The sequence below is a fragment of the Salvia hispanica genome, chromosome 4, assembly GCF_029641045.1.
Source record: "Salvia hispanica isolate PSC_SH4W2 chromosome 4, Shi_PSC_v1, whole genome shotgun sequence".
NCBI classification, from domain to species: Eukaryota; Viridiplantae; Streptophyta; class Magnoliopsida; order Lamiales; family Lamiaceae; genus Salvia; species Salvia hispanica.
Genome location: NC_142695.1, coordinates 56,670,376 through 56,721,254, shown reverse-complemented (window position 1 = coordinate 56,721,254; position 50,879 = coordinate 56,670,376). Strand labels below are relative to the sequence as shown.

Here is a 50,879-nt window from a genome sequence, read left to right as displayed (position 1 = left end):
CGTAGAAAAATAGTAGAAGTTAATTTCTTTTAAAACCCTTTCACTTCCCCCACTTATAACTAAAATAAAAAAAAATAACTTCCTATAATCAAAACCTATAAATATGATGAATAAAATGTTAAAAAAACTGAATAATTAATTTCATTTATTAGCGGGGTCAACAAGACTTTATAGAGAACTCTTATATAATGACATATTTTAAACATTGAAATTCATTCCATAACTTATAAATATTTTAAAAGAAGGTCAAAATTCGCCTTTTATATATGCATAGGTAGATACTATCTTCGTCCACCAAAATTTTGACACACTTTGACTTGGCACGGGTTTTAATAAATGTAATGGAAAGTGAGTTGAAAAAGTTGGTGGAATGTGAGTCCTACTTATAAAGTATTAGTTTTATAATAAGATGTGAATAGGAATGAGTTAGTGGAATATGGGTCCAATACCAAAAATGGTAAAAATGAAGTGTGTCAAATTTTCAGGGACGGACCGAAATGGTAAACTGTGTCAAAATTTGAGGGACGGAGGTAATAGATTTTAGCGTCGAGTCATTGATATGAATTCATAACTTACTTACGTAACACTGTACATCAAGCAAATGATGTTAGATTGCTCGAACGATATCGTACTATATTAAATTAAATAATTTTTATTTGAATTAAAGTTTATAACAAGATAAAAAAAAGAGAGAGTTTATAAATGGATGACTGAGATTTGGTCTCGCGTTCAATCTTTAAAATTAGTTCGACGTTGAATTTCAAATCTTTAAAATTAGTTATGTTAATACAATCCTATATACCAATGTTTTTTTTTTGTGCTCAATAGTATTTATATTTTACATCTTTCTAAGTTCTATTCCCCGTGTGTTTATAGAATGATGAGAGGGAATGCTAACTAATCTATGCCCTTGGCTATTGGGCTTTAATATTTGGGTGGGCTGAATCAAACAATTAATTGACAAGCCCATTTTCCACAAACCATCCGAGCCCAAATCTCTCCTAGAATCGGAATTCACCACCGACACCAATCCCTAGCGGCGAAACGCACCGACACCAAAAACCCTAGCGGCGCCACCGCCACCGCCACCGCCACCGCCACCTCCACCGCCATCTCCACCGCCATCGCCATCGCCATCGCCATCGCGACCGCTCTTCTCCTAGAATCGCAATTCACCACCGACACCAAACCCTAGCGGCGAAACGCACCGACACCAAAAACCCTAGCGGCGCCACAGCCACCGCCACCGCCACCTCCACCGCCATCTCCACCGCCATCGCCATCGCCATCGCCATCGCGACCGCTCTTCTCCTAGAATCGCAATTCACCACCGACACCAAACCCTAGCGGCGAAACGCACCGACACCAAAAACCCTAGCGGCGCCACCGCCACCGTCATCGCCACCAATTTCTCAACATCATGACTGCCTACCGCGGAAAATACGCTGGTAAGAAGTCTTTGACATTTGAAAAATTCAATTTTCACTAGACTTACATTATTCAAACTTTGCAGATGACCTTATTGCCAATGCTGCAATTATTGGTAGCTCTGAAAAGGGCATTCTGGCTATTGATAATTTTGCAGAATTAGAGCCTGGCTTCATATCTCTCGCCCTTTTTGGTCACTATCATTACATGAGTGGTGTAGTCCTTCATGAGTCTCTCTACATGAGCAACAACAGTCCAGGTATATATAATATATTTTTTTCTCAAACTATTTGAATGATTCTGACATTTTGTATGTGTTCTCGTAGGCGAGAGTGTAGTTAATCTTTTTAAGCGTAATGGTGTTCTTCCTGGTATCACCCTTGACAAGGGTACCATTGAGCTTGCTGGAACCAATGGTGAGACCACCACCAAAGGTCTTGATGGCCTAGCCCCACGTTGCCAACAATGCTATGCTGCTGGTGCACGTTTTGCTAAATGGAGAGCCGTGCTGAAGATTGGTGCCAACGAGCCATCACAGCCTGCTATCAATTACAATGCCAACGGTCTGGCCCGCTTTGCCATCATCTGCCAGGAGAATGGCTTGGTACCAATTGTTGAGCCCGAGATCCTTGTTGATGGCTCCCACGACATCATCAAGTGTGCTGAGGTTACAGAACGCGTTCTTACTGCTTGCTACAAGGCCCTCAACGACTACCACGTCCTGTTGGAGGGAACATTGTTGAAGCCCAACATGGTCACCCCTGGCTCTGATGCTCCCAAGGTCACCCCCGAGGTGGTTGCTGAGTACACTGTCCGTGCCTTGCAACGAACAATTCCCCCTGCCATCCCAGCTGTATTCTTTTTTTCTGGTGGACAGAACGAGAAAGAGGCCACCCGCACCCTTGATGCCATGAACAAGCTCAAGGCGAAGAAGCCATGGACCTTGTCTTTCTTGTATGGCAGGAAGACAGAAAATGATTTGATTTCTTGGGATCTGGTGCGTAGAAGGTTGAGGGACAACTCAGAAGCTACACTCGGAGGCGACCCGGACGACAGCGCTGTGAGTGCAAGCGACAGCGACAGCGCTGTGAGCGCAAGCGAGAGCGTGGTGCTTCTGAAAGCCTCCACGTCAAGGACTACAAGTAGTAATAGATTGGACTTCCCTTGATTTTCTGAAATTTTCATCTGTATATAGAATATTTCACTACACCTTAACCGACTTCATTATTCAAAATTTGCAGATGAGCTTATTGCTAATGCTGCAAGCGACCAGGGCGACAAAGCCTCCACGTCAAGGACTACAAGTATAGTAGATTGGACTCCCCTTGATTTTCTGAAATTTTCAACTGTGTAGAATATTTCACTGCCCCTTATCTAACTTACATTATTCAAATTAGGATTTGCGGATGAGCTTGCAGCCAATGCTGCAATTATTGGTACCCCTGGGAAGGGTATTATTGCAGTTGATGAGTATGTTGGATTAGATGACCGCAATCATGCTTCGTTGATCCTTTACTACGCCACCGGTGGCCTTCAATACCTAAGTGGTGTAATCTTTAACCACGAGTCTTTCCGCAAAGCAAAATTCAAAGGTACATAATTTTTCTGAAACTCTGGATCGATGATTAATAAATTATCTAATCTTTAGTTGGTGTGTACTCGCAGGCAAGCATTTTGTTGATGTGTTTAACGACACTGGCGTTCTTGCTGGTATCAGGCTTGATGAGGGTACTATTAGGCTTGCTGGAACCAATGGTGAGACCACCACCCAAGGTCTTGATGACCTAGCCCAACGTTGCCAAAAATACTATGCTGCTGGTGCACGTTTTGCTAAATGGAGAGCCGTGCTGAAGATTGGTGCCAACGAGCCATCACAACTTGCTATCCAAGACAATGCCAATGGTCTGGCCCTCTATGCCATCATCTGCCAGGAGAATGGCTTAGTACCAATTATTGAGCCTGAGATCCTTGTTGATGGCTTCCACGACATCAACAAGTGTGCTGAGGTGACAGAACGCGTTCTTGCTGCTTTCTACAAGGCCCTCAACGACCACCACGTGCTGTTGGAGGGAACATTGTTGAAGACCAACATGGTCACCCCCGGCTCTTATGCTTCCAAGGTCACCCCCGAGGTGGTTGCTGAGTACACTGTCCGTGCCTTGCAACGAACAATCCCCCCTGCCGTCCCAGCTGTTGTCTTTTTGTCTGGTGAACAGAGCGAGGAAGAGACCACCTGCACCCTTAGAGCCATGAACAAGCTCAAGGCGAAGAAGCCATGGACGCTGTCTTTCTCGTTTGGACGTGCTCTACACCAGAGAATCCATGAGGTTTTTGCCGACAGTCACAATCAGAATCCGATTTTAGCGAGGGATGCGTTCCTTACAAGGATGAAGGCCAACTCAGAAGCACTTGGAACAGACCAAGGCGACAATGCCTGAGCCTCCACGTCAGAAGCACTCGGAACAGGAAGTTTATGACACTTTATAAAACGTGTCATTACAGATAGTCAGTCCTTACACAACCTTATACGTAGACGACAATGTTTGTGTATACTTTGAAGTATCCCTGATACAATTTGGGGATGATACAATTTGACAATATATACGAAAATAGCTTAATAACTGCGTCTCTTTAACTAAAAGTGAAATGTTGTGTCTGCACTTAATTTGTTATAGTAGTTGCTTCTACGCAAAATCATGGAGTACTAATTTGATGGATGTTTAATATTTACATATAAATTAATTTGATTTTAAATTTTCAATTAAGTATTAATTAATTTATTTTGGTCGGAAATATGGCTTAAAAAAGTCGAAGATCAAACAATGGCCGCTTGCTCACCAACATTACCTGCTTAGAATCTTGTGAGGACTCTTGCTATTGTTTTTCGAATATGAATCCCAGATTCCCAGTGAACTTGCATATCTGAATTGTGTGATCAAATGAATTTTGGTCCTATATGTGCTCTTTCGAGTCGAATAATTAGAGATGTAGTACCAAGTAAGCTCACAAACTAGTTGAGGCTCGTGTCCGATGTCATTCAAGCTCACATTGGCCGGTGCTCGCAAAATAGCTTTCAAATCTAGTAGCCGAATCGCAAAAATCCTAGAACCTCTTTTCTGCTTGCAATGTGCTCAAAAAATAGATCCATTTTCTGGCTTATTTGCAAGCACAATTGCACTCGCAAATTGATTTTTTTTTCAAAAAATTCTATAATTTTTTTATATTTTACTATAATTTTTTCCAAATTAATATTAGCGTTTATTTTTTAAGAATTATATGAAATTAATCAAAAGAATAACAAAATTCAAATTTTACATAAAATAAAAAATAAGTATTGTTTTACAACCAAACGAATGATTTGAATCTTCCAAAATGATAACTATCAAACCACGGTTTCATATCTTAGAAGACCGTGAAGCTAGAATAGAAAATATAAGACTCCCTTTTCTTCCAAAAACATAAATGTCAAACCTAACACAAGCTAAATCTATTCACTTCTTCTCCTCTTCTTAAGTAAACCCCTGTTCAACAAGAACAAAAAACAATAAATATATTTCCTTAATATATAAATATGCCTTGTAACATAGAAAATAAGTTAAACTTTCTTACCCACTAGCTCGTTCGTTCTTTCACCAAAGCCCGTTAATTGTAACCATAATGAGCAACCAAAAATATAGCTTCTCCAAATGCAACTATTAAGTGTGTTAAGTGATGATCTTTACAAAGTGTTAGCATGTATATACAACTATTGAGTGTGTGAAAACTGTTGAGATATGATTAAGTGGCAGAGTATGTGTAGTGTACCTCTTCGCTTTCCTGCTTGCTCGATTGCGACTTTGCAGTTAGGCATAAGTTCTTGTAAAGCAAGTCTTCTCTAATCTTATAAGTGACAGTCATTATCCTAATCTCAACAAATTTCCTAAATTTGAACCAAGTAATAATTTCACTATGAAACAGTCATCATCCCAATCTTAAAACAAGATATCAAACTTCAACAGAAAATTAGACAAGAAATGTATTTCCATAAGCATCCGTATTTTCAAATTAAAAGAATAGAAACTATAACATCAATTAGAGGAAAAAGAAGAAAGGAAAACATCAAGAACACCATGTTATTATATATGAGAAAACTAGACTAACAAACACGCAGTAGAGACAAGTACCACTCACTGTGAATTCGAATTCAGCTTGATCTTGTCTTTGTAAACTCTAATGATCTGTAAGAAGAAAAGGAGCACTAAAAATCTACAAGCAAAAATGTAGAAAGACGGCTATTTATCAAATGAAGGCGTTTATGACTAAATCCTAAGAAACACAGAATGCTTTCGAGTGTGAACAGGAAAGTTTAGATAACCTGTACCTGGTAGATCCATGAGTTATATTGCTGAGAACTAGTGGCCCTCTAATGATCTTCAACAGAACCTAAAAGCAGCAAACCAACATTAGATTTTCTCCAAAATAAAAATTAGAGACAAGTCAGTTTTCTTTAGTGGCTAGAAATGTCAAGACATCGAAAGAGTATAACAGAACTGATCACTCAACAACTGAAGGAAGTCATCCAATGGGAAGGAAAATGTAAGCACCAGAAGCCTACAAGGTTTGATATGATTCATTATTGAGAAATAGTGGTCGATGATTTGTGACATTCTAATTATCAAGCAAATATACCTAAGAATCAACTTCTCCCAGACTGCATATAACAAAATTACCAGAGCATATAACAATATTACCAGAGTCTTTCACATTTTTAAAACCTACAAAACCACTTACCTTTTAGAACGGCAAAGTGTAACGTAGTAAATTCCTACAGAACCATTCAATATCCGGAACTGATTCTAACAGGGTAATACCATGTTAAATGAGAAACTCAACAATTTTGGCATGTCTCCTTTTGGCAGCTTCTGCTAAACTTGAATAAAAAACTGCAAATCAAACAATATAATCATCATAACAAATTAATTAGAGTATTTCCAAAAACTGATACATATATAAAAGCATGCCCTAGATCAAATCATCAAATCAACATGTTTTATTTGTTTTGGATTCAGGCACACAAGGTACGTTTTGAACTGACTGGAGATGCGAGGAGTAGAAATTGAACCTAACACAGGCACCATTAATTTTGCTCGCAAACACCATTCCTTTCCTCGCAAATATGAGTTTTTTTTATAGTGTACATACATGGAAATCTTATACACAACAATTATAATAAATTATTCAAGAATATTGTAGTCATTTTTAAACTATAAATAAGAGTAAATAAAATAGTACTTGAATGTCTCATATACATATATAACTACAAAATAATATATAGAATAGAAATAAGAAAAAATAAAATACAGCTACATACTTGGAAGTCATACAAAATAGAAATGAGAAAGTCATATACAACAAAATAGAATGATAAAAATCTAAACTACAGTAAACTAAAATATAAAATATAAAATACACTAGGAGCGTTAAACTTTCTTAATAAAATAATAACAATAAATAAGTAAAGAACTAAATAGAAGTGTTGTAGTATGTCCTTATTTTATATTTGGGGGCAGCTTATAAGGAAGACAATTGGTATTTTTTTTCATTTATACTATCAAAAACTTGTGTAGCTTAAATGAGCTATTTGTGTTCATCTTTTGTTAATCTCCTATTTTTTAAAACTCAAATATGAATCTCCACTTTTATATTTTTAGCAACGTACTATCCCAATGATGGGAGGCTTGCCAAGTGTAAGGAAATATGCCGTGAGGCAGAGATGGCTGGATTCAAGATAGATCTTGACAAATTGATGTAGTGTTTTGGTGATACATATATTCAGTGGCGGAGCTAGACTTTTAACGATGGATCCAAACAATTATTTCCTCCGTCCGGAAAAAAATAGACTCATTTGTAGACTACACGAGTTTTAAAGAGAACTTGGTAAAATAAGAGAGAAAATGTATAAAAATATGGATAAAGTAAGACAGATGAGGAAAAAAGAGGTAAAGTATGAGATGAAAATTTTCCATTTTTATAAATGGAACTATTTTTTATGAACATCCCAAAATGGCAAAATAAAAAAAATTTTATTAACGGAGAGAGTTTTAAAATTTATTGAGTATGTTCAGTGTTCGGAAACAACTCAAACCTAAGCTATAGAAAAAGTCGTGTATGAGAAATAGACAATGAGAAAAATATGAATATTTTTTTAAAAGCATAGCATTGATATTAATTTTACTAGGATTAGATTTTATATTTAGATATCTATAGAATTAATTTCTATTCTTAAATTATAAATATCATTCTTTATGAATACACCAACTAGGCTAGCTACTGATATTGTAAATCCCATATATATATATATAGTAAATGTTCTAATGGCTGGAGGGCCCAAGGATCCCCTTGGCCTCACCGTGACTCCGCCACCGTATATATTTATGGAATTGATGTAGTTTTGCTTGCTTACAAAGAAAATATTGCTTGTAAGGGTAATTTTGTTATTCCGTCTAAAACTCCCTACATTAGACAAAAAAGTAAAATAAAATGTTGCCACCATTCATGATAGAATTATTTGTCAAATACTTAGTACTACTATTATGTTACTTCCGTTCCATTCATGAAAACTCCGCACATAAAATTTGTGGTTATAATGAATTTAGATATACACAATTGCAATTCCCATACTTGGCCCAGCAATATTCAACTCTTTTTCCCCAGCAAAGACCTGAGTTCGAGCCTTGTCGACGCTGTTCCTAATGCTCTTTTTATAATCACCTACTATTTTGTTTACTTAATTCTATTTTATCCTTTTAAATATTCTAATATGAATTTTAAAATTGGCCATCTAATGCACACATCTTTATTTTATTTTTATTTTATTATATCTTAAGCATTTCTTGTATTTTTCATTCTTATGTTTTGTTTATATCCGAATGCATTTGAGACCTACAAAATAGTACTCCCTCCGTCCCGGCTAAGATGACACATTGCTTAGCCGGCACGTGATTTTAAGAGTTATTGGTTAAAGTGTTTAATTGAAGAGAGAGAAGGTGGGTGTAGGTATTAAAGTAGAAAGATGAAGATAGATGAATATTTTAATAGGAGTGAAAAAAAGTGGTTGGGTGCATTAATTGGAGAGAGAAAGTTACTAAAAAAGGAAATGTGTCATCTTAGTTGGGACAAACTAAAAAGGAAAACGTGTCATCTTAAGCGGGACGGAGGAAGTACTAGGTTGTTTCAGCCCCTCGAATACTTTCTCTGTCCACCACTTAAAGAGTCATTTTAATTCGGTACAGATTTTAAGAAATTATTTGATTTTGTAAAGAAAAATAGAGGAAAGTGAGTTGAACGTGAGATGCATTTAAAATAGAATATTAGTTTTTTTATTGTATTATAAGTGTAAAAAGTTGGTGAAATATGAGACCCGCATACTAAAAGTAAAATAAAGTGAATGGTTTTATAAATTGTGAACGTTAAAATGGCAAAATGGTTCTTTAAACGATGGACAGAGAGTACATCAATAATATTTCGTACCAAGTTTATAAGATCCAAAAAATATTTACATTTCTTGCAATTTGATCCATCGTCGAAGAATGGAAAGAACAAATACACATTATATGTGAATATATGTCAACGACTGTTGGTTTCCGGCCAATTTCCTAGTAATCGAACATAGCTATCAACACCTAAAATAAACTTAGAAGTTGCAATTTACAATATAAGTAAAATATATTTAGGTCTTGATCAAGATAATTTCGTTACAATTCACATATTTGATACACGTTAATTAGCATTTGTTGTAAATTAGTACTCTCTCCATTCCATAGTAATAGAGACGTTTTTTTTCGGCATGGAGATTAAGAAAAATTGTATTAGGTGGGTTAAGTAAATGAAGAATAAAGTGAAAAATGAAAAAAAGTAGAGATGAATAGAGAAAAAAGTAAGAGAGAGTAAAGTAGGTGTGGAAAAATGTGTTGATTTTTACTAAAAAGGGAAATGACTCTATTACTATGGAACGTACTAAAATGACAAATGACTCTATTACTATGGAACGGAGGGAGTATGTGATTGATATTTCTGTCCAAACCATACTCAAATGTATAGGAGCTGGGTAATGAGCTTCTTCTTCTCTCTCAAGGTATGTTCATAATCATCCTTCTAAATCTATTAGTTTAATTTCATAAAATATTATCATGCTTGCTTTGATATACTCTCTCTCATTAAATACGAAATATTTATTTTTTGACACGTTTTTGAAAAATAATAATAAATAGTTAAAGTAAAGAAAAAATAAAGTCTAAAAGAGAATAATGTGAAAGATACTCTCCTCTATATTATTCTCTCTTTTTACTTTATTTTTTCACCACTTTAGTATAATTTTTCTAAAACAAGTGCGTAAAATGAAACGTTGCATATTTAATGGGATAGAGGGAGTAGTATTTAATTATATGTATATACAAATTAATCCAATATTAGAGATTTTATTGAACTGCAGTGGCGGTATGTGAAGACACGTAGAAGTACGGACGGCTTTAAGTTTTTACCAGGTTATAAAATTATTTTTTATTTTTGTAGTATCGTCTGTTTTATATTTTGTGTGATGAGTTGTGCAAAAGTCCATTACTGCAACAAAATATAGGAAAATTAATCTATTAAAACTGAACTCGAAATTAGACATTTCATAACAAATCTATGCGTCCACCTCTGTTTGAACTGTTTCCATGTTTAAAGTGGTTTTGCTTTTCGAAAATAGTGTAGGAATTTGTGTTCACTTCATTTGATGGGAAACTTTGTGGGGATATTGTTTGAAAACTTAGACTGAAAAGTGGGTACTTAATTGCATATATTGAAAGTTTCAATCTACTTGATAACTTATTAAGACGTTGTGATTTTTGGTGCAATGGACTAATTCAATAGCAACACTACTTTTTCTTGACAATAATGTTTCGATCGTTTACTAAAAATCAATTAATGATATCCCAATCATGAAATCAAAATCAAATACTCAAGGGTCTTCGATTTAGAGTGCCGACAAATAAATTATAGCAACTTAGAGCCTTAAAGTCCGAGAAGTCGTTAGCAGAATGATGCAGCGAAGTGAAGTCTATGAGCTATTAGTATTCTTTCTTCACTTTGCTATTTTAAGTGAATTAGCATTGTCCTCTACTTTCTTTTCTAATTCACGTATAGAATAGATAATAGGCCATTGAGCTTAACTTTAAGAGTGATGCTATGGCCACATTATAGCCAGCTACACATGATCGAATTAGTAAATTGAAGGGCTAGTTATTGGATAAAATATAAGTTATAGTTAGTGGATAAACGAAAATTACCAATACATCCTCTACTTAATTTTCACTTTTTTTATTTCGCTCCATTTCATATTTATCGAATGAGAGGGGATCAATTTATTTCAAATTTTGAATTAAAGATACATTGATTAATGCTAGTATTTAATAGCTCCACATTGGAAATTGAATTAACACAAAATGATCAGTAGTTTATTTTGAAATGACCATAAATTAATGCTATTTAATTAAAAGAAAGAACAAATTTATATAACATAATAGTTTTATTTGTATGATTTAATTCTATATTATAATTTATCTTTAGTATATTAATTTTGAATATTTTTAACACTATCATTTGAAGAAAAAAATAATTAATTTTGACTATGTATTAATATGATAGTATATTGATTAACACACTAAATAATTAAACTATTAGATTTAATTATAAATTAATTTTTTAATAACTTAATTATTTAATCATTTTGTAGTTTATTTCAGTTTTTTCTTTGTTATTTGTGTAACTCTCCAACATCTTGTTTTCTTTTTCGTTGTATTTAATAAAATAAATCATTATGAGATAAATCTTTAATGTAATAACAATAAAATCCTTTATCTTATTATATCTAAAAAAACTTAAAAATAAATACTAATATTTTCCTTATCAAAATGTAAATTGTATAACAATAATGATTAAGCACTTTTCTTTACAATTGTATAACAAATTTAATTATGTTTCGTGATTTTTGAGTCAACATGTCCATTGCACAATCACTTAATGATCAAATAGTTGGTGACATTATTAGTAATAACTTAAGTATATATAACTAGGTCGATTTTATAATTTATAATTTAAAAACCATTCAGTAGTAATAAATAGTTGTATATAAATGACTATTTAAAATTTATTTATATTTTACTAACATATAATTTAATGATAATAATCAAGTTGATTAGATAGTAGCGGAGTAATAAACTAAGTATATAAATAAAGATGGATTATTTTATAATTTAAAATGTAAAGAATAATTTAATATAAAAATAGGTGAATGCAAATAACAGTTCATATTTACTTTATCAACTAAGCATAGTAGTACCTAATATAATTATATTCCGTAGTTTTTAAGTCAGTATGTCCAATAACACTAGGAAATGGACTTAATGGTCATCAATTAGTTATATACTAAATCATACTCCCTCCGTCCCCAATTAAGAATTACACTTTTCCATTTCAGTTCGTTCCCAAGAGTCACACTTCACTTTTACGATAAATGGTAATAGGTCCCACATTTCACTAACTCACTTCACTCACATTTTATTATAAAATCAATATAAAAAAGTGGATCACACATTCCACTAACTTTTTCAACCAACTTTTCTTTACATTTCTTAAAATCTGTGCCCGTCAAACTGTGACTGCTAACGGGAGACGAAGGGAGTAGTAGCAATAAGTTAAGTACATATACATGTCGATTTTATACTACAATTTAATAATGATTTAATTAATAACTAGTTAGATGCGAATGACTATTCAAAATTTATTATATTTTAACTATTATAAAACTAATGTAATTATAAATTGTAATTTTTGAATTAATATGTGAGTGCACAAGGAAATCAACTGCATAACCATCAATTATCTAGGTGACATACTAAAAGCCATCAATTATCTAGGTGACATACTAAAAGTGAAGTATATATACACGCGGTTAATTAAGTAATTTATAATTTGAGAAATTATTTAATCGTATAATAGTTGGAAATTGATTTAATGATTTTAACCAGTTGGATAAAGTACTTTCTTCATCCGACATTATTTGACACAAGTTTTTTCTTTGCTCTGTCATCAATATTTGTCATATTTATTTTTTATTATTTTTGTTAGTGGACTATACATTTCACTATTTTAGTTCATTCGTATTTTATTATAAAAATAATATATAAAGTAGGATCCACATCCCACTAATTTTTTTTACCTACTCTTTTTTATATTTCCTAAAACTCAAATCGGGTCAACTTATGATAAGTATTCATTCCGTACACGAATAGGTGTCTCATTTTTTTCGGACACAAATTTTAATAAATGTTAAGAAAAATGTGTGAAAGAAAGTTGGTGGAATATGAGTCCTACTTGTAGTGTTAGTTTTAAATGAAATGTGAGTGGATTGTGTTAGTGAAATGTGAGACCATTTATAGTAATTTTGAATCGTGGCCACATAGCATTTCCCATAAAGATATAAGAGTGAACTACATAAATGGTACCTGATCTTTCACTTTCGCACATAAATGGTACCCGATCTTTACTTTATATCGTTTTTGGTAAAAAACGAAATAAAATAAAGATTGTACCAAAAACGATATAAAATAAAGATCAGGTACCATAAAGATCAGGTACCATTTATGTGCGAAAATGAAAAATCAGGTACCATTTATGTAGTTCACTTTAGATATAAAGCCATAGTTTTTTTTACGGGAAATTTATGGGGGAAATCAGATGGATTTCCGCTCATTTATAACAACTCCACGTCCAACCAATCTGTTAACCAATAATAAGAAGAATTACTTAAAAAAAACTGCTTTTACATCTTTTGACCAATAGTTAATAGTACTAATGCGGGTTATCAATCATTCAAAGAAATCAAATCAGTTTGCAAATTCTGAATTTTCTTTATTTTAATTTATGTATAGAAAACAAGTAGACAACTTACATACAAATGATCTACAAATATTACTACCTCCGTCACCAAAAATTTGCTACATTTTGACCCGTCACGGGTTTTAAGAAATGTAATGGAAAGTGAGTTGAAAAAGTTGGTGGGATGTGAGTCCTACTTTTAAAGTATTAGTTTTATAATAAAATGTGAGTAGGAATGAGTTAGTGGAATATGTGGTCCACAACAAAAAATGGTAAAAGTGAAGTGTATCAAATTTTTAGGGACGCACCGAATTGGTAATATGTATCAAATTTTCAGGGACAGAGGTAGTAGTTCCAATGATTATCTCTTTACCATCTTACAGTTTTTTTCTCTCTCTACGACTCTACCTTATGGTGGATAACAGTGGGTTGATGGAAGCTTGGAGGAAAGCTTGCTTTGAGCCTGTGTTGGCCTCCTTCGCTGTCTCGGAGCAAGATCAAGCATGGTGAGTTCGCCACATTCTTATTAATTAAATAGTAGTGTTGTTTTTGGTTGCTGTAGTGATATTTGAATGAATGAACTAATTAAACATACATTAATAATTTTTGGTTGATGCAGTGATATTTGGAGAAGTGAGACAAATACAAGTTCTGTATCAGCGTAACCTCCACTTCTTCACCATTGCTTTAGTACACAGAGTTAAATTAAGTTTGAGATTATTTTAGTAATCTATCTATATATTATGTGTATTTCCATGGGATAATAATTAGTAATTATTGAGCTTTTAGTGGAGACTGGGCTGCAGAAGTTTATACATAGAGTATTGTTCAAAATAGTATTAGCGCAACTTAAGGGTTGTTCAATTATGGCACCCCCTCAATGCTAATAAAGCACCATTCATTTTTTCCACTCAATGTCATTTCTTTCTTTTATTTCAATATAATATAATTTCTTTAAACCCTAAAAATCCAACGAGCATAATTTATGCGGAAAAATCATTAACCATGTAAAACCATAAAATGGGATGAAATTTTAATTGACACCAAAATGAACTGATTTATTAAAATTGTGAAAAGGTAAATGATTTAGTGAAAATTTAAGCACGGCATCTCAAGCCTTCTGCCCTTCAACGCTGACTAGAATGCCAAATTATTAAATTTATTTAACAAAAATAAAATAGAAAGCAAATGATGAAACATCTAATTACACGTAACATACGACATTTAAAAGCTATTGGAAATTTGGAATTACTATTTCCTATTACTCCATAATTTTATTACTATATTATTTTCTCTTCCTACTTAATCTATTTTTGACAGATTTTATTTTATATCCTTTTCACTACAAATTTTAGTGAAAAAATTTTCCACAAAAATTTACATTTGTACTGCTTATAAAAAGAGAGGAGAGTGTTGAGGGATTTAAATATCCCAAAATTCATATCCACCAAATGATTTCGACATTATAACTTTTTTTTTGTTTAATTTTATTTTATAAAAGACGAAAAGATTGAATAAATTGTAAACCTTTATTTCCAAGGCATAGAGAATTGTGCAAAGAGTGCAAGTTGCTTATCATTTTGTTTAATTGAGTAGACTGCACTATATTAAAAAGTAAGTTTTTTTTTTTCCTATATTTATATAGAAAATGAAAATTTCTTTAAGGACGGATCTATATATACACATGGGTTAAAAATATCTCTTCTTAGATAGATGCAATTCTTTAAAGTCAAATTTAGCAATCAATAATTAATGCATTTGACAGTTACATAAAGTCAAAAGTAAATAAATTTGGAAGAAAGATTTCTACAATCATTAATTAATATTGTAGTATAATATTAACAGGTACTAATATATACATTTCCGCCCCAACTTAACGAGCTAATATATTTAAATTGTGAGATAGTACATATTACTATAAAACTTGAAATGAAGTACTTATATCATAAATTATAAAAGAATCACTTCAAATGAAGATTGGAGTAGTGTGTAAATGACAAATTTCAAAAAGGTGTGTAAAATGCAATTCAGCTTCTCATGTGTAAAAGAGGTTATGAAGGGCTATATTCCTAAAAAGTGAGTAAAATGCAAGTTAGAATCAACGATGTAGGAGTATATAATAACATTAAATAAATGGGATACTCTTAAATCATATAAATAATATATTAATAGCAATCTAAAATTAGTTTTGGAGATGAGCAAGAACCCTTATCATTTTCTATGAATAAAATTACTATGATAATTCAAATTAACTTTTTGCTAATTCTATGTCGTAAGTTCTTCTCTATTTTCATTCAAGAATCAACTTTTGTATTTTTGTATTTGCTATGTTTTTATTTTGTTATTTAGTGGTTGTTATAGTTTTAGACTCCAAAATAAATGGAATTACTAAAAAGATACTACAACTTAAGTTTTTCCTTTTTCTCCGTCACAGTTCAATGGCCCCTACAAAATTACAGCATCAGAAGACAAGAGAATTGAATGTATGGCTACAAAATCATTTCATCATAAAACAGAAAATAATGATAGATATTATATTTCATTTGTTTGTTATCTTAATACAAGTAAATAATATCTTTTACAAAATCCTATTCATTTTTAATGTAAGATGAATGACATGGTAGGTTGTCATTGAATAAAACACTATACGTTGCATAATATATATACAAAACGCGAAAGGAGTGTTATACTGTTATTGTCTTGATGTGATTAATAAGATGCTACTCCATAAATCAATGGTCAATAAATAATTCAATTTATCAAATGACACAATCTCATTGGTTGATAAATATTTTTTCTTTTAAATTTATATATCTTTTATCTATTATACTTAAATAATTATAAAAATTATACCTAAATTCATAATTATCATTTGCAATATTTTTTTATTATAAAATATCATCTTTTCTCCTCATATAATCCTTTTTATTTGGTCGTAGTCTTCTTAATTTGTTGTTCACTATGAATGATGATAAAAGTAATATATTCTTCGATTCTCAAAATTACTATTACTAATTTTCATCTTATGTTTCATGTAATTCTCAAAACTATATTACTAATTTTGTATTTCAATTACTGTAATTTATGTTGCTTATTCGTTTATTTTATAATTTCAAGTTTATCAGCTATTGTGCTTTTTTTTTTTTATCAATTTTTATTATGCAATAATAAAAATTTCATGTAATAATATTATTAAAAAAAATTAGAACCGAATAGATAATGGTGTGGTTGGATAGTCACTGTAAATCATCAAAAAAGGTATAATTGAGTTGGATGAATATTGAACATATCTTAAAATATTATAATTCATTCTTTTGGTTCTCTTATACATATTGTACAAAACAAAAGCTTGATTGATTGATAGATTTACAATCAATCAAATATAATTAAAAAGTCCAGAAGTTACATTAATTATATAGCTTCTTTAAGAAGCTTTGCACAAAATCTAAATAAAAAAGCAAATGCATACATTGAGCCAATCTATGTAGATTTTTTAACATGTGAGATAGAAATAATCCATTAGTTAATGACATAAAAAGGATTAAAGCACATATTTTAATACATTTTTGCAGAATTTGTCAATTCTATGTGCTCCATATTAATGGTTTTAAGAAATATAAATGCAGTTTTGAAAATACAATTAAAAATACCATACAAATTTATTGTTGTATTTGACTTTAAAGAACAAATATTTTGCAAACTGGCGGAAACTCTCTTTGATTTCCTCCCAAAATTTTCCTCAAAAATAACTGTTGCTTTATATATTTATAGATTATAGATTATAAATTAATATAAGAGAGAGATATATTATAAATTATAGATTACCGATTAGCAAAAAAATTTGTATTTCAAAATTGCATTTATATTTCTTAAATCATTAGTCAATAGAATTATTTTAAAGAAACTACCGTAACATATTCTCAACCAGCAGTTAATAGCATGAAAAATTAGATATAGAATGATGATGATAAATGTATGTCAACTAATGGCATACATAAAACTGCAAATCAATATATAGAAAGTGATGCAAAGTGTGTTACAAATGCAAAGTGTGATCAAATACACAAAAAAAATAAAAATAAAAAGTTAGAGTTAGATTAGACATACAACATAGCCAGTTTGGAGAAAGAGCTTCTCTGCATCTTGAATTGCGAAATCTAAATTAGGCTATTAGATGTAATATCATCCCATTGTTGAGCATGTGCTCTGAAAAGAAAATTAGAGATAGAATATGTATCACATCAATAAAGCCACAGTTTTCTTTTCTCACATACTGTAAGTGGGGTGAAAAGAGACAGTTGTATCTAATGTGTATTTAGTGCCGTGAAAAAAAAAATAGCTAATCCTCCAAGCTTCGGCCTTTATAAAAAGAGCCAAAATCTTTAAGTATTCTCCCACACAACAAATTCAAACAAAAATTTAATTTAAAAGGCTCTTAAGAATCGAGAGGCCACGTAGCAATCGATCAGTTGTGTTAGCGAGACCATGCAGCAATCAAGGGTGGGGTGAATCTAGAGACGGCAGCCGGAGAAGTATGTCGCAACGAGATCGAGCGTGAGGCAGAGACAATTAATGGGGTCGACCGAAAGAGGTGAAACCCGTGATGTGTAAGGTGGAAGCGACAACCGCTTGCTCAACGACACCACTTTTACCATATACATTTTGGTGTATATGCTTAGTTTTTTTATCATGGTCTGGGCTTAATATTTATATGTTGCTATAATAGTAGTCCGATAATCATTAATAGTTGTAAATCTATTTTCATATATTTAACTCTATAAAATTTGAGAGGTTTATAAATTGGTGCAAAACGATGTTTGGATGCATCTTAAACTAAAAGATGGGTGATTTAAGTATAAGTTGTGTATCGTAATTTAAATTCTTTTGATATAAATTGAATACAAGATGCAATATCTTGATGAAAGATGCCATTAAATTGTCTCACTCTCAATGATGTATTCCTACTACGAGGCCCTTATAATTTATGTGTTTCGAAGTAATATACTCCCTCCGCCTCAAGATAAGCAAGTCAAATTCCTTTTTTGGGATGTCCCACTATAAATGAATCACTTTCTTTTTTAGCAAAAAATTCTTTATATTACTTTATTCTACATCTACTTTATATGGAATTAAAGAACAACTTTTTAATTAAAAAGACTTATATATATGGAACCGCGCATAGCGCGGGTGGATTTAGGGCTTAGCCTTTATATTTAAAATAATTGAAGACACATTGTAGATAATAAAGGGCAAATGGCAATAAACATAATGAAATATGATCAAATTTTGGTTGTCACACAGTTTTACAAATCAGTCGAAAAAACCATGAAAAATGAAACTGTTCACAAGTATGCCCTGGTGAAAATCCGATCACCTACATCCTCACAATATCACATTGGTTGATTGCCAAACAATATCACAAGTGTTAATTAATTGTAATGATAAAGATTTATACATCCTTATTACTATTACTTAAGTGGCGTTAATTTTAATTTATATAAAATGTGAAGAGATGATAAAATAAAGACTTTTTTTTCTTATTATATTTAAAATAATTGGTCTTTGAATGATTTTGATTTTTATAAAATATACTCTAATTATATTTAAATACATTGGTATAAAACAAGCAATAATAAGTCTTAAAAATACATTAGTATAATAAATTGATTATATAGTATTGCATAATAATTACTCATTTTTCTAACCACCATGTCCAAATGTGAATGAGAAAGATAGAAATAGGATTCAGCATCCGTTCAGAAGCATACTCTTAATGTCATGGCAGTTGCAAAATCATCTCTGAGAAGATTTATCATCAGTTCTTTGCTAACAACGCATATTCCCATAATCACAAAAATACTTCAATCCATTCATAATACTTTAGGATTATTGAACTGTGTTAACGAGAAAGCCCAAAAACGCCAGGCTGATTAGTCTTCAGATGTCTTTCTCTCTGGAAGCTATCTCAATATTGGAGAACATTATTGATCTAGTCCATGGAATTCCTATTTAGAATGTATACTCCGTAGGTGGTCGGTTTTTTAAATAAAATAATACTAAGATATAATTTAGGATTGAGTTGTGAGATTATTTTAGTCACGGAGATTGGCTATGACTAATTATCTCATGATTATCCATTTAGGATTGAATTGTGGGATACAATTAATCTGTTTAAATTGAATCTCATAAATCAAATGCAATGGAGATATGACTGAATAGTATAATGGGGGATCACATTATTAATTTTGTGGATGATACGAATTTATTGAAAATCGAAATACGAGGCTCCTCGTTCAACTTTCAACTGCCCACACCACCCCTTCTCTTATTCATGTTTTTTTTTTATTACTAGTACTAGGAGTAATATAATTAAAAATTAATTTATAATAGAGGATGAATGATTTCACCTCTTTTGTTTAGATGTGAAATGCTCTTATGGTGTCATGGATAAGATGAGTATCAATTTAACTAATAATGTTCCTAGAATGAAACAGGGCTCAACATTGTTTTGAGACATGTCTTACTAGGAATGAAATTCATCAAATTTTGTAGTAGTAACCAAAATTAAACATTCAAAGCATAAAACATAACATCAAGATTTTGAGTATATAATTATACAATAATACTACCTACCCTCTTTCACATAATCTCACACGGTCACACCTACATGCTGATTGCTGAACCATGAAAATCAATTAATTATTAGTATGTCCTCACAAGAACCAGATAAACTAACAACAATCATTGATTCATAGCATGTAAGTTTCATTATATAGCAACAAATTTTTAATAAAAAGCACAATAAAAGTAATTCCAATCAAAAACATCACAACAAGCACCAGCATCCATACAACCAGGAGGATACGGAGCATCAAAATCATAGTTATCCTGCCATTTCTTAACCCAATCCACGAAACTGATAGAGTCGGAATAGAGCCACAGATCTTTTTCCCAACATCTTTTTCCCGAAGATTTATCGTCAAAACCAGAGCATCGCCGAAGATCAAGTGATTTGAGATTGGGGCAGCCATCGAGAATCGGTTCCAGCACCTTATTTCCAGTCATAAATTGACAAAGCCGGAGATGGTGCAGATTAAGCATGGTTTTCCCAATTGCGGCAGCATACTCTCTAAAATCCGGACCTCTGGTTTCACAGTTGTGATAGGTAAATGATTTCAACATTGGGCAAGCAATGCCAATGGTTTCAAAATCTCGGGGATCGACCCATGGCTTCATGACAAGCTGCAACTCTTCCAATTGTTGCAGTTTTGTTATCTGCAAAATCAAAGGAGTACTTCCTCCTCCTCCATAATTATATAGATACTCTACAAGCTTAAGGCATCGAAGCTGACTTGATCTGTCACAATTAAGTTTACAAATTTATAAATTTAGTAGTAGTAGTGCCCGTTCGGTTCCCAAGATAACTTTTATCTTCTCTATTCACATTTTCAATCAAATTTTAGCTAACAATTGTAGATTTGGGCTTGTTTCAGCCCATTTGAATGGACTCATTTTCACCTAATCCCATGACTAACCATCTCACCTCACCCCCTCCTACTAATTTGTCCATCTCCCTCTCCTCATTATTCTCCTCTCCTCTCCTCATTATTCTCCTCTCCACCCTACTCACGCATAAGACTAATTTAATCCTAGCCAAGGTCTATTTTAGTGTATCTTACACTGCATGACAATTTTGTTTCATAAAATGAACAGCCACATAGTAGTATAAAAACTGAGATAAATTAGTACTCCCACCCACTTTCCCTTTTTCCCTTTTTGCTTTATTCCGACCAAGATTATTATTACTTAAAAAAAACATTTTTATCTCTACTTTATTCTCTCTTACTTTAGTCTCTTCACTTAACACACAAAATAAAACTACATAAAATCTCGTGATTATAAGAAATTAAAAAGGGAGCAATCCATACCGGTGGGCTACATAGTTTAGCAAGGGATCGAGGTGAGAACCGGCAAGCGTTAGATGGAGCAATTGTCCCTGACTACGATCCACTGCGCAACGGAAAATGTGGTCAAATTGGTTGACTGCGCAGGAGCAAATTATGTCACAAGTGTTGACTCCGCAACGGGGAATTGTGTCACGTGCGTGGACGGGGCAGCAACAGGTACTGCAACTGCAAGGGTAAAGGTTATCAGATCCGCAGCGGCAGATGTTCCGGAAATCGCGGCGGCGTCGAATATCCAAATGAATGACGCGCCAAATGGAGGGATCCTTGGAGGCTTTCCACCATGCCGTGCACACGAACTGCGCGCTCATCAGTATCTCTTCGGGGTGCAGCCTTTGCAATATATTCGCCGTCAGATCTTGGGGAAGTTCGGTCCATTGCGGCGGAATTGGAGAGCTTGATTTTGATTTCATTTTCGACACCTAGGTTTTGGTATTAGGTATTTGGGTTAAAATATTGAAATAATTATAGGCCCAATAACAGTGATGTCATAGTCTCCATATCCGGCCCAATAACAGTAATGTCGTAGTCATTTCATAGATATAAATCGCATTATTTAATGCGTCGGAATTGGAATAAAAATTATCGGACTAAAATAATTAGAAAAAAGACATCATTAATTAAAAAAAAATTAAAAACTAAATATTCATTGTATTTAAATAGGAAAAACTTATACAACGACAATTAAATAAAAACACTTAAAAATACACCGCCGCTACTCACTCGGTGGCATCTGGAAGTCCAAGTTCCTGCCTAGGTCGAGTCTAGTCCGCTTCGGCCTAGACCCACCCTCTTCCTCGCAGAGGGCCTTGAGTTACGGAGAGTCCTGCAGAAGGACATATTCGTCCCAGTAGCCGAATCTGGGGTACCCATGGACTCGATGCATCTCTGGCGAAAAAGCATTTATGTCGGCTTCGCTTCGACCGCTCTCAGCTGTGCGGAGGTTGTTCTCGTAGATGCTCGAGAACCTCTTGAAGGCGGTAGCAATCCTCTCCCACTTTTTGCGGATTTGGTCCGCATTCCGCTCCGGGGTGTCTTCCGGCTTGAACACATTGTAGGCCTGCAGGATGCGGGCCTAGAAGCCTGCTTTTGTCTTAACTGTTCCAACTACGGCTTCCGACGTGATGGCCTCCCAGGCCTTAGCCACCGGAATGGACTCCATTCTCGAGTAGTATACCGAGGCCCCACTGCCGCTGCCGTCTCGCCCACTGCCGCGACCGCGGCCCTGACCCCTCCGGCCCCTAACCGGGTCTCGGTGCGTGAAAAGTCAATGGGACTGCTAAAGCGGGACGAAAGGAGTATATACAAGTGAGACCTCTATTCCCCTAACTTTCTTCCACCCACTTTTCTTAATTTCTTAAAACCCGTGCCAGATAGAAATGAGATTCCTATTCGTGGACGGAGGGAGTATAAACCAATGTAAATGATGGAAAAGATTACTACTCTTTTATGGAAACTAATTTTGGATTGATCAAGCATGGAAATTACTCCCATCGTCCACGAATAGGAGTCACATTTCTATTCGGCACGAGTTTTAAGAAATGTTAATAAAAGTGGTTGGAAAAAAGTTAGTGGAATAGATGTCCCACTTGTATATATTAGTTTTAAATGATATGTGAGTGGATTGTGGGGTCACTTTACCATTTATAGTAATTATGAACCAGGACTCTATTCATAGACGAACCAAAATGAAAAAAACAGGACTCCTATTCATGGACGGAGGGAGTATTGTTTAACAAAAATTAATTTAGGATCAATTATACCATAAATAATTAAGATATACGTGTATGATTTTTTACTCTAAAATTTAGTGAGAACCGATTAAACAATAATAAATTTATAATAAAACCCATTATAAAATAATTGGGTTTGATCGACATGAGCATCCACAGTGATGCGGATGTCTCGACGGACATCCCAAAAATACCTCCTGCCACGTCATAAGGACATCCCATTGCATAATGACGGACATCTCCAAGGACATCCTGACGGACATCCACAATAATAAAAATTCACAATTCACCAAATTAAACAATTTACGGAACTAAAAGAATTAAAATTGCGACACGAAATGCAATGATTTTTTTATTAAAAAAAACATACATGTTTAAATTAAAAAAAGTACATAGTTCACCTTAAAAAAAACATCCCAAACTAAAAAACGATTTAAACAAAATACATGTTATGCCTTGAATTTCTATAGTTTACCGCTAGCCGAACGGGAATCTCGCTGATCTATCAATTTTTTTCACACCAAATATCTTTAATTAAATATTTCTTAGTCTAGTTTGCAAATTTAACATTAGTGAAGATACAAATTTCTATACCTTTGACCAAGAACCACATATTACAGAAACTCGTATACCAAATATCCCAAATCAGGTTTTGCCCCTCAAAATGGTGAATAGTGAATATTGAAGCGATCATTCATTTGTAATGATTACTGTGGTGAATACTAAATTTTATTAATAATTTATAACCTAAAATAGCTATAGGGTATGAAAGCCTTCATACAAATACTGTCAAATACTTTACCAATTTACAAAATATTAAATCCTATTATTTCCAAAGCATTATGTCTTAATATTATTATCCAATAAACTAATCCGTGATTTTCGAAAGCTATGGAAAATAGATTAGATTCTACCTATTATGTATACATGCGCTAACATGTATCAGTGTGTTTGCAATTTATAAACGTTTAATTTCTCAGACTTCTTAAATTATGCAAAATGATATAACTCTTCTCATATTTAAAGGTATCCACATCCTATTCTAAAAATATCTATTTCATTCTTTTATATTTTTTATATCTAGACTTTTATATACATATAATCTAGATATTTTCTTAAATAATCTAGAGAATTCTCCTAAAATACCTATATATTTTAATATTTACTAATATTTAGAGAATTCTACATATGAGTCCTCTTCTAATGCTTATAATACTCTAATCCAAAACTAAGACTAAATCTACACCCTTGGATTTTGAAATGAGTGGATGAGATTAAAGCTCATAAATTTCAATAAATAGTAGACAAAATATCAACAAAAGAGTAATATCGTCATTATGTTATCATATGATAATTTTTGTAAGTGTTTTTTTATATCAACATTGTGTATTACAAATATCAACAATATGACATGAGAATATCAACACACGGACAAGAAAATATCAACATATTTTTATTGATATTTTACCTACACTATATTGAGATTTTGTATACACTATATTGAGATTTTTTTTGCATTTATTGATAAAATCTGATTATCAACATGTACGAAAATTGAAATATAATTTATCAAATTTCATCACCCGAACATCGTCGGAACATATGCAATTGAGATCTCGTTGGAATCCTTGTAAAATTATCTTTATTTTGATATATTTTTTGTGAAAAAATAATTTAAATCGGGAGAGTTACGTTACTTAAAGTTTTGAGATGATTTTGATGAGAGAGAATTGACATTAATACCCTTTAAGTTTATTTAATAATTTTTTTAATTTAAAATCTAATTGATGTGACATTATTTCAACTACTATACCTAATCTAATAGTCAAGATTTGGTCCTAATTTGTGATGACTAATTAGTTAACAATTGATAATTCCCATTCTATATACTACCCCCGTCCCCCAAAATTTGCTACACTTTGACCCGACACGGGTTTTAAGAAATGTAATGAAAAGTGAGTTGAAAAAGTTGGTGGGATGTGAGTCCTACTTGTAAAGTATTAGTTTTATAATAAAATGTGAGTATGAATGAGTTAGTGGAATATGAGATCCACTACCAAAAATGGTAAAAGTGAAGTGTATCAAATTTTCAGGGACGGACCGAAATGGTAATATGTATCAAATTTTCAGGGACAGAGGTAGTAATATTTTAATATTCCAACATTCCACGCATAAGTCTCCTTTTGTCTGTGCATCTTCCTTTTTTCTTTTCTCTCAACATTTTAAATCTGCAACCATGACTGCGTACCACGGAAAGTACGCTGGTAAGATTGTCAGTCTATTGCTTCTTTTAACCTTTTTCTAACCACGACTTTGTTCCTACTAGTATTAACACTCGTGTTATGCATGGGGTATAAGAGTTTCAAAAAATAAATACAATTTTTAATAAATTTATTGTAAATAAGAACCTGAAGCAATTTACAAAATAAAAAATGTAGTTATATATTCCCATTATATTTGATCTTGTGCCCTAGATTTTTAAGGGCTATTTAATCTTGAAGGGCTGATTACGATCAGATTCAGACCTTTTTTTACTTTCTCTTTTGTTAGAGTTTGTATACTAGAAATCACGTTTCGAGTGATTGAATACTGTAAAACTCTTATTTTATTTTTCAATGAATAAAACAGATTATTTTTGTCATAATGTTGTTATGTTTTACATTTAATGGATGTTAATGCATGTTTAAATGTATAAGTTAACTTAACAAAGTCTAAGTCTTTGTTTCAGTAGACCGGTTGTGGGCGTCGTCCACTTTAAGGTAATACGGTCAGTTCCAAACAAAGAAAAATATGAATTTCACAACCTAGATGGAATTAGACTACCCATCGAGAAAGGTTGCAATGTCAGTCCGCATATTTCTAAGCCTTACTGAAATAAGATGACATTGGTGTGGTATATCACTGAACGGATCTAACAGCAAGACTTGCCTTAGGCTATCTACTGAAAGGCGAGGTCTTGATAAATATTTATTTCTTAATCAATGTAGGTTAGCATTGAGCATACGGTATTGATTATGCATTGCTTTGACTTATCAAATGGTGCGGGTTTTTCGTAGCCCAATTATCCTGATATATTGGGCAGTGGTGATCGATATCTAGCGGTGCTAGAATTGCTATTATATTGAATCGTGCACGAGGTGAGTCTCGTTTGATAATGTCCTCAAGAGGAGTGCGAAACGAAGTTTTATTATTCGGAACCTAGCTAGTTGGAGTATGATTACTCTATGAATAATAAATAAGTGTTTCATGCTAAGTCCACTCTTAGAATTAATAAGAAGTTAATTAATTAAGTCAATAGCAGACATTAATTAATTAATGGACATATTAATCTTAAGCACGGGAAATGAAAGATAAACGGAAACCCGGATTACTTATAATTTCGGATTTGGATGGGGAGAGTTCAATATTACTTATGTAGTGGCTGCTCGTAATATTCCAATTATAACTTATATTAAATTGTGGGTTCAATTTAATTAGTAAAAAGTAAATTGGATGAGCCCATATCCAAAGCCTTCCATAGATCCCTGTCTGGGCCCAAAAGGAACTTAATATAAATAGGAGAATAAAGGAGACAGAAAATACAATTTTTCATCATTGTGATTTTCGAAAATTTCGACCTCTCCCAAGCTGAAGAGGATTTCGAATTTCAGTCCTATTCCAAAAAGGATTTCTTCTGTCTTCTTTATTTAAGTCCTAGTATTCTAGTAAGATCAGCCCACACTGATATTGGAGTACAGTTCGGGAACCAGAGAGAAGATTTGTGGTCTAGTACTCAAAGCATCACGTGGAGAAGTAGCTAGCCATCTTCAATTCTTTGGAGAATTAATTAGGTATTTTTCTGCTCCGTAGAAAAGCATGTTTTAGGTTTTCAATATTCTTAAAGCATGATTAATTCAAGTTATGAGCATGATACATGTGATAATTACGCGAATAGATTTTGTCTAAATAATCTGCTAAATAGATCTGATTATTATGTGATTTATTTACATGCTCTTCCGCTGCCAGCACCATCATCTTCTCCCTTAGAACTTGGTTTTTTGTCTTACAATATATCAAAATGAATCCACTTTTCACCTTAAAAGTATGTTAATATAATGCAATAAAAGACTACAATTTGATTCACATCAGATCTTGACGATACTAACAATTACATCAAAACTTTGCACAATAAGGTTGATGATTTGAGCCGAGGCCTCACAGATGCTGCACTCGATGGATCCAAATGCTCCTCAAGCAGCTCTAATTAGGAGCTTTTCACAAAACTAACTATATAGGATTTGTGGTTTCACAAAACTAACTAAATAGGATTTAATTATGAAATTTTATGGTGTTATTTTTTGGATTTGTAGTGCCTTTTTATATGAATTGTCATCTTTTACACAAGTGCCGAATACAGAAACAACAAATAGAACGGAAGTAACATAATACTAATATTTGACAAATAATTCTATCATGAATGGTGGCTACATTTTATTTTACTTTTTTGTCTAATGTAGGGAGTTTTAGGCAGAATGAGAAAATTACCCTTACAAGCAATATTTTCTTCAAACTACATCAATTCCATAATGTATCACCAAAACTATGTCAATTTGTCAAGATCTATCTTGAATCCAGCCATCTCAGCCTCACGGCATATTTCCTTATACTTTGCAAGTCTATAACAATAACAAGAATCTATAACATGTTTTTACAATCCTTCCACCTTTAACATCGAATTAATCTTAAAAGCTTCAATGATTGGCAAAAAGAGGTCAAGGGATCTGGGTTGATCATTATTTTCACTTTGGGCCGGAATGTAATTTGGAGCTTGGGGCAGAATAATTAAAGATTGGGTTGAAGATTAATTTCTAGTGTCATGGGTTGATGGAGATAGGAAGCTCGAGCAGCCTTGAAAATAAATGAAAAAGAAGTGAGTGAAAATAAATTTTATTAGTGTTTCAAATTAGTACATTCGTCAAAAACTAACATTGTTATTTAACTTATTTTTCATTCTATTATACTCACTCCAAACTTTTTTCATCCTGTACGCAAATATTATTTCTCCAAATAATATCCCGTGTATTGCCATATAAGAATTTTATCAACATGTAAATACACATATAATTTTCAGTTAATATTTTAAGAAGTCTAAAAAGAGAAATATGAGTGATTGTAAATAAGATTGAACTCGATTCTTACTATATACATGAATTTGATTACTTTGTAAAACAGAATTGAAAATTTAATTTTCCTACTTTAGTTGAAGTAACACCAAATGTACGACCTGATATTAAGAAAATAACACATAGTATGTGTTCGTATTAATAAAAATGTTAATGTGATGCAATATTGTGCCTAATAATGACATTAATTTAGTTTCACTTTTTATCATTATTTATTGGTGTTTTATATTATTATTTGATTTAGCTAAATTTTAATTCAATATATATGACTTTACGGTCAATTTGTCAAATAATACTATGCTACTTCCATGCTATTTGCTCTTTCTGCATTTGGAAATCCAAAAAATCACACTTCATAAAAAATAAATCAACATAAAAATATAATTCAACACCCCAATCACTCGCCTATAAATATTCTTGACCGTTAATATTTAACGGATTCGTCAGTTTTGGGCTAATTGTGGTCCGAATTGAAATTCAAAAGTTAATGTTTATGACCAAAATTGTAAAATGACCGATAATGTTTGGGAGGGGGGTCAGCGCTGCGTGTGCGGCGTGGAAGGGGCGGTTCCATGGCAACCGCCGCTGGTGAATTTTATTTTTTTTGTTAATTATTTTCTATAAATACATCGAATTCTCTCATTTTTTCATTCACACATCCAGCTACAATTGACAATTCCATAGCCATATTTTCATTTCTCTAGATTTTTATTTGTAGTCAATATGCAAGGCTGAAATAGTGATTCCCCCGGCACTGAAGAATCTGGATACCGAGCAGCGCGGGTACTACAGTGGCGGTTCAAGTGTTGCGAGTGTCGGCACTAACAACCCCGCCATCGACGCGTATGCCAACTATTAATATCCACCTCCATCCCATACGTGGAGATCCAATCCCCCATCCTATCAGAGGCCTCGGGTCGTCCCCAATCGTCGTATGGGTATTACCGGCCCAACATGGACGCGGTTAACAATCTGCGTCCGGATACCACTTCTCTCTATTCCAACCCACCCAATCTCTAGGGGATTTTGATACTTTCACATTCGAGCAGATGGGTTGAGTCCGGGGTGGTGGGAGCCCCCTTCATCGGCGCCGGTACAGGGACGAACCGAGACACCAGTTAGGGGGGGTCAGGGCCACGGTCGCGGCAGTGGGGCCTCGGTATACTACTCGAGAGAGGAGTCCATTGCGGTGGCTAAGGCCTGGGGGGCCATCACGTCGAAAGCCGTAGTTGGAACAGATAAGACAGAAGCAGGCTTCTAGGCCCGCATCCTAGAGGCCTACAATGTGTTCAAGCCGGAAGACACCCCGGAGCGGAATGCGGACCATATCCGCAAAAAGTGGGAGATGATTGCTACCGCCTGCAAGAGGTTCTCGGGCATCTACGAGAACAACCTCCGCATCAGTGGCGGATCCAGGACTCATAAACGGAGGGGGCGAAATGTATATTAGTAGGTTGGTTTAGGGCGAAAATGACAATTTTTTTCAGTTTTCGGGGCGACGTCGGGGAAAACGGAGGGGGCGGACATGATAAATTTACGTCCGGATAAGAGGAAATTAGTCGCACGGAGGGGGCGACCGCCCCCTCCTGCCCCCCCCCCCCCCCCAATCCGCCACTAGGGCTGGCAAAATATACCGTCATACCGAAATACCGCACTTACCGTACCGAAAAAATACCGAAAATACCGAATTTTCGGTATACCGCACTTTTCGGTACGGTATGATACCGTACCGACAAATTAAGGTACGGCAAAGGTATGGATTTTTCATATATCGAGGTATACCGCACCATACCGCATCATACCGCAGTTACGATATATACCGCAAAATTACGGTATATACCGTAATTTTGCGGTATAAACCGTTAATAATTATATATATTTAATATATTTATTATTTATAAAATTATACTAATATTTTTAAATGACATGAATTATGTTTGATTGTAATGGAATTTTATATTTTGAACATTTTCTAGATAGATAAAATGTTATTTTCAATATTTTATACATCACACCGGTATCATTTGCGGTATACCGCGGTATACCGCAATACGGTACGGTATACCGAAATGTCGGTAAGGTAAAGGTTTTCAAAGATTGATATGCCGAATTTTCGGTATACCGCATTGCGGTATACCGAAGAATTCGGTAAGGTATAGGTATGACATTTTCTCATACCGCAGTTTGCGCTACGGTATGCGGTATGAGATTTTCGGTGCGGTATACCGTACCGTGACAACCCTATCCGCCACTGCTCCGCACAGCTGAGAGCGGCCGCAGCGAAACTGACATAAAGGCTTTGTCGCTAGAGATGCTTCGAGTCCATGGGCACCCCAGATTCAGCTATTGGGACGAATATGTCCTTCTAATATGTCCTTCTGCAGGACTCTCCGTAATTCAAGGCCCTCTGCGAGGAAGAGGGTGGGTCTGGGCCGAAGCGGAAGAGACCCGACCTAGGCGGGAACTTGGACTTCCAGATGCCACTTAGTGAGTAGCGGCAGTGTTTTTATTTAAAATTAGGGGTGACGAAACGGGTTACCCGCGGGTATCCGCACCCGACAAGGCGGTTACCCGTACCCGATTTTAGCCAATTTTTTTGTCCCTATATCCGCCCCGTGACATATCGGGATTACCCAACACGGGGTATCCCGTACACGACATTGCAGGTACCCGTATCCGACGCGAAATCATAATAAAAAAATTGAAAACCATAATAACCGTTAATGTTCCACAATTTACTTTATTAATATCGATGATAAACTTTGAATAAATTGAGAATAAAAGTGAGAGGACACTCTATAGCTAGTTCAGGTGAGTTTTCAATTGTATGTTCGTTAAAATATACAAATATTTCAAAAGAACTCTTAGATTATATAAAAAGTACTCCCATTGTTCTGCCTTAATGGAGGTATTTTTATTTTCTTCACTCATTTTAGAAAAAATAATAACAGAAATACTCTTCTCTATATTATTATCTCTCTTAATTGATTTTTTCTCCATTCTTACTATTTTATTTTTAATTTTTCAAAGTGAGTGCGTATATGACTATTAATATTTAATTATTTACTATTTTTTCTCCACTTTAACTATTTGAAACGCCTCTATTAATATGGAATGGAGGGAGTATTAAAAAAAGGTATGTGACCAATACTAATAATAACGGGTATTATCAGGACTAACAGGTATACCCACGCGGATATTGGGTATACCCGCTACACAATATACTAACTACTAATTAAATAATGTGATTTATGTTTGTGATATGATATAAAGTACTGTCGTCTCTGTCCCTGAAAATTTGATACATATTACCATTTCGGTCCGTCCCTGAAAATTTGATACACTTCACTTTTACCATTTTTGGTAGTGGATCTCATATTCCACTAACTCATTCTTACTCACATTTTATTATAAAACTAATACTTTAAAGGTAGGACCCACATCCTATCAACTTTTTCAACTCACTTTCCATTACATTTCTTAAAATCCGTGTCGGGTCAAAGTGTAGCAAATTTTGGGGGACGGAGGCAGTAATTGTTATTGGGTTGGACAAATTTTTGTAGCCGTGGACAATTAAAATGGTCCGAGAGGGAGTAATTTGAAGCGTGGAGCCTATAATTATATCAATATTTTAAAACATTCCACACCCAACCCAATACCGAAACCTAGATATCGAAGATGCGCAGCACAGGAATGCAAATTGAACCTCCAGTTCCGACGGCGGCCTCTTTCTCCTCAGCCCCGCCTTGGCCGCAATGGACCGAACTTCCCCAAGATTTGACGGTGAATATATTGCAAAGGCTGCACCCCGAAGAGATACTGATGAGCGCGCAGTTTGTGTGCACTACATGGTGGAAAGCCTCCAAGGATCCCTCCATGTGGCGCCTCATTCATTTGGATATTCGACGCCGCGATTTCTGGAACATCTGCCGCTGCGAATCTGATAACCTTTACCCTTGCAGTTGCTATACCTGTTGCTGCCCCGTCCACGCACGTGACACATTTCCCCGTTGCGAAGTCAACACACTTGACATAATTTGCTCCTGCGCAGTCAACCAATTTGACCACATTTTCCGTTGCGCAGTGGATCGTAGTCAGGGACAATTGCTCCATCTAACGCTTGCCGGTTCTCACCTCGATCCCTTGCTAAACTATGTAGCCCACCGGTACGAATTGCTCCCTTTTTAATTTCTTATGATCGTAATGACCCCTTCCTTGGGCAGGGCAACACAGGATTTTATGTAGTTTTATTTTGTGCGTTAAGTGGAGAGAGTAAAGTATGTAGTTTTATTTTGTGCCCTTTCTTGCGCATCACGGGATTTTATGTAGTTTTATTTTGTGAGTGAAGTGGAGAGAGTAAAGTAAGAGAAATGGAATAAAGTAGAGATAAAAGTGTTGTCATTTTAAGCAATGAGTAATCTTGGATGGGACAAACCAAGAAGGAAAGTGAGTCATTTTCATTGTGAACGGAGGGAGTACTAATTTATCTCAGTTTTTATACTATCTCAGTTTTTATACTACTACTACTGTTAAATGTATAAATTTGTAAACTTATTTGTAAACTTAATTGTGACAGATCAAGTCAGCTTCGATGCCTTAAGCTTGTAGAGTATCTATATAATTATGGAGGACGAGGAAGTACTCCTTTGACTTTGCAAATAACAAAATTGCAACAATTGGAAGAGTTGCACCTTGTCATGAGGCCATGGGTCGATCCCCGGGATTTTGAAACCATTGGCATTGCTTGCCCAAACTTGAAATCATTTACATATCACAACTGTGAAACTAGGGGTCCGGATTTTAGAGAGTATGCTGCCGCAATTGGGAAAACCATGCCTAATCTGCACCATCTCCGGCTTTGTCAATTTATGACTGGAAATAAGGTGCTGGAACCGATTCTCGATGGCTGCCCCAACCTCAAATCACTTGATGTTAGGCGATGCTCTGGTTTTGATAAACAAGGCAAAAGATGTTTTGAAAAAGATCTGTGGCTCTATTCCGACTCTATCAGTTTCGTGGATTGGGTTAAGAAATGGCAGGATAGCTATGATTCTGATGCTCCGTATCCTCCTGGTTGTATGAATGCTGGTGCTCTTTGTGATGTTTTTGATTGGAATTACTTTTATTGTGCTTTTTATTAAAAATTTGTTGCTAGATATTGAAATTTACATGCTATGAATCAGTGATAGTTGCTATTATTGTGCAGTGGGCACATGACACTGAACTAGACTATCAACTATATATAACTATATACTCAAAATCTTGATGTTATGTTTTATTATGTTTTATGCTTTGAATGTTTAATTTTGGTTGTTACTACAAAATTGGATGAATTTTATCCCTAGTAAGACATGTCTCAAAACAATGTTGAGCCCTGTTTCATTCTAGGAACATTATTAGTTAAATTGAAACTCATCTTATCCGTGACACCAGAAGAGCATTTCACATCTAAACAAAAGAGGTGAAATCATTCATCCTCTATTATAAATTAATTTTTAATTATATTACTCCTAGTACTAGTAATAAAAAAAAACATGAATAAGAGAAGGGGTGGTGTGGGCAGTTGAAAGTTGAACGAGGAGCCTCGTATTTCGATTTTCAATAAATTCGTATCATCACACCCACACTCAATTCTCTATGACTGCAATACCTAGACTACGAGGGTGTTCGGTTTGTAAAGATTGCATCACATATTAAATATGCATTCTGTTTGATTTATGAGAATCAATCCCACGACTCAATCATATATGGGTAATTAGTCATGACTAATCTCCTATGACTAAAATAATCTCACAACTCAATCCTAAATTATATCTTGACATTATTTTATCTAGAAAACTGAACACCACCGACTAATCAGCCTGGCGTTTTTGTGCTTTCTCGTTGACACAGTTCAATAATCCTAAAGTATTGTGAATGGATTGAAGTATTTTTCTGATTGCAAGTATGGGAATATACGTTGTTAGCAAAGAAGTGATGATAAATCAATATTCCACATGTGAATCTCCCGGAAGATGAAGTAAAAGAATTTCTAAATAATTATATTTTTTCATTTGTGAGTTTTAAATTTCGTGTCATGATATTATTTCTCATTTTAGAAAATTAATTCATAGTTGGAAACAACTGTATAACCAATCTATAATTTTACATGATTGTGAACTCTAGCTTTAGATTTTATGCATGCTTTGGAAGTCAGAGAATTCATAACTTAGCAAAGGCAGTCATTATTCATTCTCTGCCTACGACGGTTTATAAGGTGTAGGATAATGCAAACTGAGGGTGATTATTCTATGGATTGTGACATTGTTCTGATATTTCTTCAACAGGATTTCAACTATGTCATTCCGGACAGGATGAAGGTGACATTCTCTGTCTTTCCATCACCAAAGGTATCCGACACTGTTAATTTGTTGAGCCATACAGTGCCACATTGTGTGTTCATCAGCTCGTTGAGAATGTGTTTGTGGATAACGAGGCTCTCTATGATATCTGCTTCCGAACTCTTAAGCTTTCCACTCCTTCCTGTAAGTTTGCTTATTTTGGTGATTTTTAAATGTACATGATTTAGCAGGCAGTATTTCTGATGCAAGCCATTATGGCTGTTGTATTGTAGTTGTTGATCTCAACGACCTTTTCTCCGGCACCATGAGTGGCATCACATGCTGTCTCCGTTTCTCATGCCAACTCAATTCTGACTTTAGGAAACTGCCTGTCCCCTTTCGACTGCTTCATTTTGCACCCTTAACCTCCCGAGGCTCCCAGCAGTATAGAACTCACATGATGTGTGGTGCTGACAGCCTCAGCCAAAGAAGTTGAGGAACTGATGATCAATGCACAGAACAAGAATTCATCCTATTTTGTCGAGTTAAAGTCCAGTGTGTGTTAATCTGGTACTGAGAAACATGTGATCATTCTTGAGAGCCACATTTTCTTGCTCGTCTTCATCAATGGTGCCAATCTTCCCCCAGCTCATTGCTTTAACTTCTGTCTATACCATTACCACCTCCCTCTCTCTTTAAAACAACCAACTCGATCAACATCCATCCATGCTGTCTATACATCTCTTCAAGCCTCTCCTTCTTGTCGTCTTTGTGTCTGATCTTTGTGAGCATGTGGGTCGCAGCATGAGGAAGTAAATTCAGTTACAACCGATTTGGAAGCTTCCAGGCTAGATATAAAAGAGCTCTGTAAGCAAGATCACAGAGAGAGGAAAAAGAAAGAAGAGAATGAGAGATGTGTGTTTCACTATGTTTGGTGTGTAATTTTCATTTTCTGTACCCATCTGATAAGGCTAATTTCATGCATCGGTTATATGTGAAAAACACTATATTTTGCTGGGTCTAACACAGTTTCTAAGCCAGGTGTGTGACAGAATCGCTAGATCCAGGAGATGCTGGAGGGAATGGACTAGCGAAAGAATGAAGGAGAAGTGAGCAGAACTTAAGGAAAAAAAGGCTACAAGAAGGGAGTCAATAGCTGAGGGCAATAAAGTCTATTTATATCTCGCTGGGCCCCACTTCAACGCCTATAAATAGAGGAGCATGCAACACACAAGGAGACCACTTTTTTTTCACTCTTAGCTCACACACAACACACACACTTGGGAAATGGGAATTCTGGGATAGTTTAGGTTTTAAGGGGTCAAATCTTCAGAGAAATTTCGTCGTAACACCGTACGCGTGAGGGCGAAGATACAATCTATTTACTCTCGATGTTTTTGTGGCTCGATCTGGGGAATTCGGCTGTAGATCTGCGGTGTTGTTGTTGATCGGAGGTTGTTGGTTGAATTTGAAGTTATGGAATGTTTTTTTTTTTGCTCGAGTTTGTGTCCGATGCTTGGATCCAGAGCGGATTTAGCATCCGAGGCTGGATTTGAACAGGTGAAGTCGAGTTATGCATGGATTTTGAGTTTCTGTTTACTTTCTGTTTTGCTTCGTCTAGCATCCGTAGATCTGTTTAGTTTTTAATTGTTCTTCATTAAATCGTTAAAATCCAGTCTGCTCTGTTCCGATTACGCTCATACCTGTTTCTTCTGAGTTTTTATGCAAATTGGTTGGAGAAGATGATGTCGCTGTTAGTTAGTACCTTAGTTAGTTGTTTTTCCAGCTTTTTGTCCGTACTCTGCTTTTTCAGTTATGGTCCCCACCGTCAGTTTATTTCCCATATTTCCCAGATCTAGGTAGTTTAGAATAGTCTCTCAAATCTACTGATTGTTTCGGTTCTAGTTTACGTGCATGCTTTTGTTGTTTCGCCTAGATCTAGCTGATAGCGTAGCAGTTTGAAATACCAAGTTTAGTTTAATTTCCTCAACCCAAAAAATGCGTGGCAGCAGCCAAGTTTAGTTTGAAATCCTTAAGCATGATTATTACGCATCCATCTCTGTGGGATCGATCCCTACTTCCCTAAGCTAGGTTTTAGTAAAGTGGTTGAGGGTTTTTGAAGAAGTGCTCTGTGTGTCCGACGACCAGGATTTCCCAACGACCAGTGAGTTTTTAGACCGTGTGATCTAGCGGCTTTGCTGGACCTAGGAAACCTATTATTTCTTTCTGTGCACGCAGTGACCACACTGTAGAAAACGGTAGTAGGGTTTTAATTCTCTTCAATATATCAACAATGTAGAGTTTACATGAATATATAGCCTAGGATTTTCTATACATGGTAAACCTAGATTACACTAATTAAATGTGAAATATTCTCCCATATCAATTCCTGATTTTGTGCAATATCTTCTAACACTCCCCCTCAAGCTATGTAACGGGGTTGCCGATACTTAGCTTGCCAAGTACTTCTCGAAACGACTTTGAGTTTACTGCCTTTGTCAAGATGTCTGCCAGTTGATCTTCGGACTTGACATAGGGCATCTCCACCACCTTAGCCTCCAAATTCTCTTTTATGAAGTGTCGGTCTACTTCCACATGTTTGGTTCTGTCATGTTGTACCGGGTTTTCAGAAATACTAATGGCTGCCTTGTTGTCACAAAATAATCTACAAGGTAGAGTAGAGTGGAGGTTCAACTCCGTCATCAACTTCCGTAGCCATAATATCTCTGTTAATCCGCTCTTAATTCCTCTGAACTCTGCCTCTGCACTCGAGAGTGCTACTACTTTTTGCTTCTTGCTCCTCCATGTTACAAGATTTCCTCCAACAAAGGCAAAGTATCCTGCGGTTGATTTCCTGTCATTCGGGTTTCCTGCCCAGTCAGCATCAGTAAAACCATGTATCTCCATGTGTCCGTGTTTCTCAAACATGAGCCCATGCTCGGCTGTTCCCTTCAAGTATCGTACGATTCTCAGCACTGCCTCCCAGTGCTCTCCTTGTGGTGCATGCATGAACTGACTCACTACTCCTACTGCATATGCAATATCTGGTCTTGTATGAGAGAGGTAGATCAGCTTCCCAACAAGTCTCTGGTATCTCCCCCTGTCAGTCGGTTCTCCATCTTCCTTAATCTGTAGTCCATGATTTTGCACCATAGGGGTATCTGCGGGCTTGCAATCTAACATCCCAATTTCTGCCAATAGATCGAGTATGTACTTCCTCTGATTTATAAAGATCCCTTTCTTCGATCTTAGTACTTCAATACCTAAGAAATACTTGAGGAGACCTAGATCCTTCATCTCAAATTCCTGGAATAAATTCTTTCTGAGCTCTGCTATTTCTTCCTCATCATCTCCGGTGATGATCATGTCGTCTACATAAATAATCAGACACGTAATCTTGCCCCCTTTCTTCTTGAGGAATAGAGTGTGATCTGAATTACTCTGTTCATACCCATACTTCTTCATAACCTCTGTGAACCTTCCAAACCATGCCCTTGGAGATTGCTTTAACCCATATAATGTTTTCTTGAGTTGACACACTTCTCCTACCTGAAACTCCTCGGTGAACCCAGGTGGTGGTTCCATAAACACAGGTTTTGGTAATTCCCCGTGTAGGAACGCGTTAGTCACATCAAACTGATGAAGTGGCCAATCTTTGTTTGCTGCGATCGAGAACAACACTCTCACAGTGTTGATCTTGGCTACTGGGGAGAATGTTTCGTCATAATCTACCCCATAAGTCTGAGTGTACCCCTTTGCCACAAGTCGTGCTTTATACCTCTCAATTGTACCGTCTGGTCTTCTCTTTATCGTGAACACCCATCTACACCCAACTGTCTTTACTCCATCAGGCAATTTCCCTTTCACCCATGTATTGTTCTTCATAAGCGCCTTCATCTCAGTCAGCAAGGCTTCCCTCCATTTCTTATGTTTCATAGCTTCTTTGGCTGACTGTGGGATTTCTTCTTCTTCATATAATGCAGCCTCAAAGGCTCGTGCCATCTTGGTGAGATTTCCTTGTACGAAATTTGCTACCGCATACCGGCTTTTCTTCCCAATCCTCTCGGGGGAATATCTTTTGGGTGGAATTCCTCTCGTAATTCGATAAGGGAGTATATACCTCCCGGTATCTCCATCAATAGTGTTATCTTCTTCTTGGGGTTCTGTATCAACAGTGTCAGAAATAACTGGACTTTCAAGTGTCGGTTCAGGGATTACCTCGGATATCGTCGGAGGAGAATCACATGGGGGCGGATGAGATGGCCCTTGTGGAGAGACCTGCTCGGCGGCAGTGACAACTGACTCGGGTGGATCCTCAATTTGAGAAGTTGGAAATGGCACAACCCAACTTAGATAGTCCATAGAACTATCTGGAACACTCTCCCCCTGACTACTAAGGTGGGTATGGTAAAAGAATTCAGTCTCCAAGAAATTACAGTTCATGGTCGTGGTGATTTTTCTGGTTTGAGGGTCAAAGCATCTGTATCCCTTCTGGTTCACCCCATACCCTACAAACACACATTTGGTTGCACAGGGTGACAGTTTATTTCTCTCGTGTTTTGGGATATGAATATATACAGTACAACCGAATACCTTGGGTGAGAGGTTCATATGTTGTGGAATTTTAGTTTGTTTGGATAGTGTATCGAGGGGAGTTTTCATGTGGAGGATTTTGGTCGGTAGGCGGTTGAGGAGGTAAACTGATGTGGCAATGGCTTCTGGCCAGAAAAACTTGGGGACCTTGGATTCAATCATAAGAGCCCGGGTCATTTCTAAAATTGTCCTATTTTTTCGTTCAGCTACCCCATTTTGTTCGGGTGTATAGGCACATGAAGTTTGATGGATCACTCCGTTTTCCTTACAAAATTGGGTCATGGGGCTGTTCACAAATTCCCTCCCGTTATCGGACCTAAGGGTTTGGATAGTGGTATGAAATTGGGTTTGTATCAGTTTAAAGAAGGTGACAAATTTATCAAAAACTTCAGATTTATGTTTCAAAAAATAAATCCAAGTCATTCTAGTGCAATCATCAACAAAAATCACAAAATATCGAAAGCCATTCCCCCCAACAACTGGTGCAGGGCCCCAAACATCAGAGTGCACTAAAGAAAACATGGATTTCATACGAGTATTTGTAGGTTTGAATGACTGTCTGTGGCTCTTAGCCAAAACACAAATTTCACAAGAAAAGTCGGAAGGAATAGAAATGTTTGGATAAAGTAATTTAAAATAACCAGGGGAGGGGTGCCCTAGTCTTCGGTGCCATAGCCAAGTTTCCTGCTTCGTGGACCCGTGAGCCAACATCGCACTGCCATGTTGAGCTATCTCGTCCACGTAGTAGAGTCCCTGCTTCTCAGTGCCACGCCCAAGAATCCTCCTCGTCTGAATATCCTGCAAGATACAAAAGTCGGGATGCATCAGGAGTGTGCAATTTAATTCCTTAGTCACATGACTAATAGACATCAGCCTCTGAGATAAAGTAGGGACATATAGGCAATTTGTAAGACGGAGGGTAGGTGAAATTTCAACTGTGCCAGATCCCACAACATTAATCAAATCCCCGCCCGCGGTTTTAATATATGATCTTGGAACCTCACTAAAGTCAAGAAAATCATCTCTATCTGGAGTCATGGTATCGGTAGCCCCACAATCAAATATCCAGCCCTTTGAATGTTTATCAGTAATATCAGACACATGAAATGCAGCGGAAAAATCTCGTAGGGGTGCAAATTGATTTTCTGACTCAAAATTGGGGTAAATATTTAATTTCTGGGAAGTCAGGGGTGCACTTTTAACTTTCGGTAAGTCTGGGGGGTCAAACTTAATAAGATGGGGTCTTTTTCGATAATTCATAAACTGCTGGGGTTCAAAATTATAATTCCCAAACTTTAAATTAGGGTTTGGATAAAATCCAAACCCTTTACCTCCTCTGGATGCGCCGCCGACGTTCTCTGCATAATTCCCGACGCCCCTCACTCCTCCGCCGACCGGTGAAGCTTCCTGATGCGTCCCTGCTCCAGTTCCGGCCGGTTCCCCATGGTTCCCGGCTTCAATCCACCGCGGCCCTCCATCTCCGTTCACCCCGATCGCGATTTTTGCTTGGGCCTGTGATGCCCTCGCCTTTTGTCGTTCCTCCCACCATTCTGGGTATCCAAGCCGTTTGAAGCAGGTCTCCCAAGTGTGTTTTTGTTTTCCACAATGGGAGCACCACAATTTTGACGTATCGGGTCTGTTTCCCGGTCGGTTGTTGGTGGCGGCGCGTGGCGGTGGTGGTCCGTTACGGTGTGGAGGTCGCTGGGTCTGTGCGGCGAAGCCCTGGCCGATTTCCCCAAGTGATGAATCGGTGTTTCCACCGTAGGCTTCTCCGGTGGGTGGAGGCGACGCCGGTGGCATGATTCGACGTCGAGCCGCCTCCGTCTTCACCCATCCGTATGCAGCCTCTACTGATGGGGTCGGCTCCTCCTTCAGGATGTCTCTCCGAATCGAATCATACTCCTGATTCAGCCCAGTCAGAAACTTGATTAAACGCTTCTCGTTTGAGTGCGTTCGAAACTGATCAATCCCCTTGTCGCAACAACTAATCGGTTGTTTCTGGCTTCTGTCAATGCTGATCCACAGCCCGTGGATCCTCCGGTAATACGTCTCTAGATCGAGACTTCCTTGTCTGATGTTTATCGCCTTTTCTTCCAGGTCGTAGATATGGTATTTGTCGGCTCTGTTTTCGAACGTCACAGCGAGGTTATCCCACAACGCTTTGGCTGTTTGGTGGTGGGCGAAATCGGCGACGATATCATTCTCGATGTTGTCGACGATCCACGAGAACACTACCAAGTCGTTCTCCTCCCACTCGTCGAACCCCTTACTCCCGGGTTCTGGGGGTTCATTCCGGATGTACGAATAGGCTCCTCGGCCTCCGATTTTCACCTTGATCAATCTTGACCATAGGGGGTAGTTCTTCCCATTCAATTTGAATGCGATGGTGACACTTTTGCTATTTCTCAAACTGGTTATCTGTTCTGGCTGTTCTGGTTTTGTATCATCTGAATCTGACATTTTGCTGGTTTGTAGGGTTCGATTTTTGGTCGGAAAAAAAAAGGTCGGGAAAGGTATTTCAGGGCTGTGATGAAAATTTTCTGAGCCTGGATCGTTGCTGCTCTGAGGCCATGTAGAAAACGGTAGTAGGGTTTTAATTCTCTTCAATATATCAACAATGTAGAGTTTACATGAATATATAGCCTAGGATTTTCTATACATGGTAAACCTAGATTACACTAATTAAATGTGAAATATTCTCCCATATCAATTCCTGATTTTGTGCAATATCTTCTAACACACACACCCCTAGTTGGTATCTTCACCATCAAAGATTGGAAGTCATAAACATATCCATCCTTTCTGTGGACGTAGACAAAGTTTGCCGAACCACGTAAACCGTGTGTTATCTCTTTCTCTTTGGTTAATCTCAACAGGTGGGAAGTATTAGCTGCCTGAGAAAATAAAAAAAAAAACTCACAAAATTCGAGTTGGTGGTGATCAAGGCAGCAAAGATGTACGAAACTTGGGCAATAGGTATTGTGTTGGGTCCAAGGCCGTTTGGTACAAAGGAGAGTCAGGCCCTTATAATATAGTACTCCCTCCATTCTATAATAGGAGTCACTCTTATTGTGGGCACGAGTTTTAAGAAATGTAAAGAATAGTGAGTTGAAAAAGTTAGTGGAATATGAAACTCACTTTTTTATATTGGTTTTATAATAAACTGTGAGTAAAGTGAGTTAGTGAAATGTGAGACTTACTTACCATTTATGATAAACATCAAGTGTGACTCTTATTATGGGACGGACTAAAAAGACAAAGTATGACTCTTATTGTGAGACCCGGCCGGGAGTACTTTCTAATAGAAATTAAATGATATGTACATTAATATGAGCACCATCCATCATTGTTGTCATTATGTAAGGTATGTTTAGCATTATATGACATTTATATTTTTAATTTGATTATGAAACATATACACTTACTTAAATAAGTACATGTCTACTACGGGGAGTGTTATAATGCTAACTCAATACTTAATTGTTAACTATAACTATATAAAAGCTCTTGGATATTAAAATCAATGGCCTAGATCATCATCCTCGAAATGCCAATACGATCAACAAAAAACGTCAATAAGGATATTAAGGTCAATCTGAATAAATAGAGACCATATTTGCTCTAGTTCTATCCCAAAAAAAAAAAAATTTCTATTTATCTCCACATGTGCAATATTTCTTATATTGTACAATTTCTTCTTAATTGCTGTGATGATACCAAATGTGAATATTATTTCTCACATTCTAGGCCATCTAAACACAGAATGAGACACACGAGGTATAAAAAACCATCTTTGTGGCTTGTGAAGATGACATGGAAGAAGCTGTATCAGCTCTGAATTTGGGGATTCGGACATTCACGTAGTGCGGATACGAGCCGACGGTTTGCCATACATTTTGACGACGTTGGGCTCTTGAGATTTTCTGCCCGACATTTTAAGGAGTTATTATACTATCATGAGAAGATGAGAAAAATAGAAAATGGTATGGAATTAGGGGGTTATATAGGGGTTGATATGTGTATTTAATATTTATAGGCTGGGCAGAGTATTACAACTCATATTACGATTGTTGATAATAGGATTTATGTAATATTGTTGACTGCTGTTATTTACTTATCATACAAGCAATTCATTTCATTCTAATTAGTGAAAATAATGTTGCTAAATAGCAAAAAAAATATGACCAATTTAATCACACAAATAAATAAAGATTTAATTTGGTCTCGTACATTTTTTTTTGTCACACAACAGTAATAGAAGAAACTGCACTCATCCATAATTAATAACGAATACAAATAACAATGTGCATAAAAAAACTCATCTAATATCAAATAGTGAATATAAAAATAATTTAAAGAACATATTCTCTACATTAAGTGATGATGATAAATAGTTAAAGTAAAGAGAAAGTAAAGGAAAAGAGAATAATATACAAGAGAGTCGTATTTATATTATTCTCCTAACTATTTATTAGTATCATTTCCGCAATAACGGGCGAAAAGAAACACCCCACTGATAGTGGGACGGAAGGAGATAGTGGGACGGAAGGAGTACACGTATATAGTGATATGATTTCGTATTATTATTTGGATTAGAGTTTAGCCTTATATCTATGGTAAGTTAGAATGACTTCTCAGCTTGAGTTGTGAGTATCGTGCGAATTTCAAGTCATTTTAAAAGTCCTTCGGCATCTATGGTAGGAACTGCATCACATGATTTAAGTGTACATATTAAAAAATTAAATCATCACACACTAGTACATCCACATACCAAAATCGAAGATATAAGAGGATTAAAAAAAACTAATGTCTCTTTTAGTTATATTTGTTGATATCATATTTATCGATTGTATTATTTTGAGATGCAAACATTATAAAGATACAATTTATATTAAAAATTTTATAATATATTTTCAAACACCACCTTACTCTAGTTTCTAGTTACGTCTGCAACGGTGGTTTCGCTTAGGAATACCACAGAGCAAATCATGGATCATCCGCGCCTTGCGACCTCATTCGACCTAGGCAGATGGAATCGATTCGTGAAATACTTGATTTCCTGCTTGATTTCATGGAGGAAGGTAGCAAAGAAGCACGAGATATGGAGATCCAAATTGCATCCGCATCTCTCGCAGCTGAAGATGTGTTGGAATCTCATCTTGCTGATCAGATCCAAATCAGTTCGAATTCGCCACTGAAATTGCAAAATGTGATACAAGAGATGGATTCAGTGAAGTTAAACGTTGAAAGAAAAGGGGAATTTTGAGGAATGTGCAACCAACATACCCTAAATCACGTGCTCCTACCTAGACAACCAAAAGTCCAAAGAAGGATATGGTGGGAGATGATGAGGAATTGCTTCTGCTCTTGGATGTGTTCACCGGAACGAATTCTAGCCGTCAGATCATCTCGATCGTAGGTATGGGGGGCATAGGTAAAACAACTCTGACTAGAAATGCTTTTGAAAATTGTCTTATTATTCAACATTTTGACATTCGTGTTGAGTTACAATCTCTCATAGCTACAGTGATAGAGAGCTTCTGTTAGAACTTCTTACATGCTTACCGATACTGAACATAGCAAACCCTAGTGAAATTGGTCAAGAACCCAAAGATCAACTAGGACTCAAATTATACCAATATTTGTATGGTAGAAGATATCTAATTGAGCTGGATGATATCTAGAGTGTTGAGTCTTGGGACAAATTGAAGTTTTTCTTTCTTGATAATGGTAATGGAAGCTGAATTCTTGTGACTACTAGGTTATCTACTGTTGCTACTCACTTTAGTTTATCGATTGTTAGGATGGATTTTCTAGATGGGGATAAGATCCATGCCATATTTTTTACCAAAACATTTCGAAGTCGCCACAACAAATGAATATACAGGAGGCGATACAAGAGATATTTTGCGAAGTTAAAGGTTGAAAAGGAAAGAACTTTTTTTTTCCCTACAACTTTAAGGAGAGATCAAAGGTTAGTGATGACAGACCCAATACCCTTGCCATTATCGCCATGGCCGCCCTTACTTCCGGATGGTTGCATGACTGTATCTGAAGAAAAAAGATGGAGAGAGAAGGAGTTGTGAGGGAAAAGATATTATTCATGTATTCAATTATTAGTGTTTAACCTTATACTTATGGTACCGTGCAAATTTCAAGTGACCGTGCGAATTTCATGTGACCGTGCAAATTTTAAGTCATTCTTTTATAGAAGCAGTGTGAATAAAATACATATAAATTATTCAATTATTAGGGTTTAATCTTATACTTATGGTACCGTGCAAATTTCAAGTGACCGTGCGAATTTCAAGTCATCGTGCAAATTTCAAGTCATTCTTTTGTAGAAGCAGTGTGAATAAAATACAAATTATTCAATTATTAGGGTTTAGCCTTATATCAATGGTATTTTAGAATAACTTCTCAGCTCGAGTAGCAAGCACCGTGCAAATTTCCAGTAATTAATAAGATAATGTTTACGACCTATTTCGACGTCTCTATAGGAACTGCACCACATAATTCAAAACATAATTATATCATATAAATTAATAAACTAAATCATCACAAATGCAAAGGACTTCCTCTATCAACTGTTGTGATCGGGGGTTTCTTGCAATGTCCAGTAGGTCAAAACTCAAAAGACAACTGAGAGAATGCCGTAAGAGACATAAACTCAATTTTGAAATCAGATGATGATGGTGGTGGTGGTCTTTGCTTGAATATACTATCTTTGAGCTACACTCACTTGCCCGTCCATCTAAAACCATGTTTTCTTTATATGGGAATTTTAGAAAAAGATGATCGGATTGATGTATCCCAACTCATCGAACTTTTTGTTGCTGAGGGATTTTTGAGACCAAACAAAATCCAAAGCTTAGAAGAGATTGCACAAGATTACATAAAAGATCTTATCGACAGAAATCTCATCTTAGTTACAGAGTGGAGACGGAATGGAACAGCTAAAGTTTGTTACATTCATGATCTTTTAAGAGAAGTGTCCCTTAGGGAAGCTGAGAAAGAGAAGTTCCTACACATGGAATGTGGTCGTCGTAAAAGAGAGAGATCAAAGGACACTGGAGTGTCGACGCTTTAATATCAGCAGAACTTACGCGTTCATTGATATTCAAAGGCATACCAATGTCAGCAGAACTATCAGAAGAAGTTTAAACATTCAGAGGACCCTGCAGTATTTGCTGCTATAAGATCAGAAGCACTTGTGCAGTCATTGATATTGAAAGACGGCCCATTCCCTTCCAAATATCGTTTGTTGAAGGTGGTGACTACAGTTAAAGATCGTCCCCTGGAAACTGTTTTTCAACAAGTTAACTCACGATACCTTCTTTACGAACCTTTTGGAGACTCAGGAGCCCAACTTCGTTCATCAGCATTCCGACAGTGGAATATGCAAACACTGATCTTTAAAGGAATCACGGGGAGAACAGTGGCACCACCTGAAATTTGGAACATGAGACAAGTTAGGCATCTTGAGTACAACAAAATTTGTCTTCCTAATCCTCCAACAAGTGATGACTCTGTTCTGCATAACCTGCAGACACTCGTGGATGTCGTGAACTTCTGCTTCAGTAAGGATGTCTGCAAAAGAATCCCCAACGTCGAGAAACTGCATATAAGCCATGATGATGATTTCTCAGATGAGTGTCTCAGAATTGATATTTATTCCCTAAGTAAGCTCCAATCACTGAAATGCTCTTTTTGACGAAAAGATGAGAGATCTGGCAGTGAAACTCGCGTTTCCAAGCTCACTTCATAAGTTGTCTCTAAGTGGTTGTTGTCTTCAGTTCGACAATGTGGCAGTAGTTGGGTTGATGTTGCCAAATCTTCAAGTTCTGAATTTAGACTTGGTCACGGGACTAGAGTGGAACCTTGTTGAGGAAGCATTCCCTCGTCTCAAATCCTTAAGTGTTTCCAACAGTGATTTGATCTACTGGACTGCTAACAAATCCCATTTCCCGGTCTTGGAGAAGCTTTTCCTTCGCAATTTGCATGCATTGGATGGGATCCCTATGGGTTTCGGAGAAATCCCAACACTTGGATCTCTTGTGTTAAGTTCGTGTAATGAATCTGCTGCAGTTTCATCAACCAAAATATTGGAGGAGCAGCTGAGTCTGGGCAATGAGGAGATTGAAGTTCGAATAGCCTTTCAGGACATGGAGGAATTCGATAGGTTCAAGGAAATGGTGGACACAACTCACTTCCCAAAACAAAATTTTGATTGTAGTGATCATGATTTATATTTAACTGTGGAAGTTGTAGGAACATTAAAGAAGCTTCAACGCTCTATGCTACACCATTCCCTAAACGATATGGGGAAAAAGTGGCGTTTTGTAAATGCAATGCCCAAGAACAAGGAAGAAGAGGTATGCAATTAATCTTGCATGTCTTGAGATAATGTTGAAGTACTAATTCCTTGATCAATAAATGTACATAGGTATCATGGAGTGAGAGTGAGAGTGGGAGTTGGTGGTGATCAAGGAAGTGTGGAAAATAAGGCAATAGGTATTATGTTGGGTTCAAGGCCTTATGGCAGAGGCATGTGTGAAGGTTGGGAGTATGCATTCATAGGAGTATATACATTTCATGTTATTTTGTTTGTTTTTGTACATTGAAACAAGGGTATGTCAAGAGAGAGTTAATATATTTTTATCTATGTGTGGATATTTAAAAGTTTGAGAGTTAGTGTACTTTTGTATTATGTGTGTGGATATTTAAAATCTTGAGAGTTAATATACTTCTGTATGTGGGTGGATATTTAAATTTACATATTATGTTGATAAGGTTATATATTTGAAGAGATGTAATCAAATGCAAACTCGAAATATTATACAAACTACAAACTATGATTTGGACCGTTAGAAAATGTCAATAGATGACAAAATAATAGCAACAAAAAATATCAACATAATGTCAACAGTTGATGTTGTGCTGACAATGTGTTATATATTTTTGTTGCTGTTATTTTTTCATCTGTTGACATTTTCTAACTGTCCAGATCATAGTTTGATAGTTTGGAGTTTGTACAGTATATAGAGTTTATATTTTATCACTACAATTTTACAATTTGTTGATATACTCCTCCGTTCCATAAAAATATGCACTCTTTCATCCTTAGTTCGTCCCACGAAAATATGCACTTTCTAATTTCGAAAATTTCTCTCTAATGAGATGAGACTCGTTTTCCACTAACAATACTTCAATTACTTTTCTCTCTACTTCTCTCTTACTTTACCAATTTTATATTAAAATTCGTGTCTATCCCAAAATGCATATTCTTCTGGGAGAGAGAGTATATAATTATATGATCATTGATATAGAGTCTCATTATATGTAAATCAACTCCTTATTGTAGAACTGTATAACTAAAGACTAAATCAGGGTTCTTCAATCTAGTTTTTTATGGATGAGATAAATTATTTTTGTCTTCATCACAAGCCTATTTTACTTTGGCCCAGGACATATTGGGAGGATTTAACTTCGTGTCAGAATATATTACTTCATTCCAGTCGAATTTTAATTTCATTCCAGTATGAACAAGCGATTTCGCCGTCGCATACCAGTCTCTCTCTGCAATGTCTCTCTTTGGCCGCTGCTGTGAATCGACTCCACGTACACTAGCTCTGTGATCGGTCTTGTCTTCGTTTGTTCTCTTGGCAGGAGTCGAGGGACAGAGACATAAGGTCAAATATAGGATTGGTTCAACTCTCTTTTACTATCCAGAAAAAAACCAACAAAAGAAAACCCAGAAAGTAACATACACTCTAAAAAATTCTATAAAAAACAAAGCGTTTAAAATAAACAAAACATTAAGCAAACTAATCTAGCGACAAAAAAAAAAAAATCTTAATATCTCTAGGTTGGCCTCGTTTGGCGTTTGGGCCCATGATTAGTGCGGCCCACTGTTGCGCTTGTTTACTGTGTCTCTTCTATTATTAATTAATTGGGCACTAAAGTCTAGAGCTATGGACTCAACGACCAAAATTAATTAATTCGCTTTTAAAAAATTAAAACGACGATTTAAAATCAAATTAAATACTGTATATCAAGAATCCTATGAATTCGTTATAAATTCTTGACATCCATCCCCAGAAAATAAACTAGTTTTAATACGTTGAGACTTGAGCCATCCCCCAAAACTATAATAAATCTAAATATAGAAAGTTTTCAACAAATAATTATATTACACATCATTCATATTATCATTCATAATATGAATGCCGCAATCTACTAATACTTCTTGCACTAACTTTTCCCTTTCTTACTTTTTTCCATCTCTTTCTTAACATTAAAACTCATGGTCGTTCACAAGTAGGACCCACATTCCACTATCTTTTTTTACCAACTTTCTTTACAATCGTTTAAAATCCGTGTCGAACTCAACCGGAACTCCTAAAGTGGGACAGAGGGAGTAGTAATTAAAGTGATGTTGCATAGTACTTAGTTGAATAATGTTGTGTCATATGAAATTAAATAATTTTATTTATTTGAAATAAAATTTATACTTTCTCCGTTCCATAAAATATGGATGTTGGGACGCCGGGAATTAATGCACAATTGAAAAAGTAAGAGATAGATAGAAAGAAAAAGTAATTAGAGTATTATTAGTGTAGAATGGACTCACCTTATTAAAAAGAAGAAAAATACCAAGAATAGAATGAGATATTTTTATGGGATATCCCAAAATGAAAATTATCCTTATTTTTATGGAATGGAGGGAGTACTATTTTAGTAAAAAAAGAGATGGGGAGAAACTGAGAAACAAAACGAAAATAAATTCAACAAATACAATTATTTAATTTGATATTATATGATGTCGTTTCATATTTTTCAGTGTAATCCGTCCGTGAAATGTTGTTCACTTTTGACATTTCGGTCTGTCCGCGAAATATTGTCCACTTTGTTTTGTTTTGTTTTGTTTTGTTTTTTCTTTCCTTTTTGGTAAATGGAAACCACTTTTCACCAACTCATTACACTCACATTCTATTACTCTAGAAAATTCTGAGGTTATCAGCTCGTTCACGACTTAATTTATCATTGGTTCTAAATTTGGGGCCAAAAATATAAAAATAAATAATAAAAATATGAAATTATATATGTGGGACACGGTGAGTTCATATCTTTTGACAATTGATTAATTGATTTGATAATAACATATTGTGAATTTCTTTTTTATCATTATTTTAATTTAATTCCATTGTCAGAAGACATTCAGATTCCCTACAAGATTTTGCGCCATAGAGTGTTGTTGGAGTGCTAACATGACATAACAAGGTACTATAGTATGATGGTAGTACCACTCCGTCCCAAAGAAGATGACCTCTTTCTTGAACAGCACGAAAATCCATGTTTTTTTATTTGATTTGATATAATTAATTAAATTTGTATAATAATTTACATAAAATACGGAAAATTCTAAGATCAAAATAAAAGAGCGAAGTTTAAATATAGGGACATCTCTACCTGACTTGTTAGGAACTACAAATAGTACAAAATTTTTTCCATATCAATTTTAGTGAGGTATCACTTTAAATAATTATTGCTCTATCTCTCCGAAAAAATTAGTGAGGTATCAATTTAGAGCAATAATTATCCTTACGAGAATGTCGATCCCATTCTTTGTGTTTTCCTTATAGAGGAGAATTTAAAATGTTACTACTATTAAAGTTGAGCGGAGGAGATGAAGAAAAACAAGATGTGTTACGAGTAGTGTGTATATATAGAGAGTGATGGAGTTTGAATGATATAAGATATGAAATGTAATGAGAGACA

At 35.5% G+C, this 50,879-nt stretch overlaps 4 protein-coding genes, 1 long non-coding RNA gene and 1 pseudogene across 10 annotated transcripts; 3 read left to right on the top strand and 3 right to left on the bottom strand.

Annotated features, from left to right (window-relative positions):
* Nucleotides 1-947: 947 nt before the first annotated feature.
* LOC148929629 (uncharacterized) lies at nucleotides 948-4,049 on the top strand. 2 transcript variants are annotated; one of them, XM_089057346.1, is made up of 6 exons: nucleotides 948-1,448; nucleotides 1,514-1,687; nucleotides 1,755-2,573; nucleotides 2,670-2,732; nucleotides 2,826-3,020; nucleotides 3,094-4,049. In XM_089057346.1, exons 1-6 carry the CDS (start codon nucleotides 1,421-1,423, stop codon nucleotides 3,864-3,866), a joined length of 2,052 nt encoding a protein of 683 aa, XP_088913472.1. In that variant the 5' UTR covers nucleotides 948-1,420; the 3' UTR covers nucleotides 3,867-4,049. The 2 variants fall into 2 exon arrangements, with proteins under 2 accessions (XP_088913472.1, XP_088913473.1); XM_089057347.1 differs by having other exon boundaries at nucleotides 949-1,448; nucleotides 1,755-2,570.
* Nucleotides 4,050-4,723: 674 nt separating this feature from the next.
* LOC125204767 (uncharacterized) lies at nucleotides 4,724-6,552 on the bottom strand. 5 transcript variants are annotated; one of them, XR_016128717.1, is made up of 6 exons: nucleotides 6,097-6,515; nucleotides 5,789-6,018; nucleotides 5,592-5,645; nucleotides 5,233-5,347; nucleotides 5,038-5,144; nucleotides 4,724-4,949 (listed from the first exon to the last, which is right to left on the bottom strand). It is a non-coding gene; the product is annotated as an uncharacterized LOC125204767 (long non-coding RNA). The 5 variants fall into 5 exon arrangements; XR_016128718.1 differs by having other exon boundaries at nucleotides 5,038-5,120; nucleotides 6,097-6,514; XR_016128719.1 differs by lacking the exon at nucleotides 5,038-5,144 and having other exon boundaries at nucleotides 6,097-6,512.
* Nucleotides 6,553-20,053: 13,501 nt separating this feature from the next.
* LOC148929628 (putative F-box/LRR-repeat protein 9) lies at nucleotides 20,054-21,720 on the bottom strand. Its single transcript, XM_089070160.1, has 2 exons — nucleotides 21,255-21,720; nucleotides 20,054-20,683 (listed from the first exon to the last, which is right to left on the bottom strand). The coding sequence occupies exons 1-2, from the start codon at nucleotides 21,701-21,703 to the stop codon at nucleotides 20,113-20,115; spliced, it is 1,020 nt and encodes a 339-aa protein (XP_088926286.1). The 5' UTR covers nucleotides 21,704-21,720; the 3' UTR covers nucleotides 20,054-20,112.
* A 10,143-nt stretch (nucleotides 21,721-31,863) lies between these two features.
* LOC125195494 (putative F-box/LRR-repeat protein 9) lies at nucleotides 31,864-33,404 on the top strand. Its single transcript, XM_089056961.1, has 2 exons — nucleotides 31,864-32,351; nucleotides 32,762-33,404. The coding sequence occupies exons 1-2, from the start codon at nucleotides 31,864-31,866 to the stop codon at nucleotides 33,324-33,326; spliced, it is 1,053 nt and encodes a 350-aa protein (XP_088913087.1). The 3' UTR covers nucleotides 33,327-33,404.
* A 1,047-nt stretch (nucleotides 33,405-34,451) lies between these two features.
* On the top strand, nucleotides 34,452-35,071 carry LOC125195493 (tubulin beta-1 chain pseudogene; annotated as a pseudogene).
* A 5,084-nt stretch (nucleotides 35,072-40,155) lies between these two features.
* LOC148929627 (uncharacterized) lies at nucleotides 40,156-41,558 on the bottom strand. The gene is made up of 2 exons (XM_089056960.1): nucleotides 40,430-41,558; nucleotides 40,156-40,169 (listed from the first exon to the last, which is right to left on the bottom strand). Exons 1-2 carry the CDS (start codon nucleotides 41,556-41,558, stop codon nucleotides 40,156-40,158), a joined length of 1,143 nt encoding a protein of 380 aa, XP_088913086.1.
* Nucleotides 41,559-50,879: the final 9,321 nt, after the last annotated feature.

Excerpts from the sequence above, each read along its gene's own strand:
- LOC148929629 (XM_089057346.1), top strand. The coding sequence starts at position 1,421 with ATGACTGCCTACCGCGGAAAATACGCTG. Across the intron at positions 1,449-1,513 it reads CTACCGCGGAAAATACGCTG|ATGACCTTATTGCCAATGCT; the intron begins GTAAGAAGTCTT and ends CAAACTTTGCAG. Across the intron at positions 3,021-3,093 it reads CCGCAAAGCAAAATTCAAAG|GCAAGCATTTTGTTGATGTG; the intron begins GTACATAATTTT and ends GTGTACTCGCAG.
- LOC148929628 (XM_089070160.1), bottom strand. The coding sequence starts at position 21,703 with ATGAAATCAAAATCAAGCTCTCCAATTCCGCCGCAATGGACCGAACTT. Across the intron at positions 20,684-21,254 it reads CTAAACTATGTAGCCCACCG|ATCAAGTCAGCTTCGATGCC; the intron begins GTATGGATTGCT and ends TAATTGTGACAG.
- LOC125195494 (XM_089056961.1), top strand. The coding sequence starts at position 31,864 with ATGCGCAGCACAGGAATGCAAATTGAACCTCCAGTTCCGACGGCGGCC. Across the intron at positions 32,352-32,761 it reads CTAAACTATGTAGCCCACCG|ATCAAGTCAGCTTCGATGCC; the intron begins GTACGAATTGCT and ends TAATTGTGACAG.
- LOC148929627 (XM_089056960.1), bottom strand. The coding sequence starts at position 41,558 with ATGTCAGATTCAGATGATACAAAACCAGAACAGCCAGAACAGATAACC.